Here is a 72,089-nt window from a genome sequence, read left to right as displayed (position 1 = left end):
GGTTTACACCTTCTGTTCTCGCTGTGTTTTGGCCGGAGAGGAACCCATCACCCGGGCGGCGCAATACGCTTCTGACTGCCACCACACGTGGGTTTAGCCTGCTGGACCAGAGAGGAGTGGTGCTATGGTGAGTGGGGACAGATAGCCACATATAGGGCCTGCCTGCATGTATCCAGCTGGGTACATGACAGACATGCAGGCAGGCAGGCAGTGCCTGCAGGCAGGCAGTGCCTGCAGACAGGCAGGCAGGCAGTGCCTGCAGACAGGCAGACAGGCAGTGCCTGCAGACAGGCAGGCAGGCGGGCAGGCAGGCAGTGCCTGCAGACAGGCAGGCAGTGCCTGCATACAGGCAGGCAGGCAGTGCCTGCAGACAGGCAGGTAGTGCCTGCATACAGGCAGGCAGGCAGTGCCTGCAGACAGGCAGGCAGTGCCTGCATACAGGCAGGCAGGCAGTGCCTGCATACAGACAGGCAGGCAGTGCCTGCATACAGGCAGGCACTGCCTGTATGCAGGCAGGCAGGCAGTGCCTGCATACAGGCAGGCAGGCAGTGCCTGCAGACAGGCAGGCAGTGCCTGCATACAGGCAGGCAGGCAGTGCCTGCATACAGGCAGGCAGGCACTGCCTGCATACAGGCAGGCAGGCAGTGCCTGCAGACAGGCAGGCGGGCAGGCGGGCGGACCGGACCGGTTGATCCTGAGGGAAGTTGTACACACCGTATATAAAATCCACTCTGTCTGAAACTTGACTTTTTGCCCTCATCGTCGTTGGCCTCTCTGGAGGGTTGAGCTACCGCAGTGTGATCTATAATTATAATCTGTATACATGCTCCTGACCTGCCATGACACCGCATCAACCTCATTACATAGATCAGCAGAGCGTGTACTCCTTATCACTCAGTGACATGTCGCTAATAGACGGTTCCGTGTCTCGGCTATAATGAATTGAGATAAATATGTATTTTCATCAAATTGGTTCTGGCATAATAACAACGGGGAATGCACAGGTGTACGTCTGACTTGGTCATTTATAATTGGTAACGTTATGTTTCCAACGAGTATATTATTTCTTGTTAATGTATTAACTTCAGCCAAAATAGCAGATCTACAAGCTCACAACGCATTGCGATGTGAAGCATGGTGAGCTTGTAGATTATCTATTTTCACTATAGTTTTCTATATAATTTCTTAATCATGGTAAAAAAAAAAAATGCTTTTTGGACATGATATTTCCACCCGACTGCGGCGATATAGACAGTTCATCATTCCAGCATAATTATATATGAGTGTGAGTGTCTTCGCAAGTGGAACCCTGTAGCGTTGGATGATTTCAGCCAAACATTCTGATTGGGCCAAGCTGCGGTATTATTTCTATTTTCTATGAATTACTTGGAAGGTGAATGCGGTCTCACTTGGGTTCCCGTGAGGCCATTCTCTTTACTGTGATTATGAATATTATGCAGCTGCATCCTCCTTGCGCCCGCTGGGATATCGCCGCTTTATTAATACAACATTCTATTTCCATTATGATGAGATTCATCGCTCTCTCTCTCTCTCTCTCTCTCTCTCTCTCTCTCTCTCTCTCTCTCTCTCTGTGTTTATACTTAAACACACTATTCTTAGTAAAACTGCACTTGGTACTCTCCTTTTTTGTCTTTATTTTTGAGGGGAGCTAGCCACAGGTTTGTCTTTAGTTCAATTTTTGTTTTTTAAACGCCATTGACAATGAAGGGAAAATTTACGTCATAATGTGCGTCATTACGTCATATTGACTCTTTATTGTTAATGGCGTTTAATTACATTACCTAATAAACACGAGTTGACTTTAATATATTAGCGCCCCTCACTTCACACAGGTGTGATTTTTGGTAAACATTCCCCCAGAATAGGAATGCTATAGGGTTAAAGTGGTTAATTGCCGGTTAATTCCATTACTTCCTCTACTAAATGTAGTTGAGTTGAATACATATCGACTAGTATAGAGTAATACACATTTCATTTTGTACTTGATGTGCAAGTCTGTACACATGTAGTAGTGGTACCATGTTTTTCTAATGCAAGTTTGAATGTATTCTTTTTTTGGTCAGTTGTTATGCATTCTTAGACCTTTCTTTCTTTCTTTCTTTCTTTCTTTCTTTCTTTCTTTCTTTCTTTCTTTCTTATTGACATTAAAATATATGTACAGTCCCAAAGCATAAGTACTTGTAGCTCATCTGTTTTCGAATAACCATAAAGTGGTTTATGCATGGTTTATATTAATCAAAGTAACTTGTACTAAAGCTGTCAAATGAAATGTAGTGGAGTAAAAGTACTAGGTATATTTGCATCTGAGATAGTGAAGTAGTGGAGTAGAAGTATAGCCTATGAAGTATAAAGAATTGAAATAGTCCAACCTAGTTAATTTCCACCACTGAGTCTGAGATATCCGCGGGAGCCAGCTGGCTCCCCTATTTAGATAGGAGGGTAGAGACTGGAAACTGCGTACAGGGGAGAAATGTGAGACTCGACGGGGGTCCTATAACCACCTCAGCTCTTCTTCACTCATACGGAGCTAGTGGTCTGTGCTTCTCACAGTGGGGCCCTCCAGGAAAATGAGTAACAGGTTAACCACCTCGGTTATTGAAACGTTGCCGATCAACAAGCTCACAGCGTATCATTATGTAGACCTGCTGTTTGCAAAAACTTCTGAAAAATGTTTTAAATTTGATCTTTTTTTTGCCTTTATTGATAGATTCACAGTAAGTCGACAGGAAATGGGGAGAGATATGCAGGGGGAAGACACGCAGCAAAGTTAGTTCGTCAGGAATGTATCTATCTATCTATCTATCTATCTATCTATCTATCTATCTATCTATCTATCTATCTATCTATCTATCTATCTATTTATCTGAAGGGGGAGGGGGTGTTTGGGTCTTTTAGGTCCCACTTTGACTGAAGCATTTTTTTACTCCAATAAAAAACATGAACATTTACCGGAGTGCAATATTAACATGTGCATATGCAATATGAGACCTGCGATATTTCAGTCGTTTTTCCACCTCTGCCTAAATGTCATTTTTCACCACTAGCATTTATCAATATGTCGCTCCACTAAAATTCAACACTTAGACCTCTGGTTCCTAAAGTTTCTTGGCAGCTCAACTCAAATTGAGGTTAGAACATTCCTGAGGGCACCAGCGTTTAAAATACATTAACATCGCCGGTTCCCGTTGTCCAGGAGTTTTAGCCTATAGGATAAAATGCATCATTCTTTAAGAAGCCAAACTGCTCCTGTAATCTGGTTAATGTCCACTTTAGCAGCAAGCAGTGTGGCTTTACAGTGGTTTATAGAGTATGAGCTGTGGGAATCTGGTTTCCATTTCACAACACAACACAACGCTATCATTACAATCGTTAGTTTGATAACTTACGTTTCAACGGGTCCTGTTCTCATGCCGGGGGCCTTGGCGGACTCGACCTCAGTGTTGGTGTTACCTGTCATAGCCTCATACATGCAGTATAGGCTATCAAACTGTACCTTGGCCGGGTGTGGTCCCTGTAATTATCAGGGTTTGATTTGTAAAAACGAAATAGAGTGGCAGGGACTCCAGAAGGACATTTTCTTAACTTGTCACACCTCTTGTCTTAATGAAACAGAACTGAGTTACAATTGTACTTGGACCGCTTTTTGCTGTCTACACCGGAGATCAGAAGCTCACAACTCGGTTTGACTAATCTGGGAACCCATCGGCAAAAAAAGGGGAAAACAGCGCCCTCTGCTGTTTGTTTCCTTTGAATTTGCGTCTATATTAATAGAGACGGCACCGGGAGGAAACCCTGAGGCGAAATGGACATAGTGGCCGAATTTGGTATTGTAGCTCGAACCAGCGCTGGGCTGTTGACTATCATTGCGCACGTTCATGTTATTGGGCCCATGACATGTGAACGCTATGTTCCATATGTGAACGCAAATGGCTAAATGATAGTCAACGGCCAGCGTGTTCATGTTATTGGGGCAATCCATCCCAGAATGCACTCTGTTCCTACCTGGAAGTGAAATCGCCTCATGCCCGTTTGGCCCGCCTTCAGCCCTCCACTTGCTGTGGTGTGCCTGTGTTTTCATTCCCACTATCAAGAATGTATACACGTTCTGAATGGCCCTGCTGACAAATTTGGTAGTGTAGCTCAGAATCTGTTTTTGAGAGATTACGTTTTGACTAATATTCCCCCAGAATAGAAATGCTGGGGTTACACTTATTAAACTATATGGGCTATACCTACAACAAATAGCTGATCTACAAGTGGCACAATATGACATTATGTAAGTTTGTATGATATTCTAATATTTTTTTCATATCTTTGAATAAAAAATACATTATGGACAGTTTATTTAGATTTTTATCATTTGCCAAAAGTCAGATACCAGGGTTAATTGTTAAATTGTGAGACATCCATGCATCCATGTCAGAGAGTCTACATTTCCCAAAAGGAAATACATGTATTAAATTCAGTCCGACTAGAAGCAGGGATAAAACGTATCCCCACCTGCCAAGCAGAGGCATGGATCACCCCGTTTTCACCACAGCTATAATCCAACCCTGATTACACGCATCAGTTTGATAAAGAACATTTCTACGGTTCCTAGGGGTCCAGGAGGCCTTCTCAAGGGTCCCGACCCGGCTGTTGGAGATGCCTGGCTGTCACTGCTGCCTCATATAGAAAACTGTACCTATGCCGGGTGCGGTCTCTGAAATAATATACAAGTGAGTGGGGGGGGGGGGGGGAAAGAGAAGGATGAGAAAGATGGAGACGGAGTTGACTAAAACAGAGGTGAAGAGAGGCTGAGTAATATGATTTAGGTCTGGAGTCTCTCAGGACCTCATGCAGAGCAACAGATGGTAAACTCTGAATGACTCAGCTGTAGCGCACATTCATACGCAGTCCTCTACTGTCACCTGCTGGTGGCATTTATAGACGTTAGACACTGCAAATTTGACTTCTCAATGGTTTTCAAACTTTTTGTGCCCAACCCCAAGGCACACAAAAAAAAGAAAATAGTTTTCTTATGTCAAATAAAATATGTATTCACTTAAAGGGATATTTCACTTTCAAACCAGTTTGCGGTAAATCATGATCTGGCTTTTGTGAGCACTCCAGACAGTTTTCAAATTGCTTGATTCAGTATTTACTATTTAGATATTTGATATTCATTTTATGAATTCCTATAGCAACCCATTGTAATTTCGAACTCCATTTTAATCATGTTAGATTCGTCCTTGGTTCTTGATGACTGATGTTTTTTCAATATTTTCTTTTTTTAAATAATTAATTTAAATAATAGTAATAATAATAATAAACTATAGAGAGAGGGGGAAAATGCCACAAAGGCAAATACAAGTCCAGGCACTCAAGGTGGATTTGTAAGTAAAAGTCCTTTATTTACGGGCTACAAACATTAAAAACAAATGAAAAAAGTAATTAGATATCCACAGGTGTTTTCGATGCATCTATCATGGTTAAAATGGAGTTTGAAGTTACAGTGGGTTTCTATAGGATTGACCTGATGAAATGAATATAAAATATCTAATTAATTACTGAATCAAGCAACTTAAAAACTGTCTGCAGAGTGCTTACAAAAACCTGAGAAGACGTTAACATGACCCCAAACATGTTTGAGCCCTTTAAGCCCCATTTCAAAGGAATATACCTTTTTTTAATAACTTTGAACCTTTTGTACAGTTATATTATAATATTAATATTATTATTATTATTATTATTATATTTATTTTTATTGGATTATATATTGCAATAATGTTGTGGGTAGAGACAAGGCTGTCTATAGTAATCAGAAGGTCAGCAGTTCACTCCTGACCATGTGTCAAAGTGTCCCTGAGCAAGAACCCTGACCACTTCCCCCCCGAGCGCCATCATGAGCATCTGATGCAACTAATACTAATGTGTGGTTGTCACAGAATTCCAAGTTACACACCTGGACTTGTCTCACGGTACACGCACAAGTATGTGCCTGATACGCCGTGTGGGAACCGCTGCTCTGTGTGTGTGTATACAAAGTGGGAAGGCTGATCTAAACAGAGGCGATTGTCTGTGACGTGAAGGCCTTACCGAAACCCACTAGATCACTTTAACAGTGCATGCTTCTGCTTTTACGACACTGCCAATGAGCTCAGGACTGGCTTAATCAATCATCTCCGTGTTTTCTTCTTAAGATGGGGCGCGTCCCATTGGACGCTCAGGCCTCTATTGTGAGCCGTGATGAAGAGATCTCCACTTTGGCGCTTGGCCGTGTAATGATAAACACATGCGGGTCTTCCCACTATCTGGGCGAGGGCCCAGTTAACTGAGACAGACACTAAACAATCTGTCACGGGGCCACGCTGAGAAATGAGCTCCCCGCGCACACAAAAAGGGAAGATGACAAATTAGACGGAATGCGGGGAGGTGCAAGCAGATGGATTATGAACTATAAATGTATAACGGATGAACGGTGCAGGGGGGCTCAGGACTGCCAGACCCACTCAATCAATCAAGGCTCTAACAAGACAGCGGGCAACACTTCTTGATGTCTGAGAGATGAGAGGAGAGAGAGACGGGGAGAGAGGGACACCGGCATCTGATCCTATATGCACTCGCAGCGCTGAGACACGACACGCATGAGCACGCAAACACAACGCGACACGCACCCAAGCACAGACACACATGCACACAGTCGCGTGCACACACACACACACACACACACACACACACAAAGATGCGGGCGACAAGAAGCTAATCAAGTGCATCTAAGTATCAAAGCACCTGGGATGAAATACTGTAGTCTCCATTATTTAGTGTTTGTCTTGTCTGCTTATGAACTTATTATGAACTCTCTCTCTCTCTCTCTCTCTCTCTATCCCTCCTTTGCATTCTCTATCTAGTCTCTATCTTCCTTCCGTCCCTTCCTTTCATTTCTCAACAAAACCCTGTTAATCCCTTTCACTCCCTGAAATACATTTTCCTTGTCCAAACAGACCTTGTAGGCCCACATCCCTCACGCACAGCCCACCCACCTGCCAGCCAGCCTCTGCTGCCTCACGCACGCAGGCAGGCAGACAGACAGACAGGCAGACAGGCAGACAGACAGACAGACAGAAAAACAGACAGACAGAGCTTTGGGTACAGGTGCTGGGTTGAAGAGGTTTGAGTCTAGTGAGTCACAATGAGCCAACAGCCTCTCGTGCATACTGAAGGTCCTATTGTCAGGACCTTAGACCTACACTAGCAAGAGGCCCAGGCATGGAGAGAGAGAGGAGAGAGGAGAGTGGGGTATTCAGGAGGGGGTGCATGCTATTGAGGTTCGGGGGGGTTGAACAATGACGCTGTAGGCTGACACATGCACTTGTGCATGCACACACACATGGGTGTGCGCGTGCACTCACAAATGCCTACGCACACACGCAGGCACGCACGCAGGCATGCACACACACACACACACACACACACACACACACACACACACACACACACACACACACACACACACACACACACACACACACACACAGCCACTCCTCATCCCTCTCAGCTTCCTCCTGGCTCAGCCTTTATGAGAAGAGCAGTGTGAGTTTGACACGGCTATTATCCTTCCCTTACTACACCCCTCCCTCCTCCTCCTCCCCCTCCTCCCCCCTCCACTCATCCTTTCTTCTCATGCCCTCCTTTCTGCTGTTCTTCTGTCCCACAACAGGCGTAGGGCTCTCGTATCCAAATGAAAGACACTGTGTGTGCGACGTGCGTGTGTGTGTGTGTGTGTGTGTGTGTGTGTGCGCGTGTGTGTGTGTGTGTGTGTGTGTGTGTGTGTGTGTGTGTGTGTGTGTGTGTGCGTGTGTGCGTGTGTGTGCGTGTGTGTGCGACGTGTGTGTGTGTGTGTGTGTGTGTGCGCGCGTGCGCGCGTGTGCGTGTTTGTGTGTGTGTGTGTGTGTGCACGTGCTCTGAGATCACTGACTGGGTCATACAGCCATGCAAACAGCAACAGGACTTCATGGCTGAACTGGTCTCGGACCAGTGGCCCTCACATTCAATTCTGGGGTTCCTTTTGTTTGACCGACCCTGCATGGCGTCCACAGTCTCTGTGGCTCCGCCTACCTCTGGTGATTCGCAAACCGTTTCACTTTATGGAGCATCGTAGTTCAGCCACACAGGTCCTACACCCAGTGCTATATAGACCAAACGTATAGCCTACTCAACCCCAGTACTCGAGTCAAATATATACTCAGTACGTCAAAGTAAAGATACTCCTGGTCAGATATTACTCTGTACGTCAAAGTAAAGATACTCCTGGTCAAATATTACTCAGTACTTGAGTCAAAGTAAAGATACATTACTCAACTGCAAGAACAAGTTGCTCAGTCAGATTTGTACTGAGAATTCCATGCTAGAAGGCTTTCTTACCTTTATTTGTAGTTATGTCCCCACCAAAGAGGGCCAGGTGTTATTTTGTGCAAAAGTGAATTGTTGGCTATTTCCCCTAATATAAGCCCTCAATGGGGGTTGGGTTTTTGTGCTAATTCGCTATATTCGAGCGATGGAAATAAGCAAATTAGCACAACACCCCAATGCCCCATTCAATTCAATGCAATTCAATTCAATTAATTAAGAAGGGCTTATATTAGGGGATATAGCCAATAATGCGCTTTTGCACAAAATAACACTTGGACCTCTTTGGTGGGGACGTAACAACTATACAAATAAAGGAAAGCCTTCTAGCATGGAATTCTCCTTTAAAGTACTGGAGTACTTACTTTTAACCAGAGTTGACTCTGTAAGCTTGGACTGCATTTTACAACTACACCAAATTAATTCGACAGCTAATCGACAAGCTCGCATTGTGAGCTTGAAAATGTTGGCTCATGTTCTCCATTCTGGGGTTCAAACTCAAAGATACTATAGACTATAGGGCTATTTTAACCCTCATTCATGCTCGGCATCTCTTGCTGCTATATCACACCTCTTCAGCCTCCTCCTGTTGTAGCATTATTATTATTATTTATAATTTTTCAGCATATCATTCAATATATGGTATCATGTTAAATGATAATTGAACATTGTGCATGCATGTCTCTGAGGCACTTGACAAAGGAGTTCAGTGTCTGGCTCTAGGAACCTTCCTGCAGCCACTGCCGCCCGTTCCTTTAAAATCTGAGTGTCTTTCAGTTCCGCCCTACGATCGGATACATATACAATGTAAATTACCACACCCATATAATAACTCTCTTTAGGCTGCTTCAGGGCATTCGCGATCTCAGTCTCTGAGTCGTGCTTGCACAGATTGTTCTGGGGCATCACAAGAGCACACCGCCAAAAAAACAATGCATTATTTCACTGCATGAAATGGTTATCTATCTTAAGTGTTCTGACAGAAATGAGTTTCACCACTAGAACCACCCGAGAGAAAGAGAGAGAGACAATATAGGAGTGAAGGAGAGGGAGGGGCAGCCGCAGACCGAGGAAACGAAATAAAATAGAATAACAATAAGGAACACCTACTCACAGACAGCTTGTTCAGGAGAGTGAGAGAGGGAGAGTGTTGTTGTTGTGTATTGGCAGGCACTCAATCGGTGGGATTAAGACTCCAGAACAGAGTGATGGAACAGCTCTGATCCCAGAGGAGAGGAGAGGGGAGGAGAGGAGAGGAGAGGAGAGGAGAGGGGAGGGGAGGAGAGGGGAGGGGAGGAGAGGAGAGGAGAGGAGAGGAGAGGAGAGGAGAGGAGAGGAGAGGAGAGGAGAGGAGAGGAGAGGAGAGGAGAGGAGAGGAGAAGTTTGGAATGTACAAAGCTTAATCCCTTTCAACATGCTGTCCCCCATTTTGGACAAGTCATTAGAGGCGAAAATGTTGTGACGTTCACATTTTTAGAAAATGTTCAAAAATAACAAAAAAATAGAAGCTACACTGTACAAGCTTGCAGATCTATTTTCACTATTTGTCGTACAACGAATTATGCGGAGTTTACGTGCAGGTTGATCCCACTGTACAGTACATAGGTTCACTCACCAGCCAGGGTGCATGGTTGGTCACTCGGCACCCTTCGGAGGGGTCGTCAGTACAGTATGCCTCCAACAGGGAACAAGCACTGGTCACTTTACAGGACCAACCACCCTGTAACTATGTCCTCACCAGAGGAAAAACACCTGGCAATATACAACAAGGACGTCTCTGTTAAATGACCTGCGTAGTTAAATTTACGGTTACATAATAGACACTAACAGACACTGTGGGCACTGGCAGCGTGTTCCCTCCTCCGCGTCATCAGTGCCCATACCCGAGGCGGGGGTTGGCGATAGGGCCTTTCTGTGTGGAGTTTGCATGTTCTCCTCGTGTCCCCTAGGGTAGGTAGGTACCCTCACAAAAACATGCCGTAATCCTGGTCTCTAAAACTACCTCCCCCTGGCCAGCCGGGGCGCCTGATGGAGGGGAAAGGAACTGGTCGGAATAACGTGTCCCTTCCACGCGCTACGTCCGGCCGGGGAAATTCCCCTCTGTCAGGTGAAAAGAAGCAGCTTGGACTCCTCATGCATAGAAGGAGGCATGAGGCCAGTCCGCTGCCCCCCCCAGGTTGGAAGAGGAAGTGTAGTGCCCAGGATTACATTAGATAATTGGCACTGGGTGAAAAAGAAAACTGGGTTACAAAATCGTGGGATAAAAATGTACGTAAAAAAATATATAATACTTGAATAAATAAAATCCACATGGCTCTGCACTCGTGTACAGAGGGATTCCCGTACCACACATGATGCTCTCTATATTGCATCTGTATTTGTTCCACAAGATGTTACTCATTCCGAGCTTCTTGAGCCACCTAAAACGGAGCAGATTTCACATCCACTTTACAACAGCATCTACTCATTAGTAAGCGGTCAGGCTTGTCTGTTGGCAGATATTCAAATCTGATCCACTGTGCATAGCGTTTCCGTATTGTCGCGTTGCACTACCGTGAGTCCTGTTTGTACAGGACTTTGTCTGTATTGTTCATTTGTTGGGTTGTCACAACACTTTACAAGCCGAAAGCTAAATACAACTGTTTGAATGAACATGAACATAGTACTAAAGTGATTATGAACCCCAAATCTATTTCCACAAAACACATCCAAGATTGTATTGGCTGAATAAACTGAGGCTGATGGTTGATTGAACTTGGCTCAGACGCTGCGTTGCATCCATTACTAAACACTTTCCGAATGGTATCACTTTGCAAGACCACACAGTTTCCAATATTGCTCCTGGGAGATGCTAATTCCCCTGCTCCTTTTTATTTGGCCTTATGGATGCATTGTTTATACAACCCTGTGTTTGTTGTTTTTGAGTTGTTCGTTCTTGGAGCGTGTAAACTAGTGATGTAATCCACGTGTAAGGTGATTAACTAAAGCACTGCAGGAATCTCAACATGGCCGTCAACTCAGCCGACGAGAGACAAAGTTAGAGCTCATGGAATCCCCTCCACCTCACCCTTCCTCTGAAGTAATACTTAGCATGGACCGTGCAGCAGGCGCCGTGGTGAGGAGGGCTATAGGCAGCGCCTGGCTGTACCAGTTCAGACAGCTGAGGAAATTCAAAGTCTCCCGGTAGAGCCTGAAATCCTTCTACTCCGCAACTACACGGAGCATTCTGACAGAGGCTATGGCTGTTTGTTATGGGAATAGAGCTGCTCTCGGGACCAGCAAGCCCTACAGAGGGTAGTGTGCTTGGCCGAGCGCAAACCATGGGGACCTGACTCCGCTCCCCGCAGGACTCATACTTCCAGGAGGAGTGTGAGCGGAGCTAGCTAAAAGGATTTTGAAGGAACCCCTTCACCCCTGCAGTAGTCTTTGGAGACAGAATGTTGGCTCCCACAAGTTCCAAATGGTTTCGTCTAACACTCTGTTATCTAAAGCTCAGAAAATGTGTAGAAAATCAAACACTTCTGTTTCACCCTTGCTATCATGGTAATGAGTTCTACTGGAAACCAAATTAGTCAAAGCCTATCTAGCTTCCTGCTTAGCATACATTTAAATTGAAGAAATATTATATTTTAAAGATATTTCGAAATATATTTTCATGAGCGGAAATGAGAAAACATTTGCGAGGTTTGAGTTATAGACTCTCTGTAGCTTAATTGCTTAATGCTGTCTGGCTTGAGATACTACCCCAGCAATGGACAGAAGAGGAAAAAACTACCAGGACTGAATAAATGGCACCTTAAAAGCAAGGAGTAATACTGCTCCTAGTCCTATCTGTCCGTTTCGCCCTCTGTCTTTCTGCTATAGCGCCTCGGTGTCTCCTTCACATCATCTCGGTGTCTCCGTCACCTGTACTGCCTGACATCTCAGCACTTTGTTTACTTCCCTCGCTGACTACATTTCCTTCCTGGGGCTTATTTGTCAACTTTGCTTCCTGTCTCAAGGTCACCCCTCTCCTCCATCACTCCTCTCTTCAATTCTCCTCTCCTCCCCCTCTCTTCTCCTCCATACCTTCCCCTTCCTCTCCTCTCCTTGTATCAATGCCAGGGGAAAGGCACAGGCTCTTGGCAGCTAAGGTAAAAATCGATATCCCTGAGCGGTCGCTTGCCTGAGCTCTAATATCCTCCAAACACCACCTGCCAAAATATTGACGCTGTATTCATGGCAGACACTTAGAGAAGGAGACATGAGAACAAGGAGAGAGAGACACGGCGGGCCGTCCGCTCACCGGTGGGCCCTTAAAGAAAGAAGTCCGCGGCCAATATTAATTCAGGATTGATACATTTTTCTGCAGTTTCTGCAGACTGCACTTTGTGCTGCTGGCTTCGGCTCAATTCCGCTCACTGCGGCTCATTTTCTTTTAACTAAAGCTGAACGAGGAGCTCCGGTTTTATTGATTAGCTGGCTGTAGCAGCCAGGTAATTCACAAGACAGGAGCACGGATTAATTATGTGGCAAATAAGCATGGCTTTGGATTTGTTTAGTTTTTTGTTTTCCAAGCAGATAGCCTGACACAGTAGAGGGTATGCGCATGCATAAAGTGAGTGGCAAATCGAGTGGCGAAGTGAGTGGCAAAGTGAGTTTAACGTTGTTTAATGCAATATGTACGGGTTGTCAAGGCCATGCAGAAAGTAGTTTTTTGCCACTCAGTAGACGTTCCCGCATAACTTCCGGGTATGATGATGATGTCACACGCATAGCCTCTATATTAACCTTTTTCTGTGATGGGCATGTCGCCGGCAATTCTTTAAAAACAATATTTCTAAAACAATTAGAACATTATTCATTATGTGTCAGTAGAGTAAAATTAAATGTTCCTTTCTTCAGACAGCTGTGGCCTCGTAGACAAGGGACATTCACAACAGGTGCTTAGTATTCCCGGGATATGGCAGAAAAGCAGATGGGGGGAGAAGGAGACAAACGCAACGCGTGTGTCATCCTGTGCCGTCTGGCCCCCCCACCCACCTTGCGCTGAGCCTATGTGACAGACGTCAGGATTTGTAGAGGCGCGTTGATGGGTTTGACCTCCTAACTCCATAAATGCTCTGAACTTCATCGTGTGGGTTGGGGACAACGGGAGGAGACTCGGGGAGCGTTGGTATTCCAGGGACGTGTGTCATTGTCTCCTGACAGGTCTAAGGATTTGCATACAGGCCAGGCAGAGAGGCGACGTGGACATGAATGGGCCGATGGGAAGGATTGCAGTGGTTAACATGCAAATGACTCTGGTAATGGGCCTGGCGAGGTCACCGGAGGTCAAACCCTGTGATAATTCAGTGTCAGATTAAAGCGTCATCCATCTATAAAGGGATTGTGTGTGTGTGTGTGTGTGTGTGTGTGTGTGTGTGTGTGTGTGTGTGTGTGTGTGTGTGTGTGTGTGTGTGTGTGCGCGCGCGCGCGCGCGTCCGCGTCCGTCCTTGCAGCTGGACTTGTTCCCTGTGATACATTGTGACACTCACGGCTCAGAGAGCGGTCTGCTTCTCCAACCCTGTCTGCAACACATCAATCACACAGGATGAAAGAATCAGAGACAGACAGACAGACAGACAGACAGACAGCGAGAGGACATTGAATTGAACAAATAGTTTATTTCTGTGCTTTACAATTACATGGTTAAACACTGCTTTACAATTACATGGTTAAACACTTCAGTTATGTTTACATACACAGAGGTGACACCGAAAAGGTGTGGGCTGAAGCCAAAGCGTATAATACCCTATACCCTTAGACAGGATAGACACAGAGAGAGACAGGACAGACAGACGCAGGAAGAGAGGAAGAAAGAGAGATCTAGAAATATAGGGAGAGAGTAGCCCAAGATTTAGACTCTCGTAGACGTATTTATCGATTCTAACGTCATCACTCTACGAGTCTAAGCGACCTTACCCCCATGGCTGGCCGCCAGCGGAAATCCCGGCCTTAAAGTAACTCTTAACTTGTACATAATGCAACATCTAAGCTTCTTTCCCTGCTGACCCACTTGTCCGGTTTGTGTGCGGAAAGCAATTACAACCCGTAGTTTTCAATAAAAAAGGTGTTTTGAGCCACTCTGTCTCGGAATCTGGCATCCATCTTGGATCTCTCCTCGTCTCCCCTAATGAGTGCAACTGGCTGCGCAACCCTGACCGCTAGGGGCGCTGATGCACATTTACAATCGAGGAAAATCCAAGATGCGAATGCCAGATTCCGAGACAGAGTGGATTAAAATACTTTTATTTGAAAACTACGGACCTACGGGTTGTAATTGCTTGCTGCACGGCCAGCCATGGGGGTAAGGTCGCTTAGACTCTTGTAGAGTGATGACGTCAGAATCGATAAATACGTCTGCGAGAGTCTAAATCTTGGGCTATAGGGAGAGAATGAAAACACAACTCGTGTAACTCGTGTTTGGGAGGGAACGAGGTCTTTATCAATCGTGTAACTCGTGAATGGGAGTCAAAGTGAAAGAAAGAAAGAAAGAGAAAACAAACAGAGTCAGAGATGTGGGCCTGTTTGTTTTGATGTGTGGGTTGCCAGGTTGTTTGGGGACAATCAATTCTTTATGATTTTTCTTTTTAATTGTATTGATACTCCCCCCTGAAGAGTTAAATGCCATGGCGGCCCCCCTCCACCAGATCTGTCTGCTTAGGAAGACGATTGATTGGTCTGCCATTTGATCCCCCGGCCTACGGTGAAGGATGGGGCTGACAGAATCATGAGAGAGTGACGACCTCCCCTCCTTCCTATATACTCTCATTCCTCTACCCCCCACCTCCCTCTCGCCCTCTTTTTGTACCATCCATCCATCCATGCCCTCCTGCTGTCGTGATGTAATGGTCTCGTTCTTCCCCTGCTAAGTGCCTCTTTAAAAACCCCGGGAATACGTGGTTTTTGAAAGGCGTTTTAATGAATCCTGCCCATCGCTCTGTTGTGCCAAAAATCACATGAATATACCGGTAAATGTCCGCCGGTCACTCTGTGGCTAATAGCCGGCATCCATAAAGCCAGACACTATCATAATGCCGTCGATATAGCAAATTCCTGCCCCGTGAAGTGATTTAGAGAGAAAAGAATGAAACGGTGAATTAAGGCTCGATGTATACTCGGTTACACACGGTGTCGCGCGTGCGGAAACAGCAGAGCTACACCTTGCGACGCATCACATTGCCGAGGCGTCGCAAGCTTGTATATCTGCTGTTTCCGGTGTGCGACACCCGTGCACAACGAAGTATGAATCACCCTTAATGCAGCTCACACACACACACACACACACACACACACACACACACACACACTCTCTCTCTCATTTACTAAGTAACCTAGAACCAGACACGGTTTCTCTCGACTCTTTCCTCATTTAAGACAATGAACCCCATTTAAGACAGTGAATTATACGGTGAATTAAGTGCTGAATTATGTCCCCTCATTGCACGACACACGGGTGCACATGTAATAGCGAGAGAGGGAGATAAATGAATGAATCCCATATTGAATTAACCCCTAGGATCCAGGCAGCACTCATTACATGACGCACTGCGTACACATGTCAGGGACACGCTGCCTTAAGTGGGTGATTAATGAAAGGCAAGACATGCATTTAAAGCCTGGACATGAGAGAATAACAGACTATAGGCTGAGTACATGGATGGAAATGGATGGAGAGAATCAGTGAGGGCACTAACAGGATAGCTCTGGATTAATATGTTTAGAGCACACGCTATCAATTACACCAAGACATGCTAACATCAAACAGGAGTGTGGGGAGAGGTGGATGGAGGTGACAAAGGGAAATTTTCAGAGAGAGAGAGAGAGAGAGAGAGATATTCAATAGTCTGCAATGCCACCATGTGGCGAAACACGGCAGTCTTGGGCTGACCATGACAAGATCCAGATTCCAGGGTGATTTATTGCGAAGGGCAGAGACCAACAAAATGGGGTCCCCAATCTATCCTCAGCTAAATATAATGCTTAATGAGAAAGTGTGGAGCTTTAGCATAATTGAGCATCTATAGCTAGCTTCATTTACAGTCAATCATAGGTTCTCTGTTGTGTTCTTCCAGACCAGAGGACAATGAGTTCTGTTGAGTGTCTTTCTACAGATAAACCAGCAACTACTGTATGACAGCAAAATAATGCGCGCTTGGTGTACGTATACAATATCCCAGAAGTCATATTGACCAAACAAGACTGAGCAAAGCAGAAGACCAAACAATCTATTCATATTGATATAGGTGTGAAACTCGATATCAACATAAACATAACTTCTCCTTCCCTATAGCCTATCAGAGAGGAATGCAGGAGTCTCTCTTATCACTGCCACCTCCAATAACCACATTTATGGAGACACCTCTTTGGCTTGCTATATGTAAACGTCAAGTATTCTAATCCCCAATAATCCCTTCCAAGAGGGTGATGGAGGACATATGTGACAGGTAGAACTGCAGCTCACCCAGTGAGGAGGAGGGGGTTTGGGAACGCAGCCATCCCAAGAATGTTTCTGTAACTTCACGCAAGCGTGCATCTGTGGAGGGAAATGCAACGGCTTCCAGAGAGGGCTTAGTGTTGCTGACTGATGTGCTGTTGACCCGGGTTGATAGAGATACAGGATGATGTCGTCACCTCCAGGTTTACCCTCCTGTTAAGCACTTGAACCCTGCCGTCCCTACTTTGGGCATGTTGAAATCTTTAAAATGCTTTGGAACATTTCGGATCTATACAAGCTCAAAGTATGCCTCACGATGCAACACACTGTGAGCTTGGAGGAATAGCTCGAAGATACTTGGAAAACAACATTGGAGGAGGTGTTGATTTAAACCGAAATTGCAATAAACACATGTCCTCCATCCTGTGCAGTGGCCCTAAAGATTTTGATAAATTTGATATAAAGGCTGTAATACTGACCTCTTCCTCGGATCACCGTCTAAATCACCTTGATAATATTTCAGAATCCAGACAAAAAAACCCAACTAAAAACGATATTGCGATATTGTGACACAATTTTACTTGAGGTACAAAAGTAATTTATTGCCATCAACATACTTGCTGTACCAAACATAAAAGTATTAATAATATTATTATTATTATATTAGTAATACATGAATGTGTTTGTTCACAGTGTTCATCAATTTTATGTTGCAGCTGTTAAAGTTGGGGCTGATTTTAATTGCTTGGTAAGTCTAGCTTAATAATACATAATCATTTATATCACTTAATGTAAGTTTGGTATTAATAATGTAAATATGCAAAGTTACAAGGACTAATAAGAACAATAATTATGTTCATAGTGTGCCTCAGGAAAACATACCATCCGTGTCTGTCCAGAATGTAGCAGCATACTGTACGTAGTGAATGAAGACTTTGAAGCAATTTAATGAAGATTTTGTGTGAATTCACACAGTGACCATGACCTTTGACATTTCACCTGAATTCCCCATTAATTGTGTGTGTGTGTGTGTGTGTGTGTGTGTGTGTGTGTGTGTGTGTGTGTGTGTGTGTGTGTGTGTGTGTGTGTGTGTGTGGACTTCTCCTTCCCGGTATGCATCATAGTAAATGCGACCTGCTGTCGCAATTAAGCTCATATATGGAGATCCCTGATCATTAATATTACTATTAGTATATGGATATATGTCAGAACCTGTTCTTAAATTCCCCATCCATCTATCCATTCTTCCTCATGTCTCCTTTTTGACTGATACCATGTCCATTTAAACTCTAGACGGGCTGCCCCAAAGTTATTTGTGCAGCCGTGCCCGGCAGCCGGCGAAAACTAGAGTTCTCAACAGGCCCAGAAATTAAGTCCCGGCCCTACCTGGGCCCTCATCAAACCCTGTACACGCAAGACACCATTAGATCTCCATATACAGAGCTGACCTGCATGTTCTGACATACCATACGTCGGTCTGACCTCATCAAACCTGGTACACTCTCAGGCGTCTTACTGGTTACTTCCCACCACTTTATAAAACAGGTCCAGCTCAGTGACTGTGCCATCAGTGAGTAGCATACAGTTCCACCTCATGCATCAACAGAGAAAAATGGAGCTCAGTCCAAAAACGGATTCATATAAGTGAGTTATATTGTGTTGACCTGGGTAACATTAAACACATGCTTGGATAGAGATATGATCTCATCACAGCCCGTTTAACCCTACACTGATATCAGTTGTTGCTTGTTATCATGTGGGGGTGCACTTTGATTTAGAATAAGTTTTGTTTGAAATTAAACTGAATTCATTTGAAAGCTTGACATTTGGCAACTACCTGTATTTTTGTCCTTTGAACTGTGAATATGGCAGTAGCACATTCAAAGCATTGCTGACTGAATAATTACAGTCCGATAAAAAGAAAATTCAGGATTTGCTATAATTCATGTGAGAATTATATAGACCTACAAAATAAATAAATTATACTGATAGGCGGCTACATGATATACGTACATAGAGGTTCACACACACACACACACACACACACACACACACACACACACACACACACACACACACACACACACACACACACACACACACACACTCACACTCACACACTTATGCTATTAGAAATGTATGAAATTATTATATATCATGTATATACAGGAGGGCGGATCTAATGTATAGACTATAATACATATTGCAATTTGATTTAATTTATTTTTGCAGATCCATTGTCAACTAGGGGGAAACGGGGTGCGGAACCAAATCACAAATGCAGCGCTGTTATTGTTTCCTGGGACTCATTTTAGTGTTGCACCGCTACAGAAGAATGGCGGATTTGGAAGGAGAATTGGACAAGTCGCAGTGAATTACTTTTATTTACAGCAGTATAGTATTTAATTCCGCCGTTTTCACTCATGTAAGTCACATAATGGACATCAATTATTGTCTGTCCCGCATTTTAATTGTAATAATTAATCCGTAAAGTGGTTTTATTATCCTGACCTGGACCCTTGATTACCTTATCCTGTCAGGCAGGTGCGAATTTTGGAGAAATGACATTGCTATGAACGCTAAACTAGAAGTCAACTTTGGTTCACATGATACTCTGCTAATGATAATCATGACAGTCATGTTTCAGGGCTAGAAGTCAACATGAAAGTGTAAAACATTATCGTATACTAGTCGCAATTTTCTCCACTATAGATTTTTGAGTGCCACTCAGTGGTGTAACCACTCCAAGGAACAGCAATGTCCGTGTTCACGTGTTGGTTCCAAACATATCACCTGCACAGAATTTCTTGACAGACAGTAGCTGAGTCACTCATAACATGTTTACGTGGATTTTTATGAAACAAATGCTTTGCTGATTGAAAGAGTAATTCAAGCTTTCCCTACAGCTACAATGTTGGTGAGTTTATTCGTTGTTTAATACAAGCAGATCGCAAAAGCAATTTGGATGAGTGGGGATCGAGTCAATGGAGAGTACTGCAACTCTAGATTCATCCCATTATAAAAAACTCTAGAGTTGCAAATTGTGTACATCATACTGACTACCAATTAATAATGAGGAATGCCATCTTTTTATTGAACATCTTTAAACATGTACAATGATACCTCATGAATGGTATAGCTTGGTTGCATGTTTCACATTTTAAGGACAGAAATGCTATACTAATTGAGTATTTCTTTACTGGGGTGCAGAGCTGAGCCTTCCGCTGGTTTTCTACTCTACTGTAACACGTTACAGTACTGCAGTGACTGCAGTCAGTTACATTGACGTGCTGTCTCAGGTCTAAAAAATAGTCCATGAAGTAGAACGTAATCCACTTCAATAAATGTTATGGAGATTTAAGGCTACAATCTGACTCTAAGTCATGTCCTCGTCTTGACATATGGAGATAAGTGTGACTGTAACATCCAGGAATAAAAGCCACGTAGGAAACCAAACATAGCGCTCAAAAAGAGCAAATCCTATTTACATACTTTACCACACAGAGTGGTAACATTAAAGGGACACCCTTTTTGCAACAAAAAAATATGTTAATGATGTTTAGAAGATTTAGAACACTTTCCTGGGGGGTCTTTATATGTGTAATTTGTGGTTTTAGACATTTTAAATGTAAGCAGTGAGCCCAGTGTCTCTGATGTCATGGACATTGGGCTCACTTACTTCCTAGACTACAATTTCCATAATGCTTTGGTGCACTGCTCCTCCTTTTGGATAGCGGGAGGGCTGTCTTACTGAGACATGTGGTCCAGTCAGTTAGTGAGCCCAGTGTCCATGACATCAGAGACACTGGGCTCACTGCTAAAATCTAAAACATCTTTATAGGGTGACGTGACGTCGTGGCCTGACGTCACGCCATTTCAACAGGTGAAGTGTCCCTGTAACGAAGACTCTCATTTCTATTCATATCAGGAGGAGGAAGAGTTGGTCATTGGACATTTAGGGCTGTATTTTGCGTGTCTTAAGTACCAGGACTTATTCCCTAACTTGAGTAAACTAAAGACCTGGAGGCGTGGTCAATGCTCTTTGGCCACTCAGAATAGCCAAATGGCATTGATCACGCCTCCAGGTCTTAAGTTTACTCAAGTTAGGGAATAAGACCTGGTACTTAAGACACGCAAAATACAGCCCATAGTCTCCATATATGGGGATATTCGACTAGGACGTCGGGCTATAGGACATACTGTATGTCATGTCTAGTACGACTATCCCTATATTTGGTCCGGGTTAACCTAATGCTGATATCAGATCGATATGATCTTATTGGCTCAGTCATCCTGACAAAGCCTAATCGGATATAATACATAATAGAGGTCTGCTCAAGGCAGAAGGCGGAAGTCGACGCATCCTGGTTTAAGTTCTAACTTAAACTGCGGCGGGTTCTAACCTAATATGTAATCAGCAATAGAGCCTTGAGCTATTTTATAGTCCCTTTAAATGCCTTTCAGAATGCAGTCTAAGCAGTCATCTTCTAACCCTGCCTCTGTCCTCAGGTAGGGCTGACTACTGAGTGGAGAGCAGATGTTTTGTCGGAGGTGGGTCCCTTGGCTGAAGCCCGGGGCTCCCTTTAGTTCTGTGCCTCGGCGTGGTGCTCATAAGCTGGCCTCGCTTCAGTCTGCAGTCTCCCAGATGTCACAGACACAACTCAGAGGCCTGCTTTATCCCTCCGACCAGCTGGAGGCTTACCTGGACAGGTCTGCTGTTCTGTGACTTATTTATATTATTTGTTCTAACTGGCATATGCAATTATGCAGCTAATACAGTGGTTTGGTTATACTTGAGTAATTGTCATAGTATTGTAAGCTGATTTTAGAGGGTCTTTCTTTATACACTATCAGAGTTCAAATAAGCATTTTAAAGAAATTAAAATGTTTGAGAATATTAATGTTGCTGCGTTCCACAGAAACCCATTACTGGATGCCAGGTTGTTGAACTGCTTAAATTCAACTGCTTGTTGAATTGAATAAAATACAAATAAAACATTAATGTAAGCCAAACTCGACAGGTCTGTGGACAAGAGCCAGTTCCAACTGTTTCGTCCCGGTGTGGAGGATTTGTTGGAAGCAGAGAAACTGTTCTGCTCGTCTCCCACGCGTAAGATCGATTATCTCACATCCGCTGTGAGGATGGATCACGTACCCAACCTGACACAGCCTGAGGTCAGTGGATGGATGTGTGTGTGTGTGTGTGTGTGTGTGTGTGTGTGTGTGTGTGTGTGTGTGTGTGTGTGTGTGTGTGTGTGTGTGTGTGTGTGTGTGTGTGTGTGTGTGTGTGTGTGTGTGTGTGTGTGTGCGTACAGTATGTGTTTGCGTGTGGGAGTATGTGCGTCTTTCGTCAACGATTAATCAATAATTGTCATAATTACAATGAATGATTTCATTGTGTTTTTTGCCTTTTAGGCTTTGTAAACAGTAATCGCACATGAAATATTTAACAAATAACTTAGCAGTTGAGACGACTAACAGTCTAAGTCCACACTAATTCTCCATACTGTATACATGGATGGATAAGGGGTCAGGACAGCTAGGCCTTTTCAGGGAGGGGTCAGAATAAATTATGGACTTGGGCTGTTATTCGTCTCAACTGATCAAAATGTTCAAAGCCTATTACAGAAATATACACAGAAATGAGTAACAATGACTGATACCAATAATCCAAATAAATAAAGTATTATAGTGGAAACACAGTATAATACGTTTATACAATATTATCAAATATTCCAAAATTGTGAACATAGCTGATCTACAAACTATGTGTTGCGATGCAACTCGTTGTGAGCTAGTGGATCAGCCATGTTTGCTATTTTGCATTTTCCCCCAAAACATTTTTTTTTAAATGGCAACGACAGGAAAGAGGCGTGGCGTGTGTGTGTGTGTGTGTGTGCAGAGCTCATTGATCGTGTAGACTGATAGCCGTCACTCTCAGTGTCACGAGACTGCCTTCATAAATCATAACTCAGATTATGCAGCGGCCCGGAGCTTCAGAACGGTGTCTGTACCTCCTCCTCCCACAGTTCATCCATATTTAATAGCAGCTGTTGGAGCTTCCTAACAAATGAACAGATTTATAACCTGCAGAGAGCAGCGTCGTTGACCCTCTGGGCTCCAAATGAAACGCTGTATGGTGTAGTAGGACAGAGGCATGTTAGTAGCTGCTCTGTCACAGGGCCATGAATCCCTGGCCTGGAGAACTACATTCATCTCCATGACACGTGGGTCAAACTTACAATTTATATCACAATATTCATGGACGTTCAGTATTCAATATGGTTCCATATTGCCGCATAGAGGTACAACAGTTAATTGATTGAATTGATTAAACCCATATATAAAGGTTGAAGTGAAAACAAAAAATTAAATGTGTTTTTTTTTCTTCTTTCCAAACGGTTAAGAAATAGCGAAAATTATATAATGATTTGTTTAATCAAATAAGGAATCAATAGAATAATCACCATGAAATGCAGATAGCAAAAAATAACACACTAAGCAAAAGTGTCCATTTGAGGTTGTGAAGTCTTAGAGAGTTGAGATTAAAATAATCACAATATTTATGAACAAAATGTCATTCAATATTTGTCATTCAGTATATGTTTTCTCTAAACTACCTAAAGCTAATGAGCCTTTGGTATTACTGTTGTGTATCCTGATTTAATTTCTATTTGTTTGCCCGCTTTTAGTCTCACCAAAGCATATCTCTACACATCTGTCTCCTCCTAGCTTTCTTTTTAAACACTTCTCCTATTGGTACAAAGAGATGCACTATGCCAGGACAGTATATGTACAGTAGCTCCATGAGTATTTATATTGAAATCACACATGATTTTGGTTAATTGTTTTCTTTACACAGTTGACACATGCTGTGGAGGATTTTTTTTGTATAGAATATTTTGCATCACATTAATTGATTAAATTATGAGATCATGTTTAATGCATAATTGACCAGCTCAAGTAGAGGGCAGTCGTAATAATTTGTTGGTTTGTAGTTCAGAAATGATTGAACCAGTTGATGAAATTTGTGTATAATTGGAATGTTCTTTGATAGGATGACCTGGATGGATGAATGATATAAAGAACAAATTAATGAGTGGAAGAATAAATTAATTGAAACCGTCATTAAGATAATTTGTCTTACTTTACCTTTATGTTTAGGCAGTCAGTCTGGCGTGCACAGAGCAACAGTCAATATCATATCACACATTGTTGCTATATACTCTGTAGGTATTGTAAGTATGTATTAGAAATGAAGTGTGTTCATTTCTTAGGTGTGTTTTATTGGGAGAAGCAACGTGGGAAAATCATCTCTCATCAAAGCTCTCTTCTCCTTGACTCCTGAGGTGGAGGTTCGCGTTTCCAAAACTCCAGTGAGTAGAACATGGTGAAATTAAGCAATGAGCCACAATAAGGCGTTGTTCGACTCGACACAACGCATCATGTTTCTACACCGTGTAGACTAGAGTATAGTGTTGTGTTTTTAAATAGAAGTTGTTTATTAACTAATAACACACTCATGAGGCTTGGCTTCCATCTGTTTCTTCCTCAGGGTCACACGAAGAAAATGAACTTCTTCAAAGTAGGGAAGGCATTCACCATCGTTGATATGCCGGGATATGGCTACAGAGCACCCAAAGACTTTGTAGACATGGTGGAGCCTTATCTGCTCGCAAGGGAAAAGTAAGCACTTCAGTAAACATTACACTAGCACTGCTAAGGCTTTATACAGCTTGCCCACTGTTATATTGTGCAGACAACGTATCACTTGACATGCTGTTCAACATATTCAAGTGTCTGTACTCTGCATTGCCAGGGTTCTTGCGTGGGTGGAATAGGCTCCCTCCTTCTCTTCTCCATCTCTCCTCCCCCACTCACTCCCTCTCTCAACCAACCCCTCTCTCTATTTTTCCCTCTCTCTCGCTGATCATGCTCTGGTCTGACGCACCATCCACCTGGAAAACAAGTGCACCTTTTTCAATCCGACTAGTTTTCTAATCATACTGTAGCATATACATATGCCACACGCACACACACACACACACACACACACACACATTCATTCATTCACCTGACAAATGCCTACTTGTTATTTGTTTTCAGCCTGGTGAGGACGTTCCTACTGGTGGATGGCAGTGTTGGTGTCCAGAAGCCAGACCTTATCGCCTTGGAGATGTGTGAGGAGGTCAGACGACCTTATGTGGTATGGAAACTACTAACAATAATGTTAACAACCTGCAGTCTCTAGGCTGTACAGGTTTGTGCTTGCTTTATGTTGTGAGCGTCACATCGAAATACATTTATTTAGGGGTGCAACAGTTAATCGAGAAAACGGATTTAACCCATTTAGACCTGGTGCTGCTACCTATACGTTGTTTTTACCTTTAATGCCATTTAGGCCTGACGTCGAAAGAAAAACCTTCGCTCTGAAAGAATATATATTCAAAGATTTGTGCCGCAAATAAGGCAAAAATCTACAAGCTCACAATGTGTTGTAACGTCGCAACGCAACACATTGAGCATTTTAAAAATATATCTTTTAACGATCCTCTCCTCTCCTCCCCACCACACCCACCTTGGTGTCGGCAGCAGATGAATGTTGAATGCTCCCACTCAGCTATTTAAAACCTGCCGCCTCTGAAACGGCACCACAGATTAGTTATAAATTCATAATGAAGTGTCTGTGCACTTAAATATTCATGCTCTTCAGTTATTAACTCATTGACCACAGCTAAGGCGGTGACATAACAGGGCTTTTGGTTGATTAAACTTCAGTGCTAAAACAGAGCTTGATACATGGTTCAACTCCTGAATAACAGTAATACGATTTAAAATGAATATGATTAATCTCTGCCAGCCAGGCGAATTTGCCTGTGTGTGTGTGTCTCTGTCTGTCCACAGCTAATTTTGCATTCTACTGGGCCCGTCGGCTTCATATTTATTTTTCTCAGCTGCCAGCGGAACAAGGAACAAAATTCTTGAATAGTATTCAAATCGTTCAAAGAGGATTATGAGGCTATGGACTGAAACTACCCTCTTGTGCTCTACCAGCACACCTTGTAGGCACATATTATCATGGCCAGTGTAATGGACAGTCCTTTACTATGCCCAGTACTATTATAGACAAAAAAAAAAGATTAATAATAAGTACTGGGCAGACTGGCTAATGTTTAAAATGTTAACAGGTAATAGGATTGTCATATTGTAGGCCTGCACGGAAGAGCAAACTGCAGTGTATTTAAAAAGCCAGTAGATGTCACTAGAGCTGCTTCTTTTCGGAATTGTAATCAAATCAGTCATTTTGAACATACATTACTCTACAAACTTGCTGTGTAGAGTCTACAGGCTCCATTGAATTCTGATATTGCTTATTAGAAAACAGAAGCATTAGCAGAAGTGACTTCTGCTCATGCTTCTGTTTTCTGATAAGCAATATCAGAATTCAGTGGAGCTTGTTATGTCTGCTGCATTTTATTTTACAGCTTTATGTAATTCTAAGAACGTCCATTTTATTTTATGTCGCAGCACAAATAATTATGCATGTGTAAAAGAAACCCTCTTTGTCCAAGCTTCCCACATTTAAGAACAGTATATAATAACTACAAGTAATAGCATTTAAATCTGACATATTGGAATATTACTATCATTGTGCACCTTACTACATTTACTAGGATACTATTTAAACGTTTTGTAATTGTACTTTGATGTGCAGATGTTTAATATTTAAATGTATTGTAAGATTCCTTATCATCTGCAATGTGTTGATGTAGTGTAATGGAAAGAGGTAATTAAACACAGTGAGTTCACTTGATTTTATTGGAGGTAGGTAATGGGTATGCTGGAATAGTTTTAGGATAACGTTCATTAGAGAGTCCAAAGGAGGTGGGGAAAAAGCGAGAGAGAAAAGCAGGAAGAAAGTGGAGACACAGCTTTTATTGTTTTTGTCTGAAGAACCGTTTACTGTGCACCTGTATTAATGGGGAATAAGTTTGAGTTGAACTTAACTTTATTCCCTAATACAGGTTGACGGGGACAAAAACGTACAAACTGTACAACAAAAGCTGTCTGTCCAGCATGAACAAAGCAGCCTCTGTTTCTTCCTGCTTTTCTTCTTCTCTCTCTCTTTTTCCCACCACCTCTATTGTTCCTGCTTAGCTCACCTCCCTCCGACGAAATCAAGGAACACACTGACTGTGTTTAATTATTCCTGTCATATGCAGGTGTTCATATATTTTAATATTCCCGTCATGTGCAGATGGTGGTGACTAAAACGGACAAGGTGACACGAGGGGCTCTGCTCTCTAACCTGCTGCAACTTCAGGAGCTTGTAAAGACTCAAACGACAGGGTGTTTCCCACAGCCCTTCCTGGTCAGGTAGGACCGGCTGAACTTAACATGTCACCATACTCTTCATAAAAACGTGGAGCAGACCCACAGCACATCCTCACTTAGCGTAATAGTAATAGGCCAAAGGAACAGAACACACCGTCCCTGCCCCCTCTTTCTCCCTGCCTCCCTTAGGCTTTGCCTTGGCGACACAAGCGTGGTGTGACACCCCACCAATCTGTACCATGCAATATTCTTCTGTTGGTAGGGGTATTGTTAACTCTTGTTTAGATTTTCGTGGTAGATTGGATGATTGCACTCTCCCACAGTAATTAGGAAAAAACGACACAGCCATTTCCATACTCGGCTACAACAGCTTGGCACCTCTACCACTCTGCGTACCGGAACACCAGCGTCCACTTGCCACTGAGAGACAGACAGTGTAGGAGAGACAGACGGTAGGAAAGCTGAGAGGGAGAGTTTAGAAGGGACATATAGTAGGAAAGCTGAGAGGGAGACTGTAGAAGGGACATGTAGTAGGAAAGCTGAGAGGGAGACAGTGTAGGAGAGACAGATGGTAGGAAAGCTGAGAGGGAGACAGTGTAGGTAGGAGAGACCGACAGTGTACCAGCTTACAGGGAAGCTGAATGCACTGGCACAGATATAGATTTTTTTATAAATATAATATAATAATCGCAGTTTAATTTTATGAGGTAACATCCCAGTTCTGCTGTTACAGGAAGTCTGATGACAGTGCAGATGTCCATCAGGTCAGATAGATATCTGTGATCAAACGAGATAAGATAACAGAACGACACACACACACACACACACACACAAACCTCCCTGTTCTTTTAATCACTACTTTTATTCACTAGTACACTACTCACGTGCACACAGTCAGAACGAATGATGTACAAGTACATGAGATGCCAGAAATGTATGTTTTTTTAACTAGAAAAGCAGTTCCTGCAGAAACTGCATGGACTTGCTGAAAACCTGCAATGTATATGATGCACAATAGAAAATGCATTAAAGCTGAATTAAACGTTTGTTATTTTTACCATTGGCCCGGTGCCGTGATGATGGATGGTGACTTATCACTGCCACCCCAGGAAGTGTTGTTATGACAACCACAGAAAGATCTGACCCTTCCTCATGCAAACACTTTGTGATCTGAATGAAAGTCAGTAACATGTATACATTTGATGTAGTACGCACACACATGCACACACACACACACACACACACACACACACACACACACACACACACACACACCTGTCCTTCAGCCTGATGGCCTCAACCGTGTGTGCGTGCGTGCACATTTGCACAAGGTCGATGTCGTCTGGCTGAAAGACAGGTGTGTCAAGTGTGGAATGAAGATAACACTGATGACACTGATAACAAACTGATAAGAAAAACCCCTGCAGAGCTACTACTTCTACTACGTCTGTAATCCACGTATCTCGAGAACCGTTCAACCGACCAACTTCAAATTCGCCCCAAGCGTCGTAGACGACCCGAGGGAGTGCAGTGCCCGGTGTCGAGTCGGTCGGATTTGCGGTTGTCCAGAAGCACCATAAAAGGCTCTGGACGCGGCCCAAATTAAGTTATGAGCCTTTTTTGTCTTTCTCACACAGTGGCGAATCATAGTACAACTTCAGGGAATCTATATGTAAAGCAGGTTGTACACACTTATACTTTACTGCTTATTAAAAAAAAAAAGAAAAAAAAAGTGCTTGTCTAATTCACTGTATGATGAAGGCACTACTGTGTTGCTGTCATCAGTCACGCCATTTGTTCTCTCATCCTCTCCTGAGTTTCATGAAGGGTGGGGCTCAACACACACACACACACACACACACACACACACACAGAGTGGATCAGAAGATTCAACTGTAGTGTGAGTGCAATAAAAATCAATACTAGCGACTGATCTTGGTCTGTCTGTCTGTCTGTGTCTCTCTCTTGCTCTCTCTCTCTCTCTCTCTCGTCCCCCCCAGCTCCCATACTTTCTCAGGTATCTACGTGTTGAGGTGTTTCATCGCTCACGTAACAGCGAACCTCAAGGCCACCAGTACAAGCTGATCTAAGACTACCTGAGTATAATGGACTATTATGGAAATACTGCACAGGTGAAGCTTTAAATGTTTCTAACAAACCTTGAAAATAAATATTTTTGTATGTTTACATACATGCACATCCTGGTTATTAAAATAACATCAGAGCAGTCATATTTTGGACTAGAGAGTTGAAGTTCAGCACGGTCGGTAAATGGTGCATTTATGTAGCACTTTTACATAGATTGTGCATTACATTCACCCATTCAGACACACACATTCATACACCGATGGCGGCGGAAACCATGCAAGGCACCAACCTGCACATCGGGAGCAATTAGGTGTTCATAGTTTTGCTCAAGGACACTTTGACAGTAACTCTGGGGGAGCCCGGGATCGAACTGGGAACCTCGCGGTTCCTATCCGGCCTCTCTACCGGCCACTCTACCCCTGAGCCAATGCTGCCCTGGTTGGCGGGTTAAGACTCATCGGGCTGTATTTTGCGTGTCTTAAGTACCAGGTCTTATTCCCTAACTTGAGTAAACTAAAGACCTGGAGGCGTGATCAATGCTCTTTGGCCACTCAGAATAGCCAAATGGCATTGATCACGCCTCCAGGTCTTTAGTTTACTCAAGTTAGGGAATAAGACCTGGTACTTAAGACACGCAAAATACAGCCCATCATGTTCAAAATGTAGAATATCTGTCTCTGCTCTGTTCTGTCCAGTGAAGGATATTGTCTTTCTTTCAGAATATCTATATAATGACTTTATATAGAATCATAAGGACATGTAATTAGTGAATAGTGACCTCAGACTTCACTGTGGGAAGGAGATTGACATGTTTGATCTCTGTTTTCTTGATTTAATGAAGAATTCATTTTAATCGGTTTCCTACATGGAATGTTAGTTCTGTACATTTTATGGGATAATGCTGTTTTATTTGACAATAAAAGTGAAATATGCGGTTAATGGTATGAGTTGGTTGTTCAATAACTTTTGTGTTAAATATTTCCCCCTTTAGCTTTTAATAAATGACAGAACCCAGGGAGTGAAAAACACATGAACAAACTGTCTTTAACTCCTTTTGCATCTTTCATTAGTTTTGCATCTTCGAATATTAGCTAATTCAAAGCTGAAGATTCTAAATTATTCCCCTATGATGTTTGGAAAAGGTATAGTGTATGATAATGATTGTGTCTCAACTTTGATAAATCAAAGGATAAAACTATGTGTCATTTTCATCTCATTTGTTTTTAATTGTCTGTATGGGTGTAACTTATCTAGCCAGGAAACTGATTCTCACTATTTAAAAAGTTACTTTGGCGTCACGAAGTGATTGGGCAAAAATCTAACAACCCCAAATGCAGGAGCTTTTACAATGTCCTTTCCCTCTTTTACTGTGATTGGACTTGACTGCTGGCACTCCTGATGACACACACACACACACACACACACACACAGAGGACATTGTGTTGTCAGGGTGTGTCTGCCGTCCGCATGGGTTTAACACTAAAGGCATCTTACAGTACCTTCATGGAGGATGATGATGCTGCACATGCCTGGAAGAGTCCAATAAAGGTTTTAAAGGCTCAAAGGGCGATAAAAGATGAACATGGTGTAATCACATTTATTGTACTGTAGTGCGAGTTGAAACGACTTCTGTCTTTATATGCGTGTGCTTTTAAACACTGACCTCGTAAAAATGAAACTTTAAGCACAGGTTAATTTTTTACTTTTTTTCCAGCATTTCCCACCCTCCCGTCCAAATGTGTAAGTCGCTGCTGGCTAGAAGTTAAAGAGCAGCAGGGTGTCAGTCCTCATTGTGTTTCTTGGTCTCTGTGGATAGGAGCAGAGCCTGCAGAGGAACCTTCTAAGGCTTGCCACACCGCCAGGGACATCTTTATGCCATTCTTCACGGAGTCGGGAAGCCTCCTTTTCTTTTATCTTGTGAACCATGACTAGCACGTCCGCCATGGCCACCACTGTGCTCAGTGTGGCATGCCCCTCCGATGCCACCGTCTGCTCGGGGGCCAACTGCCTGGTTCCTCCCAGCAACTACAACGCCGTCCTGAGCCTGGTGCTGAGCGTGGTGCTGACGGTCATGCTGGCCATGGTGATGTTCGCCATGGGCTGCACCGTGGACGTCCTCAAACTGTGGGGTCACATCAGGAGGCCGTGGGGGATCGTCATCGGCTTCCTGTGCCAGTTCGGCATCATGCCCTTCACGGCCTTCGCCCTGGCGCTGTCCTTCGACGTCATGCCGGTCCAGGCCATCGTCATCATCATCATGGGCTGCTGCCCCGGGGGTTCCAGCTCCAACATCATCTGCTACTGGCTGGACGGAGACATGGACCTCAGGTGAGACATGATGGGCTGAGAGGAGGAAGGGAAACATCAATCAAAGGTCCAGTTGTCATTTTGATTGGTTGGGCTGTAACGGATGGATGACTGACTGACTGACTGGTTGTGTCTGTGGGGTCAGCTGCTCAGCTCACGGGTTAGGGTTAATAGTTTTAATAGTGTTAACAATAGGGCTGAGAGATTTGTTCAGATTGCAGGGAAATCTGATTTGTTTCTCATATCTGATCTTTAGGACTGACTGTCCAACACTGTTTAAATCTGATGTTTAGGAGTGAATGTCCACACTGTAATTTGTAAGTCATCAGATCAGGTCTTTGCATTCAGAATCTAGGAACAAATCTAGGAATTTGGTTCAAAAATGATGCATACCGGTAAACAATGCAAAGAAATATATACATGTATTTATTATTAGTATTATTGTTAATAACAATAATGCATATCAGAATTATATATTTTTTTGTTATTCAGAATGAATGAAAGTAATTCCAATCTGAATAAGCTAAACTGACGGATTGGCAGCTGTCTGGGTGGCTGACTGTAGATTCATTGTTACTGTCACTAGATGGCTGACTGGTTCATTGTTACTGTCACTAGATGACTGACTGGTTCATTGTTACTGTCACTAGATGGTTGACTGGTTCATTGTTACTTTCACTGGATGACTGACTGGTTCATTGTTACTGTCACTGGATGACTGACTGGTTCATTGTTACTGTCACTGAATGACTGACTGGTTCATTGTTACTGTCACTGAATGACTGACTGGTTCATTGTTACGGTCACTGGATGACTGACTGATTCATTGTTACTGTAACTGCATGGCTGACTGGTTCATTGTTACTGTCACTGGATGACTGACTGGTTCATTGTTACTGTCACTGGACGACTGACTGGTTCATTGTTACTGTCACTGGATGGCTGACTGGTTCATTGTTACTGTCACTGGATGACTGACTGGTTCATTGTTACTGTCACTGGATGACTGACTGGTTCATTGTTACTGTCACTGGATGGTTGACTGGTTCATTGTTACTGTCACGGACGACTGACTGGTTCATTGTTACTGTCACTGGATGGTTGACTGGTTCATTGTTACTGTCACTGGATGACTGACTGGTTCATTGTTACTGTCACTAGATGACTGACTGGTTCATTGTTACTGTCACTAGGTGGATAATCTTTCAAGAACCGATTCTGTGCTGCGATACCGAATCTGTCGGCAAGGCCACTCAGAATGTGTATAGACTGTTGATAGGGGGAATGAAAACACAGGCACACCACAGGAAGTGGGGGGATGAGGCCGTGCCAAACGGGCCAACATCCTGTTATACACATTCTACTGGGGCCTGCCCCCAGAGGCAAATTCAAAGGAAACAAACAGCAGAGGGTGCTGTTTTTTCCCGTTACACACTATCTCTATAGTCATGTGTTCAAGATGGATCTGTCCGATATTTCATATTCAAATTGACGTGAAATATTTCACAGACTTTCCTACTACGCTGAGGAATATTATATATCCCACCCTTTTCACATTGTCCTGTTATAGCGCCACCAACGGGTGTATTTTGGCTAAAATCATTTTTGGAACGAAAACAAATGCCTCAAATCATCCAATTGCCATCAATGGTGTAAGAACAAATGGCACCCTTTTCACATTGGCCTATTATAGCGCCACCAGGAGGCCACAACCTGACCTGGCCTGGGTGGAGACCTGGGCACTTTTTCTAGTTGTTACTGTCACTGTGTGGATGATTGTTTGGCTCGCTGGCAGTGACTGTGGGTTGTTGGCTTTTTGTTGGCTGCCTGAAATAATATGTGATTGAACACTAACTGACTCACTAATTACTGAAATTACTGTACACTACAGTACTAATTACGGTTTAATAATACAGCTAAAGAACAAACATCCTGTGTGTCTAAATGGAAATGATTGGCCCTGCTTAATGACCAGTTGGTTTAATTGCTTTAGTTTAATGTAATGATGTTTAATTGGATTACTTTATGACACGTTTAATTCATTGTTCACGCACTCCACTCTAAGATACCAAGTTTCGTGCTTGCAAAGCTTTTTTTGCCCATGAAACTTAATACAGTTACAGTGTTACATTTATTGGAAATATTTTTTTGCCTGAATATATTTAGATTTTTGAATGATGACACATGTTTCCATGTACCCGTTGTGTGTCCTCAGCATCAGTATGACGGCCTGTTCGTCCATCCTGGCCCTGGGTATGATGCCTCTGTGCCTCCTCATCTATACCAGTGTCTGGACCTCCGCAGACAGCATCCAGATCCCTTATGACAGCATAGGTAAACACTTTTGTAGTTTGTTTTCCTGGTGCAGGTTTGTTCTGAGATCTGATTTAGTTCTGACCTGTACTCTAATTGGATACGTGAAATTCATTTACGGTAATTCTAAGATTGGATTTGTTCCAAGATATTACAGAACTGTTGGGTATTATATAGACCTGAGAATCCGAGTAATTACATAAAAAATGCGATTCAACGGCCCACCACCGCAGAGGTTTTGAGTTTAAATCCGCCAGGGTGCATGTCGAGCTTCAATTGGCTCGTGTTCGGGGGAGGGACGCTGGGTGGCATGGGTCTACTTTACGTCTTTACGCCCTGCCGGCGGGAGCTCCTCATTGGCAGGTAAGTTGGTAGGATAGAACAGCATTTTTATTGACTATAACTTAAATTATTTTATTGTCTGTAAAACCCAGTGACATAGCTGTAGAAATAAAGTTAATGTATAACAACTCTGTGGGCACGGTGACGCAGTCTGCAGCGTTGTCGCCTCACAGCTAGAAGGTCCTGGGATCGATTCCCACTGGGGACACTAGGGGGCGTGTTCTCTCGTTCGCGTCATCAGTGCCCATACCCTAGGTGGGATGTCCTTTGTCCTTTGTACAAGGTATTCCTGTACTTCTCATTATGTGGACATAAATAAACATTTCAAATGTGGGTGTGTGTGTCAGGTATCACTCTGGTGTCTCTACTTGTTCCTGTCGCTTTGGGAATCTTAGTGAAACACAAGAAACCTGAAGCTGCCAAGAAAATACTCAAGGTAAGAACACAGACACACAGACACACACACACACACACACACATGCTGTCCGACAAAAACCTTGTAACCTGTTCAGCTGGGTTCTCTCCTCAGTGGCTTGAGCAATTGATCTGAACTTGCACACAGGCATTGACCATCAGCATCTGCACGTGTTTTACCCTTTCCCAACATCTAAGCTGTTCATTTATGTTTTTGTGTAAACACCTACAGTCTAGTTAGTAAGTAGTGATTCTGTGTTTGGGCTATGCGATGCTGGGATCTGTTATCGCCATGGTTACAGGCAGCGCATGCGTCAATGCCCCCTGTTCCCACTTTTTATGAGTGGGAGACGGGAGTGTGCTTTGGATATCATCATACTACTAGCATTCACACGTGCAACAAATCCTCCAGGTTGTGTTATTAGCACGTATAGTAACTTAGCTCAAACAGCCTAAACATCAACTCATGGCTCTGGGAGAGTAGAGTAAATCCCTGGGTAGCACAACAGAGCAGAATGTCGACATTGCATGGGGTCCAACTCTCCTCACGGCTCAGGACAAAAACGTCACACACTGTGTGTGTGTGTGTGTGTGTACATTCATTAAAAAAATCGATGCAACGACCGACGCATCGACTTCATTAACACAAGTCGATTCAAATTAGGAGAAGTTAAAAGAAAAAAATAAAAAAACACACATTTTCATTTGTTTTCCCCGTATTATTTTTGCTCTATGTGTGCGTGTGTGTACAGAATTCAAACTGTAGGATTGGTTATTGTCACGGACGTGTCATTCTTTCCCTTTGCATCGGAGTTCAGCCACAGCCTTAATTAACAACCTGCAGCTGTGTTCTCCTTTGATGTGCGCTCTCAGCGTGTCCCACTAATTGACTGTAAGAGAAGTACAGAAGCGCGCAAACTTTGTCCCCAAACTGTACCCCCCGCCACCCCACCCCCGTGCTGACAGTGACCAGCTTTACTCGCGGGACGCATGAATCTCTCCGTCTCCGGTCAGTGCGGTTTGTTTGCATGGCTCAGAAAATACGAAGCTTGAGGACGTTATGCTTGGAGTTGTTGTCGGAGGAGGAGGAGGAGGAGGAGGAGGAGGAGGAAATGTTCACGTCGTGAACGTGGAAGGTAATAGCAGATTGTATTCTGATCTGATGATGTGCCAAACTCCTGCTGGCTGCAATAATGTTAATTATACCTATGACCTATGACTTCTATTGTGTTCTGAAGGTACACATGGTATTTTGTATTGTGTTATGGCTGTAGTGAGCCAGTGTGCTGTGCCAATTATGCCTAGTCTGTCTGTTGCGTTCTCTTTTCTGGTCTATGTGCCAGTGTGTGCGTGTGTTCCTGCACTGTTTAGTGTTTACAATTAAATGTATACTGTATGTTTTGATAATCATCGCCTTGCCATAGATACAGTGTGTGTAGCCTAGCTAGCCTATGTCTTTTCTAATGGGTTTCTGTGCCATATTGGAGAGGCCACTGTGTGCGCTGTATGTTTAGTGCGGCTCCGTTTGACACGCTCCGTCGTTTGACACGCTCCGTATTTGAGCGCGTGCACCCCCACCCGTCCCCTGTTAAAGCCCCCCTCCCGTCAAAAACTTGTTAATGCCCTAGTGTGTGTGTGCTGTACCTTTGTTCACATTGTATTTGTGTGTGTGTGTGTGTGTGTAGGTGGGTTCTATCGTGGGCTTTGCTCTCATCATCCTCATAGCGGTGGTGGGGGGAGTGCTCTATCAGTCGTCCTGGACCATCGCTCCTTCACTCTGGATCATCGGCGCCATCTACCCTTTCATCGGCTTCGGAGGGGGGTTCCTTCTAGCCCGCTTCGTAGGCCAGCCCTGGTACAGGTAGGACTGCATGTGTGAAGGTCGTTGCTGTACCTCCATATCGACACATTTGTATTTGTGATAATGGAATTCTTGATTTTATCTATGACATTTAGATCTATATGACACAAAGATTTTCATATTTTATTCATGCAGGATGTACTGCAGTTGCGGCCCATATTGAAACAATATCAATACTGCTGCCTCATCACATTAACCGGGTGTTTCTGTGGTGGTGGTGGTGTTGTCAGGTGTCGTACCATCGCTCTGGAAACGGGCTTCCAGAACTCCCAGCTATGCAGCACCATCGTTCAGCTGTCCTTCTCTGCAGAGGAGCTGGAGGTCATGTTCGCCTTCCCTCTCATCTACAGCATCTTCCAGATGGTAGCGGCACTCGTTGCCGTGGGAGGTGAGGGCTTCATTTACGCCAGTGCTTCTCCAATATTTTCATGTCATGTGGACCCCAGAAAGAGTAGCTACTACTTCTACTTTAGTGGCAGATAATGGGGATCCAAATGAATAAAGAATAAAGAACGTCAAGGACGTTATTAATGGCGCTGGGTACAGATGACGAGCAGGCTCATCTTAAGGCGTTTGATATCGCTATGACATTGCCTCGCTGTTTCATTTTTGGAAACGCTCCGGTTGCTATGCATTTCCCCAAATCAATTTCTTTTTTTAAATCAATGATTGAGGTGTGTTGTACTGAGTCAGGGTGTTCTCTTTCCTAGGCTACCAGGTCTATAAGAGGCATTTCAGTAAGAGCTTACCTGCAACAGACAGTGAGTGTCCTGCAGTGGAGGCTGGTGACGATGGCGTCGTCAAACAGAAAGAGGAACTCGCCCTGGAGAATGGAGGCTTTGTCTCCGACGAGAACGGCAACACCAAAGAGAATGTGAAGATTAGCAACACTGAGCTGTGAACCGGGACCATGTCACAGACACACAATGCTGTCCTCTGCAGGCCATAGCCATGCATTGCAGGCCCTTATCTGACTTTAAAACCCCAGTGTGATTCACTATTTTCCGTCTGCTGTCCCTGTGCAGGTTTATGTGCATTTTGCTTTATTTATATTCCATATGTATGTTATTTATTTTTAACCATCCATCCATCTTCCATATCCGGAATCGGGACGTGGGGGTAACGGGGATACCAAGGTGTTCCCAGGCCAGTTTGGAGATACTAGATGCCTGAACCACCTAAGCTGGCTCCTTTCCAAGCGAAGAAGCAGCGGTTCTAGTCTGAGTCTCTCTCGCCTGACTGAACTTTTCCCCCTATATCTCATTTCGGGCAGCTTGTTCTTTCGGTCATGATCCACACTTCATGACCAAAGATTGCTCGATATACAGAGAGCTTTGCCTTCTGGCTCAGCTATCTTCGTCACAACAGTACGGTAAAGTGACTGCAATACCGCCCCTGCTGCTCTGATTCTCTGGCTGATCTCCTGCTATGTCCTCCTCTCACTCGTGAACAAAACCCTGAGATACTTAAACTCCTTCACCTGGGGCAAAGTCTCCTTCTCTACCCTGACTGCACAATCCATTGATTTCCTGCTGAGAACCATGGCCTCCAATTTGGAGATGCTGATCCTAATCCCAGCCGCCATACACTCTGCGAACAGATCCAGTGAGAGCTGAAGGTCTCGGACTGATGGTTATTTTTAACCATTCAAAATATATTCTCACATATTCCCCACAATATATTTTTTTCATTTCATTGTTTCATTGTTTGTATTTTGAAATGTTTGACACTTTTTTGTTGTGTGTGCGTGCGTGTGCGTGTGTGCGTGCGCATTTTGAATTGTACTTATTTTACCTCATGAATAAATATTATTAGATGTCTTATAGACGAACAATAGACTATTTTCTGTCAGCAATGTTTAATATTCTTTGTTTCTGTGTGTATTTCAATATATTCTCTGCTTGGCCATGGGTAAGTTAACTAAGTTTGGTTCTATGGTTCCATGTTCCCCATTTACCTCTAAAAAAGGTTCTATGTTCCCCACTCACCCAAAAATTCAGTTAATATTATATTTATATTATATAATATTATTAATGCTATCAGAAACTTGCCCTTTGGGTGAACTAAGAACGCCCCCTTTCATTTCCACTGGTGGCCAATCCAACTGGAGCTACCTTCGCGTCCAGCCGTCCACCCGACTCCACGCATCGTGTGCTGGCAGTCAATCAGCGTTGATGTTGTCTGGAAGCATGGACATGTTTTGGCTGTTCGGTTTTATTCATCCATTTCCAACTGAACTGACTGCCGGAACTCAGCAACAGCCTTCTTCAGGCATGATGCCTGAAGAAGGTCCAGAGGGACCGAAACATTGCATTATTTAAAGAAAATACTCATGTACAGTACAGAGCAGATACAGTGTGTGCAGGTGTATTTTCATTCCTTTCATTGATGTCCACTGGCCTACGCACCTGTGCATACGCCTGATGTGTGCGAAATCTTTTTCCTACACTTGATTGGTAAAATCCAGATGACAATAATATGACTATTAGTATTTATATTATATTTGTTGTAGTATCCGCTGAACCAATATGGGAGTGAGAACAACGTTCTGGTAACACCCACTTTCAAAACAAATTCTCCTTCTACAGCACTGCCCCCAAAGCGTGACCCCCTCCCTCAAAACAGATCACTTGCATCTTTTAAAACAGGCCTGAAAATCCACTTTTTCAGGGAGAGGAAATGATCAAACCCTTTTTTGGGGGGCGGGGGAGTGGGGAACATATAACCTGGGGAACATATCTAGGGATGACTATTCTCGGGCAAACAGTTGGTGAAAATAGAAATATGAAATTGTAGATTGCCTATTTTCTGCAAAGAGATTTGGTGTACATTTAGAGGGTGATAAGTGGATGAAGTGTATTTGTTTGCAGTTAAGGCCAAGATCAAGACATTGAATCTGTTTTAATTTTGCTTTGACTATTGCAAGTTGCATTTCCGTGATGCTGTTTTACCCAATGACTTCTCTCATTTTCAATTTTTTAGCAGTTACCGGTAGCTTGTATTCTGTATCTCCTGCTGCAAACAAACATTTTTTGATACCGTAATTTACGTTTTGATACATGGGCCTACTTTATACCAGAATGCTCAATAAACATAACATTTTCAAAACCATGCCATGAACTTATTTTAATTAATCAAACCTTATGTTAAGCCATTTATATGGTAGAGAATCTTAGTGCACATCTGCAGAGGTTAAAAGTTGTCTCCCTTCCCTATACTCTTGAGACATTTGGACCCGGTTGACAAGAAGCCTACTGTCTGCCTATACTTTAACCCTGTAACACCCAGCGTTGCAATCTATTTTAACATTTGTGAAGTTGGTCACGTGGCCAAAAGATGTGCGCAAAAGATGTGCGGCCCAGCCACTGAAAACCTGTGCGGAAAAGATGTGGCAAGCCTATCAGAGTCACCAGCTCTCAGCCCACACCAGGCCCGCCCCCGGCTCACACGTCACTAGCTCTCAGAAATTCAGAATCTGCAGCGTTGGAGAAGACACACACACACACACACGCACACGCACGTCTGTAAGCCACCCCCCCCACACACACACACACAGGCGCGATTACATACAGTTTCATTCATGCAAACGGGGCACTTCTGCCGCGGAGTGCGTGGCGAAGTAACTCTGGGATAATACAACTTTTTTTTTTTCTTTTTTATGTTCACCTAAACGTCATCATTGATGTTCATTGCAATGTCATTGGTACCCCCCTCAAAACCCCTCTTTGAGTGGAATAAATTATGTTGAGATGTTCTTTATCACCTGAGGTGAAATATTAACATTTATCAGTGCACGTACAAAGCTGGCACAAAGTTTCCTATACGCTATCGTGAAATCATATGCCTGTTTCTGACCCCCTGACTGTGTTTTCATACCAGTTGCTTGCTTGTGACTGAAGGTCATGTGATTTTATGCAACGTTTATGGTGTTCATCAGTGCCAGTGGGCCGTGGCTGTCGTTGTTTTACACAGCGGTGACAGAATCTCTCCGTCATAGAGTTGCTGACAACCAATCAACTTTTATTTTAATATGAATCAGCTACTTGGCTGGGAGAATTGTTATTGTATTTGAAAATTAGGCCTATAATATTAATGCTGAGGATTATAATGCTGACGAAAATATAAAATTGTCTACAGCGACCACTGGAGTCACAGGTTTCCAGAGGTCACTAAAGCCAGTGTGACAGAATGTGTATTCATTCTGCTGTTGATCTTATTCTTACTCGGGCTATCTCTATTCCTCCTCCCTCCTCTTCCTTCCTCCCATTATGACTCTCAGGGTAGCTCTGGTCCATAGCTCTAATGCCGTTGCAATGCTGTTGAGCTATGGACCACAGAGCTACTCAGGGGTGTATAACAAACAATAACAAATTATAATATCAATAAATTCAAATCTCATGGGAATACGCGGCCCAATACATCTGATCAATTTGGGGTCCTCCACATGGAAACATTTGCAATGATTGTGACCTACAAAACAATGAGCATTAGTCATTACTTAGTCATGCGATTACAAAAGACTACAACTGTTGGAATGTTGAAACCCACTCTGATCTGAACTGGCATGTCATAATGCTCAATCCTAAAACAGAATAGCGGATTAGTCACTTCCTGTAATATTACAACTACAACACAAAAACTTCTCTCTCTCTCTCTCTCTCTCTCTCTCTCTCTCTTTCTCCCTCCCCCCCGGAGACCCCCCCAACCCCTCTCTCTCGCTCCTCCCTCTCTCTGGATGTGTGTGCATCAGCAGACACACACTAATTATACTGTGAATTACAACACCAGGAGGATCTGCGCTGCTGTCGTGTTGTAAGTTAACTGATCATCTTACTCAACCTATTTAGCTTTTCTTACTGATAATTTAATAATAACCGATTACAATATACAATATCGTGTCTATTGCAATTTGATTCGGCACAAATATTATTCTCTTTAGAAAACTAAAAGTTGTTCCGCTGTTCAGCCTCCCGCTACGGAGAAACTTTTCTCTCCGCGATTGGTCTGGACTTGTCTTGGAATCTTGTTGTTGTGCCTCTGTTTTTCATGCGAACATGTTGATTTGCGGATGGTGACCATACTTTTTGTCAAACTAAAAGGATGAGTCGCTTAATTGTTTACTTTAGCCCCGTGAGGCTGAACCGCGATAGTTACTGTAACTAACGGGACATCATGATTCTATTTCTAGGCCACAGGGATGGGCACGGGGCACGACCATGTCACAACATAACGGAAACATAATAGACAGGAAGCTTTAAGCATGTGCAATGCATTTCTATTTCTAGCAGGGGCCACCCTTAGAGTATGTATATATACTCTAAGGGGCCACCATACAGAGATAATATGCTTCACTTACTTTACTTTACGTTTGAGACTGAATGTACACTTAATTACTACTGAATAAATACTAGTTTACTACTACTAATGCAAGGAGTAACTAGCTATAGGCCTAATGTTGTAGTATTAGTAGTAGTAGGCTAGCCTAGTACTACTAGTAGAATATATTAGTATAAAAACTAGCACAATAGTTAAGCTCCCGAATTCTTACTTTCACTTAAGTGCCGTGCAGTAAAGAAAAATACAGACCGGCATCACTAGACTTATCGTGTTCCTGTGTGTGTGTGTGTGTGTGTGTGTGTGTGTGTGTGTGTGTGTGTGTGTTGATCACATTTTAGGATATCATATGATTCTGGTCAGAGCAGAGCACTAAAATTCTATTGAGGTCCATTATACTGTAGCCTATGTCTCAGTTGTCAGGGTTGCAGTAGTTTTGCAGGGTGTATCATCATACACCCTGCAATCATCATACACCCTCTGGGCCCTTAAACTGCCCCCTCAGTTTAAGTTTTATGCACATATTGTTTTACTATATGAAAGTTATGTGTTTCCCTTCGCCAATTTTCAACTGCCCCCCCCCCCCCGGGCCCTCAGTCATTTCATCCTGGAGCCGAGCCTGTCATAAACAGGACCAGTGTTTCTGTTGATACGGGTGTCAATGTCAATGATGCTAGTATTAAATAAATGCACTTTGAAGCATAAGCCTTGATAGGGAGGTCAGAGGATTCGGTATATGCAGTGATTGATGGAGTAAACAGTAGTGGTGATGATCTTATTTCTCTGTACTTTTCCACTCCGTGTCAGCTGTTCTAAACCAGTTACATTGTCTAACTGGACTATAGAGTTACTTGGCTCTGTACTTACTTGGACCACTCTCCGATATCTCAGTGGAATTTCTCCACGTTCTTTGTTAACAGATCAAGGACATTGCTGTTTATCCATGGACTGGCCTTGAGAGGAGCCTTGATTTTACTTTCACTGTAGCAACCGTTTAGCAAGACGTTTTTTAAGGTATCAGGTCAGGTTTCTAGAAAATGCCTACTTTGAGAACATAAGTAATGATCTGACTCCTGAGTGTGTGGTTTAGACACGAAGTTTCAAAAGATTGTTCTCCCCGTGTCCCCTAGGGTAAGGACCCTCACAAAAACATGCAGTAATCCTGGTCCCTAAACTAAAAATGGGTTGCAAAAATCATGGGATAAACTATATAGGAAAAAATGAAGAAAAAAAGGTTTCAAAAGATTTGTCCTGATGCACTTAAACCCTTTATACTTAATTGATCGGGGTCCCCCAGGGGTCTGTACTTGTCCCCTGACTGTTTTCCCCCTCTACACCAAATCTCTTTGACAATTTTGCCATTTATTACATGGCCCAAAATGGGGACGCTGGGGTTCATGTGGTTAAAATCTATAATGTCTACTCTCTACTACACTGAACAGGTGACTTCTGTGACAGCTTAGCTCTAAACTCAGTAAAAGACGTGTCTTAGGTTATAGCCTATCTGGTGATGTTCTGGGACCATTTTTCTTTCCCAAATCCCGATAAGAATTCCGATATCTGAACTTTTATGTTATGTTATGTGCAACACTTGTATACAATACCACTAACCCTGTTTTGATACGATAGATTGCTATCATTGTTGTATGGCTTGGCTCAGGTTAGACCCTTTGTAAAACATTAACAGATACATAGAATGGATGGATGCCATAGAACTTCCTTTTATTGTCTAGTTTGACAGTCAACTTAAAAAGAACACAAACAAATGACCTTAACATTTCCTTGAAATTAGTAAAGTAACAGTTGTGTTTTTTATTTAAAAACATAACATAAAAAAATAAAATAAAATGCATGCATCGTTATGCGTTATCATCATCACGATGATAAATGATGTCATAGCTGATCCGATCGGTGCATAGACTCACCTACTCGCCGCTACCCGATCCAGCATGTTAGGCTGGCTGTAACGGAGGCACTTCCAATGATATCTGTATCGTGACAACCAGTCATAGCTTCACCGTGTTTAGATAAGGTACAGTGTACTCTAACTAGGTGTTTGTAGAAGTTAGAAGCTGGTGAGCACCCGTCCCGCAGTGACCAGAGGTCATGTGACCTCTAGATATGGTGTGTAGAGATTGCATAACTGCCGTTTAAGTTGAGAAATCTTTCCAGTGACTAAATAATCAGTTACCGACAATTTATGACAATGCAGAATCAGAATAAACTTTATTGCCATTGGGGGGGGGATCTTTATGGTACCAAAGCTAACGATTCTGTATTTCTGTTCCAGCTTCTGACAGCTCTGACTGATATTGAATATATCGCTGCTGAGTGCTAACGCTTAGAAACCTTGTATCTCCTATATTTAAACTTTTTATCTTTTGTACGCAAACTTGTATGCAAACTTGATCCATTCCTGGCTTGATCTCTTTACCCCCCCCCCCTCTCTCTCTTATCTCCTCTCTTGTATTTCTTGGAAATTTGAAACGATGGGAACTATGCACATAAACGAGTTTACCCACTTCTTTTCCATGTAAAACCGTGATGTGACAATAAAATTATTCTGATTCTGACAACAAACTTTTCCATGGTAACGGCCGGGCCGCATCATTATGACACCATGTGACCTGTGTGTGTGTGTGTGTGTGTGTGTGTGTGTGTGTGTGTCAGGTATCGGGTATCATCAGGTGTAGGGAGCCAGCCAATGCATTTCTATGAAGCGTCTCTGTTCACTGAGGGTTTGCATCCCATACTGTAACTGAACTGTTGTACCAACAGCACTGATTTAAATAAATTCTTAGGTGATCAATGAACTTGGGTGAGTTCATTGATTCTGTAGGATCCACCTGGTATAAAAGGGAGGTAGGAAGTGCTGAGAGTTAGTTTGTATTGGGTGGGAGATACAGTAAGGCTAACAGGATAACATAAAAAAAAGTCCTGGGCACTTGTTTCCATTGTCGTCCTATGTATTCAATGATCAACATAGCATAAACAATTAACATAATAATTCATGTCATCTACAAATACAAACGCCATACAAAAGGCAAAGCGTCAAAGCGGCGGCAGGGCCTTTGGTGGAAAGGTGCAGCCTGGTCAAATGAATCTGTAGGAGGAACCAGAGGGTGTTGCTCGCTAACGCGTTGCATCGTGTTGTTCCCTTTGGCAAGTGTCAGTGTCGTACCGTGGAGTATAAAGGAGTCTGGAGTGAGCATCGAGCAGCCCTAACGTTGTGCCTGGGTTTCTCATCGACAGACGCTGCGATGAAGGCGTGGGGATTCCCACCATGAGTCAGAGAGGTCCATGTCTGTGGCGAGAGCTGCCTCAGAGCTGCCCTGCACCCGCCGACCGCTACAAGCACGCCTGCTGCTCTTACGACGGGAGCGTCTATATGCTGGGAGGCCGAAGCAGCCGCTCCCTGAAGGACTTGTGGAGGTACAGCGTAGGTAAGACGTCCACGTAAACCACCACCACCTTCTATCTTTCTGATGGCAATCTGGGAACCCATTGGCAAAAAAAGGAGAAAGAAAACAGCGGCCTCTGCTGTTTGTTTCCTTTGAATTTGCCACTGGGGTGTATAACAGGATGTTGGCATAACTAGGGTACGTTTAGAACAGCAGTTACAATAGACATTATTTATAGTTAGTAGCAGTACTTGTGTGCAATGTGCAAGTTTGCACCTCGACAGAGTGCATTTCTAGTTTCATCTGCAAAGCTGGACAGACGGTATGGAAGGCTGAGAGAGGCAGACATTAGGAAAAGAGCAAGGTCACAGCACGTCGCAATGTGCCGCGTTGGGAGCTTGTCCATCGGCTATTTTCAGCTAAAGCTTTCCCCACAAACCCCCCCCAGAAAGGAGTCTAGTATAGAGCCCTGAGGGACTCCGGTCAACCGTGGTCAAGTGGTTAACTGTGTGTGTGTGTGTGTGTGTGTGTGCGTGTGTGTAGTGCATAATGAATGGACGGAGCTGGTATGTTCCGGGGAAGCATCACCGGAGGAACTCGAAGAACATTCCATGGTGGCCCATCAGGTATGAGTCTGACCCGCTGATCAGCATGTGTGTTTTCATGTGCAACTGAGATATAGCATTTGTTCAGGTCAGAATGTATTTAATATATATAATATATATATATATGAATATACTGACATGTTGACATCTGATGATGCTGATGTGTTCTGTGTGACTGTCGCAGGGCTTTCTCTACGTGTTTGGTGGAATGCTGGACTCTGCGTACACAGAAGGGAAATGTCCACTCTGGGTGTTTGATGTAGGTACGTCACGTGTCACAATGGGAAAACATACAGACAGGGAGACAAAACCTATACCCTGTGCTTGTTCATTAACACCAAGGCAAACACGTCTACACTGCTGAGGAAGTATTACACACCAGGTCAAGGCAGGGTTTGATTTTAGAACATTTAAACAAGGCTTTACAATGTGCTTTATTTGTGCATAACATTAACGGTACAGTAAATGAAACAAAAACGCTTGCTATATCATTGCTATAGTGTATTTGTTCAGTAAGGTCTGCCATCTCTGTCTACTCTAGCCCTTTAGCTTTTTCAAATCTGAATATGCATTTTTAGGTGGGTCACCAATTGCATTCAATCAGGAGAGAGAGAGAGAGAGAGAGAGAGAGAGAGAGAGAGAGAGAGAGAACATATTATTTATCAAATGTATCACTTCCAGTTCAACTTGTTTATCTTGTGTCCTGTGTTTTAAGTTGGGGGTCCAATGCCAAATACATATATCATTATTTGGGTGTACTCAATCTGGGAACCCATCTGCAAAACAAAGGGAAAACAGCCCTCTTGTCCTTTGAGTCAACAGTCTGTCTCGAGAGACTAGGGTGTGCTTGACATGAAACAGTTTGAGAACCACTGGCTTTAACATCAGTTAATTCATGCAAGTCAGGGGAGGAAAAGCCATGGAATTTGCTTACCAAAATAGTGTGCATGCAGGAGTTCCTGAGACCCAAACAGGACATGCTTCCTGACAAAAGCACCACATGTCTGTTCTTGTTTGTGTCTGCTTCACCGTGCACAGTATAGGGCTGGATAATTAACAAAGCAAAAACCCACATTTAGAACCAATAACCGACTGAATCTTGCTCATGTAGGTTCATCGAATTATCGAGAAGCACGTTTTTCTTTTCTCATACTGTATATCAATGAATTGACATGAAAACAACATTGATTAGTCTCATTAGCCACTGTTTTATACTGTGTTGTACAATGCTGGCATATTTCTTTTTTTCTTCAAATAATCTTTTATGAATCCTAATCGAGTCAAAAGTGGGATATTGATTTAAAGTCATATCAGCTAGCCCTAGTGCACAACCTTTGTCACCATGGAAAGCCTGTCTCACATGATGCACAACCCGTCTCACTATAGCTCTATTCACCTCATCAATTGCATCATTGTTTTTGCATTGTGTGTTGCAGTGAAGCAGAAATGGGTTCGGTGGAGGGGGAAGAGGAACAGCTCTCAGGTAAATAAGACAAATATTCAATGGTCAAATGGTCAAACATTGGTACTCAATTGATACTGACGTTCTGTGTGTGTGTGTGTGTGTGTGTGTGTGTGTGTGTGTGTGTGTGTGTGTGTGTGTGTGTGTGTGTGTGTGTGTGTGTGTGTGTGTGTGTGTGTGTGTGTGTGTGTGTGTGTGTGTGTGTGTGTGTGTGTGTGTGTGTGTGTGTGCGCGCGTGTGCGTGTGCGCACCAGATGCCAGTGAACAGGAAGGCCCACAGTGCTGTAGTTCTGGGCTCTAACATGTTCATCTATGGAGGCTATGTTGACATGAGAGGATCCTCACAGGAGTTCTGGAGCTTGGAATTCGGTGAGTGTGTAACTTAGACTGTGATAACTAAGTGAACCATGCCGTGTAACGTATTTCACAGGTTCTTGATTTCATTTGTTTCCATACGCTGTGCCTGGGTTTCAGATAAGGTTCTCAGATCCTAATTTGGGCCCTGCTCAGGAGGTACTAGTACACCCAGAACTTATACTTTCAACATGTTTCAGAAATGGCAAATATAGCAGGTCTACAAGCTCACAACACGTCACATCACATCGCAACATGTTGGGACCTTTGACTCTGTGAGCTTAATGTAGATAAACTATTTTAAACTGACCTGAAGGAGGTCCACACTAGATTGAAATGTTGTCAATTTATCTAAATATAAGTAGAAGTACCTCCATGTAAACAACAAGAAAACACAGAAATGCAGGGTTGTGGAAGGTTCTAGGACTAGGTTAACCCCTCATAGTTGAAAAGGGCCATTAGTGGTTCTGTTGTGTAATGTGTTGCTGTTATCTGGACGTGTCATCTGTCTAACTTTGATAAACAATGGAATTTCCCGTCACAGTACGCAACATCAGTTGATTTGAGATCTATAGACTTCCAAATGAAAACATCCCTCATTTGTTTTGCCCCCCCCCCCCCCACCTCCCCAGGGGAGGGGGAAGGAAGGGTGTGTGTGTGTTTCCAGAGGGTCTATGTGTGGATATAGAGCACCGAAGTCTTTTCACATCCTACCTGGGTCGGATGAATTCTGTTTCTTATATTGCCTCAAATAAGAACTGTGTTCCAAAAATACAATAATGTTCCTGGCGGTTTCACTCGTATGGATATGAAGAATCAACTGATGTTACTGCCGCCGGATTAGTAAAATCTTCTCTGGAAAAACAGATCAGATATGAATGATTGACTATCCTAAACAATTCAGAGCCAACAATGACTACTTTTAAATCTAAAAACATTCCCCAAGGCCTGTTTTCTAAAATAAATAAATCTGCCTTTCACTTAGCCAGCACTTGACTTGTTTAATGGTGAATTGTCTCTGATGGAGTATCGTGCACACCATAGACTAGGCTAGATGGCATGAGGCGGAGTCTCTGGTGTCGTTCACCGTTGGCCATCTTGCTACAGTCCTTCATCTGTGGTAGCTGGTGATCAGCTCAAACAAAAATACTCATCATTCGCTCAAAGTTTGACGGATTTACAAATGGTTTGGTTTATTACAATGATTCAGGATGCTTATCTGCTTAATGTAATCTTTTATATGAACGTTATATAAAAGCATATAAGTATCTATGGTGCACACTGCACCATGTGAGCATTTCTTTTAGTTTTACGATCATGTCTGTATCACGCAGTATCATTAAAAAAATAGTAAAAAAAAAGGAAGATAGATTTAATAATTATCCACCCAAAATACTTAAACTAAGTACATTTTATCTAAGTTTTTGGTTTGTTTTAGTTGACTTTGTAAACACACTATATCCTACTATTAATTATTGTAATATAGTTTTTTGTACTGAACTGAACAGGCTTTACTTATGCCTTAAAGCTTACATGTCCCTTTACAAGTTTTCATATGCCTTTACATGCTATTGTGTATGGAATGTGCTATACAAATAAACATGCCTTGCCTCGCCTTGGACTAATGTTAAACATAAATGCCATTTCTGTTTGAACTGTATAGTAGCACACTGGAACCTGTTGAAACGTGTCACAGTGGATTAGATTAGTGTAGTGTGTTAAAAAGCTGCTGCTTAACACAGTTGAACCGTTTGAGTCTGTGTCAGTAATGAGCAAAGTTTCTTTTGTTTTCCTTTTTTCAAATAAAGGATCCCCACAAACTAATACTGATTAGGCCCTAATTTACACCCATAAGAGAACATTAGATTAGATTTTTGTACAAAATTCCAGTGTTTATATGTGTGTCTTGTGTGTGATTGTGTGTTTTGTTTGTGTGTAATTCAGACACCATGGCCTGGTCTGTACCGGAGGTCTCATTGGGGCCGGGCCCCCGGCACAGCCACTCAGCTGTGGCCCACCAGGACTCTATGTACCTGTATGGAGGACTGAGGGGCCTCCGAGAGCAGAGAGACTTCTGGAGATGGAATTCTTCCAGCAACACCTGGAGCTCCCTCAGAACCATGTGAGTGTTAGTCTGGGTCCCCCTTGCCACCAGAACCACATATTAAGCGGGCTACATAGTCCAAACCGCCGTCCCAAGTTCATTTATCAGGGACAATGCACATGAGTCAACACTCCAGTCAACAATGTAAGTTAGCAAGAAGCTATCATTTCCATCTGTAGTCCCTGAACAGGCTTTTAAAAAGTTGTGATAAAATTATCCATACAAAAAACATACAGTATACAATACAAGTAAACATAGTACAGGGGACAGAACAAAGTGACACCAGTGACAAATGGAGCCTGATGACTGACAGATTTGGTTTGCTTTAAGCCACTTATTTTAAGTTGAATTTGAAGTTCAAATAGTTGGTCGTCTCTCTTACTTCACTAACTTCAGTACGGAGACTATTCTAGACTAGTGATGGGAGGCTCTAACAGAGAAGACTGTTTCACCAAACACACTACGTCTGAATGGTATATCACAGTCCCTGACTCTCCTTGTTGCTCTTGTCACCACTTTCCCATCGCTCTATGAACTGTTCCAGTGGTATAATCTAATGCTATGCAATATCCAGCAAATTACTATAGTATTGGGAAGTAATGGGAAATGTAGGTTAAACTTGTAACTGCTACAAAGTTTTATGTCCATTGTCTCCCTCTCCTGACATACAGAGGTAACTGCAAACCAATGCTCAAACCAGATGCTGTATCTAGCTAGCCTCGCGTTGCGATACTAATATACCACTGCGCTGCCCTAGCATATGCATATGCAATAGGGGTGGATGAAGTCTGGCTGCGCCAGGCTAGTATCTAGCCATCAGATTATTTTGACTATACAAAAAGCTGTGCTCACTATATGAGTGCATTTATTTTTCCATGAATTTTCATTTACCGTACAATTATATACATTTAGGCTACTTTTATTGTACTGTATAGTGTTTTATATGTTGTGATTATATTGAATTTTCAACCCCACAACATGTTGACCGTGTAGATTCGCTTTTTGTCTTTTTTTGTCTTTTTTCCGGGGGTGTATATGTCGTGCTCTATGTCTGAGCACGACCCATTGACCCCTGCAGCTGATGCTGATTGGGGTCGCATTCAGGTCACACGCACACACACACAGACAGACACACACAGACACACCTGAGTACTTCTTCCACCACTGATGAAATGTGGATGTTTTCCCACAGGTCAGGCCCCTCCAGACTGATGGGCCACTCTGCCGTGGCCTTCAGGGATGGCATGGTGCTCTTCGGTGGAGGTGAGAGTCAGACCTCCCCTCAGAGTGGCTTGTGGAGGTACAGTTTCACCTCTCATACCTGGGAGAAACTCCCCGCACTCCCCTGCGGCTCACAGCCGCCTCCCAGGATGCACCACTGCCTCGTGGGCATCGGCCCCAGCTACCAGCCCCCAAACTCCACTGACGACACCACTCCAACCTCCCCACATTCGGGACTCAAACAAGGCCTGCTGGACAGCAGGTTAAGGCCGTTCAAGAATAAATGCTTCCCTATGTCACAACCCTACAGCTACCTGGGGACAGAGGAGACGGACATCGAGCTGGAGACGTTTGGACCCAATAAGGGCAGCCAGACGCCCGCTGATGTCTCCGATGGAGAGATCCGCAGCACCCAGCGCATCGGAACCTGCCTGACTTTTGAGAACCAGGCGTTCAGGCAGCAGTGGAGCTGTGAGGTTGAGGAAGTGGAGGTGGAGTTTAGAGATGAGCTGGGAGATGCTGAGGAGGACAGCATCACTCAGCATCTGCCCAATCTGCTGCTGGTTGTTGGCGGGAAGCCTCTCAGTCGTCACGCCGTCGTCTCTGTGTGGCAGATGACCCAGACTGACTCCTGACATCAGAGGAAGGACAAACCCACGTCATCAGAGTGAAGCAGACGCGTTGCGTTGTGAGCTTGTAGATAGGCTATTTTTGGATGCTCGGGTTCGAGTGGTTAGTTACAGGAGCTTTTTACCTTTTTTCAGCACCATTTCATCAGTAACAGTAACAGGATTTCAAACTTTCCTAAATGTTTCATTTCGGCAAGATCAATGGCTTCTATTTCAGCACGCTACCTCTCCAGAAAGAGAGAGAGAAATCCCGACCGATGATGACATTGGTAGGCAGACTTCTGAACTGTCCACAGCCCATCTCTGAGACACAGAGCAAGTAGACAGAAATGGTACCACTACCATCTTAGAATGAGCGTTAGTGAGGACCAATTATATGAAGATAATGATTGCAAATAGGTGAACCGTTTCTTTAAGTGTGACTTATACTTAGTTGTGTGCCATTGTGTCATGCACGGCGTACAGTGCGTCACATTGAGGAAAAAGCTTGTAGTTTGGCAACTAAGTATACCTATTACCTCAGTCTTAGGTTTCACAATGATAATGCAGGACCCACACAAGACATGAACTGTTTTACACAATGGAATTATTATTCATAGATATGACATTCATATTATTTAACTGTGTTAATTTTGAATAGATGATTTATTACAAGTCCCAGTCATGTATATGCTTCATTAATCTGCAATCTGTTGTGGTAACCAATACAAAGCAAAACTGCACCAACAATAACACATTTTGTGTGTTCAGGAGCAAACGTAAAAAAGGTGTCACTCACACTCCCTATAGTTCCTAATTCCTGCAAGTTGTGTAGTTATTAAACAAAGTTCTCAGTTTGTATGATAACAGCCCTTTATTACAGTTAAAATAGGTGACGAAAAAGATCAAAATAGCATTTCAAGATGGATTGTGGAAGTGTTTACATGGCTGCACTGGTCTACTTTGTAAGCCTCCTGAATGTGAAAGGTGTTACTGTGTGTAAACACTGTTGAAAACACGTGCCAATGAAACAATATTTCTGATCGTAATTGTTTCTTTTACACTAGTTTTTACACATGATTTAGGATTTCAAAAAAGTATCAGGTAAACTCCAACTCACAAGCAAAGGAAGACTGTGTTGTGGCAGGTAGCAAGTAAATCATTTAGTTAGGATGCTGTCAGCATTGTCTGGAGATTGTGGGTTCAAACCCCACTCAACTATTTACTGTGAAGTTTTCCTTTCCACACTGACATCAAGTAGCCCGGAAATTACAGCTGAACTGTGGCCCGCTAAGTGGCCCAGCGGATAAATCGGATGATATCTGTAGAATTCCTAGTAGAATTGTGCTGGTTCAAACCCAACACGCTCCGTAGGAGGGTGCTGGTTCAAATCATCGTTTTTTGACGTGCCAAAACCTGCCATTGACCCCCATTCTACATTTCTCAAAAGCACTATATTTCTAAAACTATTAAACATTTCAAAGATTCATTTTCAGGAAAACATGTCAACCGTAAAATTAACCTAATAAAGTTTGAATGGGGTTCCTATGTGTAAGTAAGACTAGTAGCATGCCAACGTTTGTGCAACACCATGCCTTTACTTGCATGTGAATTGTTTTGTTTTGACAGTACTTTGACAGTACTGTTCTACATTTTTTATAAAATATTAATTTAATCAATCAATCAAACCCATTCATTATAACGGATCGATTGAAATATGAATCTACTGTGCTGACTACAGCAGGTCCATCCACACAAAATGCTTTAACCCTTTCTGAATGGCGGTGTTTCTGAATGGGGGTCTGTTGCCTCTCCCTCCTACCGGAGTATGTGGTTCCCTATGCCATACACATTTTGGTCCACGACCCCGACTACGTCAAAGTACAGGACATCGAGCAGCTCAAGGAAATCAAAGAGTACGTATCGTTGTACATTTGTGTGATTTTAGTCGAGCAGTGGTTCTCACTGTATTTCCGGTAGGGTATATACTAGATACCCTTTTTTTTATAAACTAATAATACATTCATAAAAGGTTACTCACCGACGCTTTAAAAAAGTTTCAACTCCAGAACTGTGCGTGTGTGTGTCTAGGTCTCTGTGGTTTGTCTTGGAGATCATCATGGCAAAGAATGAGAACAACAGCCACGCTTTCATCAGGAAGATGGTGGAGAACATCAAAAATACCAAAGGATGCCCAGGCGCCCAACGACCCCAAGATCAACGAGGTATACTGACTCTTCTGCTATCCCATTGAGATTTGAATGTGTGTTTTTATTTATTTCTAATATTGAAAACGTTTCTTGATATACAAATATTACGTGTGTGTTTGTGTTGTGGCAGAAACTGTACACGGTGTGTGACGTAGCGATGAACATAATCATGTCCAAGAGCACCACCTACAGCCTGGAGTCTCCCAAAGACCCTGTCCTGCCCTCCCGTTACTTCACCAAACCAGAAAAGGTAGGTCCCTCCACCCAAAGACCATGTCCTGCCCTCCCGTTACTTCACCAAACCAGAAAAGGTACGTCCCTCCACCCAAAGACCCTGTCCTGCCCTCCCGTTACTTCACCAAACCAGAAAAGGTAGGTCCCTCCACCCAAAGACCCTGTCCTGCCCTCCCGTTACTTCACCAAACCAGAAAAGGTAGGTCCCTCCACCCAAAGACCCTGTCCTGCCCTCCCGTTACTTCACCAAACCAGAAAAGGTAGGTCCCTCCACCCAAAGACCCTGTCCTGCCTTCCCGTTACTTCACCAAACCAGAAAAGGTAGGTCCCTCCACCCAAAGACCCTGTCCTGCCCTCCCGTTACTTCACCAAACCAGAAAAGGTAGGTCCCTCCACCCAAAGACCCTGTCCTGCCCTCCCGTTACTTCACCAAACCAGAAAAGGTAGGTCCCTCCACCCAAAGACCCTGTCCTGCCCTCCCGTTACTTCACCAAACCAGAAAAGGTAGGTCCCTCCACCCAAAGACCCTGTCCTGCCCTCCTGTTACTTCTATACATTATTGGGAAACAGGGACTGGCTCCAGCCCTGAATCGCTACCATTAAAAGAATATGTCCTGGCGTTTCAGATTTGGTGACGCTGCCTACGGCGGCGTCAGTCTCGATCGAATATCTGATCGCATGCAGCTGATTGGCCATCAGACCCGTCAAACATGGCTGCCCCCACTGCGGTGACTCGCGACCATATCAATCTGGCTATTAAATTGACCGATAAATAGTTTCTTTACTGTTTTATAAACATCATCATCCGACATATTTTACTGCTTTTGTTTACATGCTAGTAGCGCTCGTTGACTGTGTTTCTTTCAGTCTGAATAATTAAGTGAAACGAAATGAAAATTCAGACTGAGTGCCAGGCCAACTGACTCCTAAATTTGGAAAACTTTTTTTTCCCTCCGCTGTTGTCTGGCAGAAGCCTTTATGGAAAAAAAAAGGTTAGAATATGGAGATATGCTCCATATTCTAAGCTTTAGTTTTTCCTTTTTTCATAGATTCTCGACCTGCCTGATCATATTACAGTATCACAAAAAAAACCCATCAAAAGTAGCAAATCTGCAAGCTGTTGAGTTTTGAGCTTGTAGATCTGCTACTTTGCTAATTTGAATCATGAAACATGTGAGGTTTCCACAAGATGGAGACTATTTATAAAATGATGCAGCTTTAATGTCTGCATTGTTTTGTCCCGTTTCAGAATGTCAGCAACACAAAGAACTATCTCCCACCCGAGATGAAGGCTTTCTTCACGCCAGGAAAGGTAAACTAAAAGCTGTTATTCGTCTTGCTATTGCGTTCATTAAAACCCTACAGTTCATTCAGTCCGCTCACTGGTTCTCTTTGGTGATCACCATTATTTCATGCAGTCACCCACCATAGTCACAATCATGTTTCCCCCTTGTTTACCAGCTGATATTTTACTATTGTTGAGCGTTATTGAGCTGCTATAACATTTTTCACTGTAAATGTGTGGGCTTCATTCCAGTTAGAGGGGTGCCAGTCTTCCATGTATTTATATGGTAAATTCGTCATTTCGTCATTTTTTTCAAATCTTCAAAAAGCGCGCTATAGTATGCCGTACGATATGGGCTATAGCCCACGGTCCAAAATGATGAGAAACGAGGCTAACTTTTTTTTCCAAAATTTCAAAAAACATGGGCTATAACCCATCGTTTTTGTCATTTCGTCATTTTTTTCAAATCTTCAAAAATGATGAAAAACGCCGCGCTATAGTATGCCGTACGATATGGGCTATAGCCCACGGTCCAAAATGATGATAAACGAGGCTAACTTTTCTTTTCAAAATTTCAAAAAACATGGGCTATAACCCATCGTTTTTGTCATTTCGTCATTTTTTTCAAATCTTCAAAAATGATGAAAAACAGCGCGCTATAGTATGCCGTACGATATGGGCTATAGCCCACGGTCCAAAATGATGAGAAACGAGGCTAACTTTTTTTTTTCAAAATTTCAAAAAACATGGGCTATAACCCATCGTTTTTGTCATTTCGTCATTTTTTTCAAATCTTCAAAAATGATGAAAAACAGCGCGCTATAGTATGCCGTACGATATGGGCTATAGCCCACGGTCCAAAATGATGAGAAACGAGGCTAACTTTTTTTTCAAAATTTCAAAAAACATGGGCTATAACCCATCGTTTTTGTCATTTCGTAATTTTTTTTCAAATCTTCAAAAATGATGAAAAACGGCGCGCTATAGTATGCCGTACGATATGGGCTATAGCCCACGGTCCAAAATGATGAGAAACGAGGCTAACATTTTTTTTCAAAATTTCAAAAAACATGGGCTATAACCCATCGTTTTTGTCATTTCGTCATTTTTTTCAAATCTTCAAAAATGATGAAAAACTGCGCGCTATAGTATGCCGTACGATATGGGCTATAGCCCACGGTCCAAAATGATGAGAAACGAGGCTAACTTTTTTTTCCAAAATTTAAAAAAACATGGGCTATAACCCATCGTTTTTGTCATTTCGTCATTTTTTTCAAATCTTCAAAAATGATGAAAAACAGCGCGCTATAGTATGCCGTACGATATGGGCTATAGCCCACGGTCCAAAATGATGAGAAACGAGGCTAACTTTTTTTTCAAAATTTCAAAAAACATGGGCTATAACCCATCGTTTTTGTCATTTCGTCATTTTTTTCAAATCTTCAAAAATGATGAAAAACTGCGCGCTATAGTATGCCGTACGATATGGGCTATAGCCCACGGTCCAAAATGATGAGAAACGAGGCTAACTTTTTTTTCAAAATTTCAAAAAACATGGGCTATAACCCATCGTTTTTGTCATTTCGTCATTTTTTTCAAATCTTCAAAAATGATGAAAAACTGCGCGCTATAGTATGCCGTACGATCTGGGCTATAGCCCACGGTCCAGCTGACCATCGTTTTTTTGTACAGCGCCCTGGGCGCTTCAAGCTGTACACTTTTGAAAGGAGCGCCAGACATTTGATCCTTCTGATTGTATTGACCACACGATAATTTTTAGCCCAATGTTGAATCGTTACAACAACCATTATAAGTCAATTTTTACATTGTTTCAGCTAATCTATAGAGCACCGAAGTCTGACGTCACTTTCAGTAGAGGGCGTCAGTCCCCAGGTTCATGTATTTGTTTAGTTGCATTGAAATCCCCATTGAGGCGATTTTAGATCGCCTCATATAACAACTGTGTTTGAAAAATAAACATGTCACCCCGGCCGCTTCACTCATATGGATATGAAGAATCAACTGACTGAGAGAAATTGTAATGTTACTGCTGCTGAATTAGTTAGATTTTCGCTAGAAGCAGACTGTATCATATATGAGTGACTGACTGTTGCAAACGATACAGAGACACCTCCGTAATAATAACGCAGAGACAGCTTGTTTATTTTTGGACCACAACGCTTATAGTAGACGATATTAAGATCACCCCATGTTATTCTCCATAGAGAAATTACTTCCGCGAACCAGGGGAATCGTCGGGATGAGCGAGTTACGTCAGGACTTCGGTGCTCTATATGTGCTACTAACACCAATTACAGGATGTTTGAGCAGTGAGCACCTCAATTATTGATGGATTTGAACAGTGTGTGCGCGAGCGCTATGGACATGTTATCCAAAGCTCTCCTGTCACCAGCTCACATCTCTGTAGTCCCGGACCCTAATGGTAATCTCTCCCTTGCCTGTGGTTGTCTGTCCAGCCTAAGGCAGCTAACGTACTGGGTGCGGTGAACAAACCTCTGGCCTCGGCAGGGAAGCAGCTTCAGAGCAAAGCCTCTCGCATGGAGACCACCAGCAACGACGACTCCACGTCTGACCCCAGCTCCCCACAACGCAGCAAGACCAGGTACACCTAAACTCACACCTGTACACTGAACACACAATCTAACCTAAATGGTGCATTTATACAACGTCTTTATCCAAGGCACTTTACATAGATTGTGCATTACATTCACCCACACATTCATACACCGATGGCAGAGGAAACCATGCACATCGGGAGCTATTAGGCTTCAGTGACTTGCTCAAGGACACTTGGACACTAACTCTGGGGGAGCCCCGGGTTTGAACCTTGTGGTTGCCATCGGAACAGTACGAAGACGGGAAAAAAACAATGCTTGCCTGAGGGCTCCCAATGAGACGGATGATTTATTGCACACAAAAGCTGTGACGTTTGGAGTCTCTTCCTCAGACTGTCTCAGGGCCAGATTCACAACGTCGATTACGCTCATAACGTGAGCGTACGGACATTTACGAGCATTCCCACGTTACGTGTGGAATTCATGAACTTGAACTTGGCCGTGACGTTGGCGGACGTTGGTCGTAAAATCCGCTCATTTCCAAGTCTGCTCAGAGGGTGGTGCATAGATGCCTCATTTTCAGAAGCAGAAGTGCAGTGCAGTTCTCTTTTTTTTTTTACATCTTTATAACTGTCATGGAAATTACAATTACAATACGAAACAAGACAAACAAACAACAAAGTTATTAATCAGAGCCAGGGGGGATTACTATTACTGTTATGTTGTTTTGTGTCGTTGGACCCTGACTGGGGTGACGTTGTATAGTCTCTGTCCACCCACATTAAACCACTCTTTATTTAGAAGTGCTGAAGGCATTTGCTGAAGGCATACTGCGTCGCTGCCCAAGTGACGTCACTCATGCGACCTCTCGCTGTCACTCAAGTGACTACTGGCCAATCACAGCGCGTCTTTTCCGGGACTACCAGTGATCAATCCATGTGTATATGTATTTAGAATGCTTTAGTCTTCATGCTGAATCAATTCATAGTCCCCAAATCTCAAAAAAGATATGTATGTGCCCAGCTTTTGTCAACACGCATACATAAAAGAAGAAAATGTGTCAACTGCTTAGCTTATGTTATGCTGATGCAAATTCCACTGGTTTGTTTTTGTATTTATTTTGTAGGCTATGTAGTTGTAGCATTCAGAGCTGAAATGTTAGGTCACTCAGCATGGTGACAGACTCAGCCCTCTCTCACCGTTTTCACAAATCTCATAATAGAGTAGGTTTAATCCATGAATACTGTTGTTGCAGACATGACAGTACAGAGATGGACCACAGTGAGAACGAGGACATCAGTCTGAAGAGCCCTGACAAGGTATAGTGCACAACATCCAACCACAAACAATGATCAGGTCACACCAGCCAAAGAAAGGCCTTGTGTTAAATACTTGAACCTTGAGGAACAAAGACTGCAGAAGCAGACAAGAAGAGTATATTCTTGTAGGTGCAAGGCTCAAAAATACGAATTTGAAAGAAGGAAGTGCCCACAACAAATGTCCTTTTTCATTTTTTTCAAATCCTCCAAAATGATGGAAAACAGCGTGCTATAGTATGCCGTACGATATGGGCTATAGCCCATGGTCCAAAATGATGAGAAACGAGGCTAACTTTTTTTTTCAAAATTTCAAAAAACATGGGCTATAACCCATCGTTTTTTTATTTTTTCATTTTTTTCAAATCCTCCAAAATGATGAAAAACGGCGTGCTATAGTATGCCGTACGATATGGGCTATAGCCCATGGTCCAAAATGATGAGAAACGAGGCTAACTTTTTTTTTCAAAATTTCAAAAAACATGGGCTATAACCCATCGTTTTTTAATTTTTAATTTTTTTTCAAATCCTCCAAAATGATGAAAAACGGCGTGCTATAGTATGCCGTACGATATGGGCTATAGCCCATGGTCCAAAATGATGAGAAACGAGGCTAACTTTTTTTTCCAAAATTTCAAAAAACATGGGCTATAACCCATCGTTTTTTAATTTTTTAATTTTTTTCAAATCCTCCAAAATGATGAAAAACGGCGTGCTATAGTATGCCGTACGATATGGGCTATAGCCCATGATCCAAAATGATGAGAAACGAGGCTAACTTTTTTTTCCAAAATGTCAAACATGGGCTATAACCCATCGTTTTTTTATTTTTTCATTTTTTTCAAATCCTCCAAAATGATGAAAAACGGCGTGCTATAGTATGCCGTACGATATGGGCTATAGCCCATGGTCCAAAATGATGAGAAACGAGGCTAACTTTTTTTTTTCAAAATTTCAAAAAACATGGGCTATAACCCATCGTTTTTGTCATTTCGTCATTTTTTTCAAATCCTCAAAAATGATGAAAAACGGTGCGCTATAGTATGCCGTACGATATGGGCTATAGCCCATGGTCCAAAATGATGAGAAACGAGGATAACTTTTTTTTCCAAAATTTCTAAAAACATGGGCTATAACCCATCGTTTTTGTCATTTCGTCATTTTTTTCAAATCCTCAAAAATGATGAAAAACGGCGCGCTATAGTATGCCGTACGATATGGGCTATAGCCCATGGTCCAAAATGATAAGAAACGAGGCTAACTTTTTTTTTTCAAAATTTCAAAAAACATGGGCTATAACCCATCGTTTTTTCATTTTTTCATTTTTTTCAAATCCTCCAAAATGATGGAAAACGGCGTGCTATAGTATGCCGTACGATATGGGCTATAGCCCATGGTCCAAAATGATGAGAAACGAGGCTAACTTTTTTTCCCAAAATTTCAAAAAACATGGGCTATAACCCATCGTTTTTTTATTTTTTTATTTTTTTCAAATCCTCCAAAATGATGAAAAACGGCGTGCTATAGTATGCCGTACGATATGGGCTATAGCCCATGATCCAAAATGATGAGAAACGAGGCTAACTTTTTTTTCCAAAATGTCAAACATGGGCTATAACCCATCGTTTTTTTATTTTTTCATTTTTTTCAAATCCTCCAAAATGATGAAAAACGGCGTGCTATAGTATGCCGTACGATATGGGCTATAGCCCATGGTCCAAAATGATGAGAAACGAGGCTAACTTTTTTTTTTCAAAATTTCAAAAAACATGGGCTATAACCCATCGTTTTTGTCATTTCGTCATTTTTTTCAAATCCTCAAAAATGATGAAAAACGGTGCGCTATAGTATGCCGTACGATATGGGCTATAGCCCATGGTCCAAAATGATGAGAAACGAGGATAACTTTTTTTTCCAAAATTTCTAAAAACATGGGCTATAACCCATCGTTTTTGTCATTTCGTCATTTTTTTCAAATCCTCAAAAATGATGAAAAACGGCGCGCTATAGTATGCCGTACGATATGGGCTATAGCCCATGGTCCAAAATGATAAGAAACGAGGCTAACTTTTTTTTTCAAAATTTCAAAAAACATGGGCTATAACCCATCGTTTTTTTATTTTTTTATTTTTTTCAAATCCTCCAAAATGATGGAAAACGGCGTGCTATAGTATGCCGTACGATATGGGCTATAGCCCATGGTCCAAAATGATGAGAAACGAGGCTAACTTTTTTTTTCAAAATTTCAAAAAACATGGGCTATAACCCATCGTTTTTTCATTTTTTTCAAATCCTCCAAAATGATGAAAAACGGCGTGCTATAGTATGCCGTACGATATGGGCTATAGCCCATGGTCCAAAATGATGAGAAACAAGCTTTGTATACAAAAAACACACACACACACACACACACACACACACACACACACACACACACACACAGACAGACAGACAGACAGACTACAATATGTGGCCCTATTGTTAACAGAAGTTTAAAAACGCATAAATACTACGGAAAATACTTTTTCATTTTATTGGAAAAAGTCACACAGCATGACTTAATCAAAGTTAAATCTGGTTTCTTTCCTCCGCAGGACATTGACAAACCGACTCGTGGCCGCAAGCGAGCGGCCGTCTCCGCCGACGACCAGGACAACAAGACCAAGCGCGGCCGCAAGAAGGCGGCGGCCAACAGCACGCCCACGTCTGTGGCCGAGCCCGAGGACCAATGGGACGACGGCGACGACCACCCGGAGGACGAGCAGAATAGCCCGCCCAAACAGCGGGGGAGGCGGGGGCGCCCCCCGAAGAACGCCAACGTCAACACTCCTACTGTTACACATGCGCGTGCGCGCTCGCACACACATGCAAACATGCACACAGACTCAAACATACACACACACACACACACACACACACACACACACACACACACACACACACACCTGACTTAGTACATTGTCCTCATCAGCTATGAGTTGTTGCATTGTGTTGCTTTGTGATGATGATGTTCGAGTCGAAACGATAACTGAGGGGAAAAATGAAAGAAAAGCGTCAGTCTTGTAAATAGTCTATGTCTCTCTGACTTCTGTTATGTTGTTTTGTGTCGTTGGACCCTGACTGGGGTGACGTTGTATAGTCTCTGTCCGCCCGCATTAAACCACTTAAACAGCATATATGGTTGAGCGGAGTCCCGCAGGGCTTTATACTAGTGTATTTTGTGTTTTTCTGTTATTATGGCGAAGGCTTTCGGTGCAGAAAATGGACGATCGACAAGGTCACAACAACGCGTCGCACTGCGACACTTGAGCTTCTCCATCTGCTATTTGTTACTAAATCTTTCTCCACAATACGGATGCATGAGGTTTAAGTGGTTTAACGCAAAATGGCTTTACCCACCTTTTTTAACTGAAAGCGATTAACCAGTTACCTAATTATTTTTGTTCTCAGTTCGTCAGTGATGTCAATCTTGTAATTTTACCTTTTTAAAGAAAGCCCATTAAAAATGGTTTTGTTTTGGTGTGTGTATATTAACGTTGTTTTTTACCATTTTATGAAACAAATACAAATTGTGAGGAAAAAATAAACCCTGTCCCAATTCTAGAATCACTTTTTGACCTCCTATTCCCCTCTAAAAAAAGAAAACTAATAATAATGGTTGTATTGTGTGTTCCATTGCTATCATTGTTTACTTTTGTATTTCCTTGGTAGAGTGAAGTTTTACAAGCGACTGTTGTTGGTTGTTTTTTTATTGGTGCTGATCAGTGCTGAATGACAGCTTCACGTCCTCCCAGTCAGCCCTCCCCCACGTTGTACCAATATAATTCTCTATAAAACCTGACACGGTTAATTAACAGCAGGTTAGTAACACCACAGTCTCTCCTCTTCAGCCAGCTAGCCAGCAAAAAAAGTTATCCTCGTTTCTCATCAACCAAATGGACCCTTACAGGTCCAACACTGGTTATCGAAGCGTGCACACACACACACACACACTGTTGAAATGTAAAATTTACATTTCAACGAAAGGACCTGTAAATGACAACACAAAAACTAAGGCACTGGTGTCGTACTTCTGGTTTACCGGAACGGGGTGCAACTCCCTGCAGTGCCCTGCTCAATTTGTTGTATTTACATGGTTCATTGGTCCATGGCATTGCAATTTGCAATTTAAGCAATTTCCGTAATTTCCGCAATTTCCAATTCCGCAATTCCCGCAATTAAAATTTCCAATTTCCGCAATTTCCATTTCGGCAATTCCGCAATTTCGTTTTCCGCAATTTTCCGCAATTTCCGCAATGCCGCAATTTCGTTTTCCGCAATTCCGCAATTTCCGCAATTCCGCAATTTCGTTTTCCGCAATTCCGCAATTTCCGCAATTCCGCAATTTCGTTTTCCGCAATTTTCCGCAATGCCGCAATTTCGTTTTCCGCAATTCCGCAATTTCCGCAATTCCGCAATTTCGTTTTCCGCAATTCCGCAATTTCCGCAATTCCGCAATTTCGTTTTCCGCAATTCCGCAATTCCGCAATTTCGTTTTCCGCAATTTTCCGCAATTTCCGCAATGCCGCAATTTCGTTTTCCGCAATTTCCGCAATTCCGCAATTTCCGCAATTCCGCAATTCCGTAAATACAACACATTGAGCAGGGCACTGCAGGGAGTTGAACCCCGTTCCGGTAAACCAGAAGTCCGACACCAGTGCCTTAGTTTTTGTGTTGTTAATTTACAGAACGTGGGGCTCTTTTGCTTCTAGTTATATCTTTTTACTTTGCGAGAACCAAATGCTCAGACGTGCTGTGATCGTGTAGAGGGTGCCGACATACTCAGTTAATAATTTTAAGATGGAGAACTTGACCTTTATTACAATATTTGGAGACAAACGGGTTGCATAATAAAATTCAACACAACTTCAGTGGTATGTAGTGGTTAGTCAACGGACAGAATAAACGCACGACTCACAATAATAATGAGGTATTGTGACTGACAGATGCGACGAGTGCTCGCATACAAATAGTTGTTGCACGAATAAAGCTTTGCGAATATTAAGGCACTGAGAACTCAATACTTAAAAAAATAAACAAACGGAGGGGCAATAGATTTGGTTAAACCACAGCACGTGATCACATCAACGGTCTGCAATAATCAGCTCAAGACGCATAGACAATCGTGTCAAATGCCAGTATTGAAAACACTTGCAAACACAACTACTATATACACACCTCAATTGCCAAACAAACATGGTTACCAACCATTTTCATCGTTTAAACAAAATGCCACTTTTGTAGAGGTTTGGCTTATGTAGTTTAACTTGCCATAAATCAGCTCCAATAATTCACGCATAGCACTGTACCTGAATGACCTCAAGCACGGTGTAACTCTATTGTACAGCCAAACTGTCAAAAGCCCTCTTAGCACAAAGCAAATTAGAATATATTGGGGTACTCTGTACTATAGGGACCGAACAATGAGGACCGTTTTTAAATGATCTAAATTCTATTCAACTGTAGAAGATATCTCACTAATATTTGGAGTCACTGGCATTAACTACAGCACACAACCCAAACCTCTGCCAAAGTATAATTTAGCTTTATTAACATTCGACATTAACCCATTCTGACCTGAGATCAGATTCATACGAGGTTTCCACGGGACACACACTGGTCTGATTAACCCATTCTGACCTGAGATCAGATTCTAAAAATGTCAGTCGTTCTTCGAATTTTTCAAAAATAGTAGACCTACAAGCTCGTAGCGCACCACTCGGTGGCGCGCTACGAGCTTGTAGATCTGCTATTTTTCAATAGCTAAAGCATAACATGATGCCAACACCAAAATGGGTGCCCGGTCAGAATGGGTTAACATGAAATGGTCCAACGTGAATTCAAAAATATATATATATATCTAGTGCAATTACAACCGCTGCAAGAGTGCTTAAATGCTTTAGGGTTGGATATGTTTACGCCACAAGGCGCCCACTATTTGCCTCGGGGTCGAGTCTTCGCCGTTAAACCCCGATATATCGATGCTGCTCGGTGCTGAAGCCTCTAGAAGCTGAACCTCTCGCTGTTGGAGTGGCCGACCGTATCCAGATTGGGGTTGCAGGCAAACTGGATCATAGGAGGCGGTCCACACAACAGGATGATGGTGTCGTCGCTGGGTGGAGGCAGGTGGTCCCTCACCATCTCTTCACTGATAAAGCCTTGGCTGTATTCCCAGTCTGAAACAGACAAGGGGTTTGGGTTTAAGCAGACGGGATTAAAAAAAAAAAAAGAAAAAAGTAATGCAGCAGGGTGGTATTATTACTGTTATGGGTTATAGCCCATGTTTTTTGAAATTTTGAAAAAAAAAGTTAGCCTCGTTTCTCATCATTTTGGACCGTGGGCTATAGCCCATATCGTACGGCATACTATGGCACACCGTTTTTCATCATTTTTGAGGATTTGAAAAAAATGAAAAAATGAAAAAAAACGATGGGTTATAGCCCATGTTTTTTGAAATTTTGAAAAAAAAAATTACCCTCGTTTCTCATCATTTTGGACCGTGGGCTATAGCCCATATCGTACGGCATACTATGGCACGCCGTTTTTCACCATTTTTGAGGATTTGGAAAAAATGAAAAAAAAACGATGGGTTATAGCCCATGTTTTTTGAAATTTTGAAAAAAAATGTTACCCTCGTTTCTCATCATTTTGGACCGTGGGCTATAGCCCATATCGTACGGCATACTATGGCACGCCGTTTTTCATCATTTTTGAGGATTTGAAAAAAATGAAAAAATGAAAAAAAAACGATGGGTTATAGCCCATGTTTTTTGAAATTTTGAAAAAAAATGTTACCCTCGTTTCTCATCATTTTGGACCGTGGGCTATAGCCCATATCGTACGGCATACTATGGCACGCCGTTTTTCATCATTTTTGAGGATTTGAAAAAAATGAAAACGATGGGTTATAGCCCATGTTTTTTGAAATGTTGAAAAAAAAAGTTAGCCTCGTTTCTCAACATTTTGGACCGTGGGCTATAGCCCATATCGTACGGCATACTATAGCGCGCCGTTTTTCATCATTTTTGAGGATTTGAAAAAAATGACGAAATGACAAAAACGATGGGTTATAGCCCATGTTTTTTTTAATTTTGAAAAAAAAAGTTAGCCTCGTTTCTCATCATTTTGGACCATGGGCCCATATCGTACGGAATACTATAGCGCGCCGTTTTTCATCATTTTTGAAGATTTGAAAAAAATGACGAAATGACAAAAACGATGAGTTATAGCCCATGTTTTTTTTAATTTTGAAAAAAAAAGTTAGCCTCGTTTCTCATCATTTTGGACCATGGGCTATAGCCCATATCGTACGGCATACTATAGTGCGCCGTTTTTCATCATTTTTGATGATTTGACAAAAATGACGAAATGACAAAAACGATGGGTTATAGCCCATGTTTTTTGAAATTTTGGAAAAAAAAGTTAGCCTCGTTTCTCATCATTTTGGACCATGGGCTATAGCCCATATCGTACGGCATACTATAGCGCGCCGTTTTTCATCATTTTTGATGATTTGACAAAAATGACGAAATGACAAAAACGATGGGTTATAGCCCATGTTTTTTGAAATTTTGGAAAAAAAAGTTAGCCTCGTTTCTCATCATTTTGGACCATGGGCTATAGCCCATATCGTACGGCATACTATAGCGCGCCGTTTTTCATCATTTTTGATGATTTGACAAAAATGACGAAATGACAAAAACGATGGGTTATAGCCCATGTTTTTTGAAATTTTGAAAAAAAAAGTTAGCCTCGTTTCTCATCATTTTGGACCATGGGCTATAGCCCATATCGTACGGCATACTATAGCGCGCCGTTTTTCATCATTTTTGATGATTTGACAAAAATGACGAAATGACAAAAACGATGGGTTATAGCCCATGTTTTTTTGAAATTTTGGAAAAAAAAGTTAGCCTCGTTTCTCATCATTTTGGACCATGGGCTATAGCCCATATCGTACGGCATACTATAGCGCGCCGTTTTTCATCATTTTTGAGGATTTTAAAAAAATGACGAAATGACAAAAACGATGGGTTATAGCCCATGTTTTTTTTAATTTTGAAAAAAAAAGTTAGCCTCGTTTCTCATCATTTTGGACCATGGGCTATAGCCCATATCGTACGGAATACTATAGCGCGCCGTTTTTCATCATTTTTGAAGATTTGAAAAATAATGACGAAATGACAAAAACGATGAGTTATAGCCCATGTTTTTTTAAATTTTGAAAAAAAAAGTTAGCCTCGTTTCTCATCAATTTGGACCATGGGCTATAGCCCATATCGTACGGCATAATATAGCGCGCCGTTTTTCATCATTTTTGAAGATTTGAAAAAAATGACAAAATGACAAAAACGATGGGTTATAGCCCATGTTTTTTGAAATTTTGAAAAAAAAAGTTATCCTCGTTTCTCATCATTTTGGACCATGGGCTATAGCCCATATCGTACGGCATACTATAGCGTGCCGTTTTTCATCATTTTTGAGGATTTGAAAAAAATGACGAAATGACAAAAACGATGGGTTATAGCCCATGTTTTTTTTTATTTTGAAAAAAAAAGTTAGCCTCGTTTATCATCATTTTGGACCATGGGCTATAGCCCATATCGTACGGCATACTATAGTGCGCCGTTTTTCATCATTTTTGATGATTTGACAAAAATGACGAAATGACAAAAACGATGGGTTATAGCCCATGTTTTTTGAAATTTTGGAAAAAAAAGTTAGCCTCGTTTCTCATCATTTTGGACCATGGGCTATAGCCCATATCGTACGGCATACTATAGCGCGCCGTTTTTCATCATTTTTGATGATTTGACAAAAATGACGAAATGACAAAAACGATGGGTTATAGCCCATGTTTTTTGAAATTTTGAAAAAAAAAGTTATCCTCGTTTCTCATCATTTTGGACCATGGGCTATAGCCCATATCGTACGGCATACTATAGCGCGCCGTTTTTCATCATTTTTGAGGATTTGAAAAAAATGACGAAATGACAAAAACGATGGGTTATAGCCCATGTTTTTTGAAATTTTGAAAAAAAAAGTTAGCCTCGTTTCTCATCATTTTGGACCATGGGCTATAGCCCATATCGTACGGCATACTATAGCGCGCCGTTTTTCATCATTTTTGAAGATTTGAAAAAAATGACGAAATGACAAAAACGATGGGTTATAGCCCATGTTTTTTGAAATTTTGAAAAAAAAAGTTAGCCTCGTTTCTCATCATTTTGGACCATGGGCTATAGCCCATATCGTACGGCATACTATAGCGCGCCGTTTTTCATCATTTTTGAAGATTTGAAAAAAATGACGAAATGACAAAAACGATGGGTTATAGCCCATGTTTTTTGAAATTTTGAAAAAAAAAGTTAGCCTCGTTTCTCATCATTTTGGACCATGGGCCATAGCCCATATCGTACGGCATACTATAGCGCGCCGTTTTTCATCATTTTTGATGATTTGACAAAAATGACGAAATGACAAAAACGATGGGTTATAGCCCATGTTTTTTGAAATTTTGGAAAAAAAAGTTAGCCTCGTTTCTCATCATTTTGGACCATGGGCTATAGCCCATATCGTACGGCATACTATAGCGCGCCGTTTTTCATCATTTTTGAAGATTTGAAAAAAATGACGAAATGACAAAAACGATGGGTTATAGCCCATGTTTTTTGAAATTTTGAAAAAAAAAGTTAGCCTCGTTTCTCATCATTTTGGACCATGGGCTATAGCCCATATCGTACGGCATACTATAGCGCGCCGTTTTTCATCATTTTTGATGATTTGACAAAAATGACGAAATGACAAAAACGATGGGTTATAGCCCATGTTTTTTGAAATTTTGAAAAAAAAAAGTTATCCTCGTTTCTCATCAATTTGGACCATGGGCTATAGCCCATATCGTACGGCATACTATAGCGCGCCGTTTTTCATCATTTTTGAAGATTTGAAAAAAATGACGAAATGACAAAAACGATGGGTTATAGCCCATGTTTTTTGAAATTTTGAAAAAAAAAGTTATCCTCGTTTCTCATCATTTTGGACCATGGGCTATAGCCCATATCGTACGGCATACTATAGCGCGCCGTTTTTCATCATTTTTGAGGATTTGAAAAAAATGACGAAATGACAAAAACGATGGGTTATAGCCCATGTTTTTTTTTATTTTGAAAAAAAAAGTTATCCTCGTTTCTCATCATTTTGGACCATGGGCTATAGCCCATATCGTACGGCATACTATAGCGCGCCGTTTTTCATCATTTTTGAGGATTTGAAAAAAATGACGAAATGACAAAAACGATGAGTTATAGCCCATGTTTTTTTAAATTTTGGAAAAAAAAGTTAGCCTCGTTTCTCATCAATTTGGACCATGGGCTATAGCCCATATCGTACGGCATACTATAGCGCGCCGTTTTTCATCATTTTTGATGATTTGACAAAAATGACGAAATGACAAAAACGATGGGTTATAGCCCATGTTTTTTGAAATTTTGGAAAAAAAGGTTAGCCTCGTTTCTCATCATTTTGGACCATGGGCTATAGCCCATATCGTACGGCTTACTATAGCGCGCCGTTTTTCATCATTTTTGAAGATTTGAAAAAAATGACGAAATGACAAAAACGATGGGTTATAGCCCATGTTTTTTGAAATTTTGAAAAAAAAAGTTAGCCTCGTTTCTCATCATTTTGGACCATGGGCTATAGCCCATATCGTACGGCATACTATAGCGCGCCGTTTTTCATCATTTTTGATTATTTGACAAAAATGACGAAATGACAAAAACGATGGGTTATAGCCCATGTTTTTTGAAATTTTGGAAAAAAAAGTTAGCCTCGTTTCTCATCATTTTGGACCATGGGCTATAGCCCATATCGTACGGCATACTATAGCGCGCCGTTTTTCATCATTTTTGATGATTTGACAAAAATGACGAAATGACAAAAACGATGGGTTATAGCCCATGTTTTTTGAAATTTTGAAAAAAAAAAGTTATCCTCGTTTCTCATCAATTTGGACCATGGGCTATAGCCCATATCGTACGGCATACTATAGCGCGCCGTTTTTCATCATTTTTGAAGATTTGAAAAAAATGACGAAATGACAAAAACGATGGGTTATAGCCCATGTTTTTTGAAATTTTGAAAAAAAAAGTTATCCTCGTTTCTCATCATTTTGGACCATGGGCTATAGCCCATATCGTACGGCATACTATAGCGCGGCGTTTTTCATCATTTTTGAGGATTTGAAAAAAATGACGAAATGACAAAAACGATGGGTTATAGCCCATGTTTTTTTTTATTTTGAAAAAAAAAGTTATCCTCGTTTCTCATCATTTTGGACCATGGGCTATAGCCCATATCGTACGGCATACTATAGCGCGCCGTTTTTCATCATTTTTGAGGATTTGAAAAAAATGACGAAATGACAAAAACGATGGGTTATAGCCCGTGTTTTTTGAAATTTTGGAAAAAAAAGTTAGCCTCGTTTCTCATCATTTTGGACCATGGGCTATAGCCCATATCGTACGGCATACTATAGCGCGCCGTTTTTCATCATTTTTGATGATTTGACAAAAATGACGAAATGACAAAAACGATGGGTTATAGCCCATGTTTTTTGAAATTTTGAAAAAAAAAAGTTATCCTCGTTTCTCATCAATTTGGACCATGGGCTATAGCCCATATCGTACGGCATACTATAGCGCGCCGTTTTTCATCATTTTTGAAGATTTGAAAAAAATGACGAAATGACAAAAACGATGGGTTATAGCCCATGTTTTTTGAAATTTTGAAAAAAAAAGTTATCCTCGTTTCTCATCATTTTGGACCATGGGCTATAGCCCATATCGTACGGCATACTATAGCGCGCCGTTTTTCATCATTTTTGAGGATTTGAAAAAAATGACAAAATGACAAAAACGATGGGTTATAGCCCATGTTTTTTTTTTTTTTGAAAAAAAAAGTTATCCTCGTTTCTCATCATTTTGGACCATGGGCTATAGCCCATATCGTACGGCATACTATAGCGCGCCGTTTTTCATCATTTTTGAGGATTTGAAAAAAATGACGAAATGACAAAAACGATGAGTTATAGCCCATGTTTTTTTAAATTTTGGAAAAAAAAGTTAGCCTCGTTTCTCATCAATTTGGACCATGGGCTATAGCCCATATCGTACGGCATACTATAGCGCGCCGTTTTTCATCATTTTTGATGATTTGACAAAAATTACGAAATGACAAAAACGATGGGTTATAGCCCATGTTTTTTGAAATTTTGGAAAAAAAAGTTAGCCTCGTTTCTCATCATTTTGGACCATGGGCTATAGCCCATATCGTACGGCTTACTATAGCGCGCCGTTTTTCATCATTTTTGAAGATTTGAAAAAAATGACGAAATGACAAAAACGATGGGTTATAGCCCATGTTTTTTGAAATTTTGAAAAAAAAAGTTAGCCTCGTTTCTCATCATTTTGGACCATGGGCTATAGCCCATATCGTACGGCATACTATAGCGCGCCGTTTTTCATCATTTTTGATTATTTGACAAAAATGACGAAATGACAAAAACGATGGGTTATAGCCCATGTTTTTTTTTATTTTGAAAAAAAAAGTTAGCCTCGTTTCTCATCATTTTGGACCATGGGCTATAGTCCATATCGTACGGAATACTATAGCGCGCCGTTTTTCATCATTTTTGAAGATTTGAAAAAAATGACGAAATGACAAAAACGATGAGTTATAGTCCATGTTTTTTTAAATTTTGAAAAAAAAGGTTAGCCTCGTTTCTCATCAATTTGGACCATGGGCTATAGC

The 72,089-nt window shown here is 42.2% G+C and overlaps 4 protein-coding genes across 7 annotated transcripts; all 4 read left to right on the top strand.

The window, feature by feature from the left end:
- Window positions 1–19,189: 19,189 nt before the first annotated feature.
- On the top strand, window positions 19,190–31,187 carry LOC308330280 (GTP-binding protein 8-like). 4 transcript variants are annotated; one of them, XM_080785104.1, is made up of 9 exons: window positions 19,190–19,292; window positions 21,377–21,577; window positions 21,889–22,042; window positions 24,145–24,243; window positions 24,423–24,553; window positions 24,974–25,073; window positions 27,126–27,244; window positions 29,203–29,334; window positions 31,107–31,187. In XM_080785104.1, exons 2-8 carry the CDS (start codon window positions 21,405–21,407, stop codon window positions 29,285–29,287), a joined length of 861 nt encoding a protein of 286 aa, XP_080641230.1. In that variant the 5' UTR covers window positions 19,190–19,292; window positions 21,377–21,404; the 3' UTR covers window positions 29,288–29,334; window positions 31,107–31,187. The 4 variants fall into 4 exon arrangements, with proteins under 4 accessions (XP_080641230.1, XP_080641229.1, XP_080641228.1 ...); XM_080785103.1 differs by having other exon boundaries at window positions 31,005–31,116; XM_080785102.1 differs by lacking the exon at window positions 31,107–31,187 and having other exon boundaries at window positions 29,203–29,742.
- Window positions 31,107–37,531, top strand: slc10a2 (solute carrier family 10 member 2). Its single transcript, XM_080785101.1, has 6 exons — window positions 31,107–31,618; window positions 33,813–33,931; window positions 34,600–34,688; window positions 36,352–36,527; window positions 36,758–36,915; window positions 37,238–37,531. The coding sequence occupies exons 1-6, from the start codon at window positions 31,215–31,217 to the stop codon at window positions 37,426–37,428; spliced, it is 1,137 nt and encodes a 378-aa protein (XP_080641227.1). The 5' UTR covers window positions 31,107–31,214; the 3' UTR covers window positions 37,429–37,531.
- Window positions 37,532–41,232: 3,701 nt separating this feature from the next.
- Window positions 41,233–53,317, top strand: klhdc3l (kelch domain containing 3-like). The gene is made up of 8 exons (XM_080785154.1): window positions 41,233–41,339; window positions 45,114–45,304; window positions 45,806–45,888; window positions 46,052–46,130; window positions 47,304–47,350; window positions 47,584–47,698; window positions 49,628–49,805; window positions 50,980–53,317. Exons 1-8 carry the CDS (start codon window positions 41,263–41,265, stop codon window positions 51,641–51,643), a joined length of 1,434 nt encoding a protein of 477 aa, XP_080641280.1. The 5' UTR covers window positions 41,233–41,262; the 3' UTR covers window positions 51,644–53,317.
- A 64-nt stretch (window positions 53,318–53,381) lies between these two features.
- On the top strand, window positions 53,382–63,070 carry LOC308330315 (sister chromatid cohesion protein PDS5 homolog B-A-like). Its single transcript, XM_080785155.1, has 7 exons — window positions 53,382–53,532; window positions 53,708–53,841; window positions 53,957–54,076; window positions 55,310–55,372; window positions 57,823–57,968; window positions 59,177–59,240; window positions 61,832–63,070. Exons 1-7 carry the CDS (start codon window positions 53,445–53,447, stop codon window positions 62,189–62,191), a joined length of 975 nt encoding a protein of 324 aa, XP_080641281.1. The 5' UTR covers window positions 53,382–53,444; the 3' UTR covers window positions 62,192–63,070.
- The last annotated feature ends 9,019 nt before the right edge of the window (window positions 63,071–72,089 follow it).

This window comes from Protomyctophum bolini, assembly GCF_963924005.1.
Source record: "Protomyctophum bolini genome assembly, chromosome: 16".
NCBI lineage: Eukaryota > Metazoa > Chordata > Actinopteri > Myctophiformes > Myctophidae > Protomyctophum > Protomyctophum bolini.
This window is presented reverse-complemented; position numbering and strand designations above follow the sequence as displayed.

Coding starts and splice junctions, on each gene's coding strand:
- LOC308330280 (XM_080785104.1), top strand. CDS start 21,405: ATGTTTTGTCGGAGGTGGGTCCCTTGGCTGAAGCCCGGGGCTCCCTTT. Junction 21,578..21,888: donor CTGGAGGCTTACCTGGACAG/GTCTGCTGTTCT, acceptor CAAACTCGACAG/GTCTGTGGACAAGAGCCAGT. Junction 24,554..24,973: donor TATCTGCTCGCAAGGGAAAA/GTAAGCACTTCA, acceptor ATTTGTTTTCAG/CCTGGTGAGGACGTTCCTAC.
- slc10a2 (XM_080785101.1), top strand. CDS start 31,215: ATGACTAGCACGTCCGCCATGGCCACCACTGTGCTCAGTGTGGCATGC. Junction 34,689..36,351: donor CTGCCAAGAAAATACTCAAG/GTAAGAACACAG, acceptor GTGTGTGTGTAG/GTGGGTTCTATCGTGGGCTT. Junction 36,916..37,237: donor GGCACTCGTTGCCGTGGGAG/GTGAGGGCTTCA, acceptor TCTCTTTCCTAG/GCTACCAGGTCTATAAGAGG.
- klhdc3l (XM_080785154.1), top strand. CDS start 41,263: ATGTGTGTGCATCAGCAGACACACACTAATTATACTGTGAATTACAAC. Junction 41,340..45,113: donor ATCTGCGCTGCTGTCGTGTT/GTAAGTTAACTG, acceptor TCTCATCGACAG/ACGCTGCGATGAAGGCGTGG. Junction 46,131..47,303: donor ACTCTGGGTGTTTGATGTAG/GTACGTCACGTG, acceptor TGTGTGTTGCAG/TGAAGCAGAAATGGGTTCGG.
- LOC308330315 (XM_080785155.1), top strand. CDS start 53,445: ATGTGGTTCCCTATGCCATACACATTTTGGTCCACGACCCCGACTACG. Junction 53,533..53,707: donor CAGCTCAAGGAAATCAAAGA/GTACGTATCGTT, acceptor GTGTGTGTCTAG/GTCTCTGTGGTTTGTCTTGG. Junction 57,969..59,176: donor CCACAACGCAGCAAGACCAG/GTACACCTAAAC, acceptor CTGTTGTTGCAG/ACATGACAGTACAGAGATGG.